General features: G+C 36.8%; 1 protein-coding gene across 1 annotated transcript; it reads right to left on the bottom strand.

Moving 5' to 3' along the window:
* Positions 1 to 15,136: 15,136 nt before the first annotated feature.
* LOC125238328 (homeotic protein empty spiracles-like) lies at positions 15,137 to 70,951 on the bottom strand. Its single transcript, XM_048145632.1, has 3 exons — positions 70,436 to 70,951; positions 37,635 to 37,807; positions 15,137 to 17,013 (listed from the first exon to the last, which is right to left on the bottom strand). Exons 1-3 carry the CDS (start codon positions 70,878 to 70,880, stop codon positions 16,825 to 16,827), a joined length of 807 nt encoding a protein of 268 aa, XP_048001589.1. The 5' UTR covers positions 70,881 to 70,951; the 3' UTR covers positions 15,137 to 16,824.
* Between the last annotated feature and the right edge of the window lie 1,138 nt (positions 70,952 to 72,089).

Here is a 72,089-nt window from a genome sequence, read left to right as displayed (position 1 = left end):
ACCAACTTAAAAATCGTATCATACATAAAGTTTGTATGAAACATACGACGTTTTGAAAATAAGTTCAACTTGTGGTTGACTGTATAATAGGTTGTTTCCTTTTTGACAGATGTTGATACTTGTGGTTTTTGCGTTAAAAGGTTAACTAATGTAGTTAAACGTTTGATTGCCTCAGAATAGCCCGTAATTCGAATCCACCTTGTTTTTACTGGCTGTCGTAAAAAATAACCTTGTTAAAATTGGCTTGTTACTCTTGTTAGTTAGACAGTAATTAAGTGGGGATTAGTGTGTGATGCTCCGGGCATTATGTAAAATTTGCAAACACGCCAGTTTTTGTGGTGTTGTAAAAAGCAGAGGCGAATAAGCTTGATTGAGAACAGTAGCCGGTGTATCAACTTTAGTGTATCTAAATAGCTATTGAACCAATACTTACATATTTAAAAGTAAATACGTATATTAATTTGAAAGCTTTGTAATTTTTTTTTACTATTTATTTATTCGTATTTTTTACATTTTATTTTGAATATAATTTATTGATTACCATTCGTATAGTAAATATCGTTGATATTTTTTTATACTACATCGGCGTCAAACAAGCATACGGTCCGCCTAATGGAAATCGGTCACCGTAACCTTATGGACGCTTGCAAGTTGCAACTCAAGAAGTGTCACGTGCGCGTTACCAACCCATAAGGAACTATGTATATCTTATCTTTAATTTTCACACTATTTAGCAGGTACACGACGTGTAGATTAAAAAAACGAATGCGATGTCTCTAGCAAGTCTAGCAACTAAATCGGGCGTTCTAATTGGTCTCTTAATAAAATATGTTAGACCCACATAAAGTAAATAATAATATACAGACAGACATCTAGCTCATGATTTATGGACAACGATAAACCATCCTGTACGAAATCATTTCTGAATTTGGAACTCGAATCAACCTAACACACTATTTATTAACAGACAGGATCAAAAGTTAAGTAATTTATTTACTATTCTCATAATCGAAATACAAATTACAAAAAACCGTTACAATCAATACCCAATAACTGAAAACGTGTTCCACGATTCAAATTTCGAACGTTTAGTCGGCTGTCAAAATGGCGTCCGTCTAATGGCGATTGACAACTCCATCTTGATAACCATAATCAAATTATGGCGGTAAATAGACTTCGCGCACACCAACTACCACTTTCACTTTAAAAAAGTATAATTTCACAAGATGTAAACACTATTTTCAACTTTAAACGTGTGTGAATTAAGGATGATGGAAAAAGTTTTAGGTTATGTTTTGAGGTGTAAATGTAAGATGGTTTTGAGGTTATTTTATCGTTGAATCTGTATTCGTTGACAGCCGTTTGCGCGCTTAGTGCCCGGTTAAGGTGAATAGGGTTAAATTAGTTTTGTGCGCCCCAAATCTCGTCTAATTTATCTTATCTGTGGCTAGAGAGGTGATGTGGCCAGTTATAATTGTACTGTAAAGAGGTTAGGTTTTAATTTTTATAAGGATGAAAGCGCAAAGCTTAACAGATATATTAAATTCGTTAAAGATTTTTGCAATGAAACCAATTTCTTTAATTCTTCTTCTAAACTAAATTAAATTCTTTTTTTCAATTGTGTGAAAAATAAATAGAATATTCACACCTCTGGTGCTTTTATTCGAGATCAACATAATCAGTGGGTTTTATTTAATATCAAAATCAAAATCAGTGGCTTTAGGATTGTCGTGAATGTCTTCCATAATTAGGTTTTGAAGCAGTGAATTTTACCAATTGTTGGTTTTACATTAGTCCAATACAGCATTTCCAAAAAATGTTAGAGTTACGTTTGGGAAAATCTGTAACAATTTTTTAAAGCGCAACAATGTTATTCTTATGTTGGTAAGGAAGCGGAAAGATGGATGCATGTTCACATGTTGGGCGGAATAAAATCAAAACGTCTAAACTAAGACAAAAGGCAGATTGCAAGCCAGCATCGCCATCGGACCAGCAGGCCTAGCAGGGCTAGCCGAATTGAAACGTAGTCTGGCTCTGTCACGCCGCGACGCCAGTACGGAAGGGTGATAGAGATAGGTAGCTACGATAACGATATCATCCTAAGCGTTCGTGCATTTGGCTACATATCCAGAGGGGCTCTGGAGCACTGGCGAAGAGCGTCCACAGTCGTCACGTCTCTCAGCCATCACGATACGACGAAGAAGGACTCTTCAATACATAAAAAGCTAAAAAAATCTAAACAAAGAACACTTAACCCTACCCTTAACGCAACCACAGATTGATGACAACTGACTATAATTAATTATTAATAACCACCGCCTGACACGTGTCAATTATCAACCAACCACAAACAACACTGTCAAACTAATATCCGTTTAAAACTAACCCATATTATCTTAAGATTAGAATTGTTAGCTTAGTTTTTTGGACGTTAAAATATGGTTCAACTTGAATGTTTGAAGTGTACCGATGTGTTTGTCGTCGGTATTTTGTTTGAGTTTGTTATCTTGTGATTTTCACTGGACGATCGTTTAATTAATTTTAATACTTTCGCCTGATTAGGTACGTATATTTTTATTATGTTTACAGGGATACGATTACAAAAGAGGATGCCGAGCATGAAAAAAAAATTGTCAACATAGTTTTGGACCACCCCGTATTAACTACAGGGTGTTCATTTAGTCACCTGTAGTAATTTACAGGTTAAGATTATACGTAATACTGAGCAACTTTTGCTATGGAAATAATCCCATTAACGCGACAAAATTACTCTATCATAGAAAATTTCAATGTCAAACAACCTGAATGTATGAAATAACCAAAACCTTTATTTATATACACGCCGTAAATTATTAAATATAATATAAAACTTGATATACCTACTTACACAGATTGACTATTGCAAACACTTAAACAACATATAGTACATTACGATACAAGAGCGTAAAAAAGGAAGTTCGAAACGAGTGGCGATAAATTAAAACACGACCGAAGGGAGTGTTTTAAATCGACACGAGTTACGAATTTCCTTTTCGCACGTGTATCGTACGACGTTTTTCAGTACAGATGAGCCTCCGAAGTTTCGACCTGGCATATAATGAACCACTTCTCGCACTAGTGCGTAAAAAAAACGCATTCTGTACTGAAAAAATATAAACCTTTTCTGAGGCTTTCGGTTACTTAAATACACTTACCTACTACTCTTATTGCTTCTACTTTTAATACTCTTTATGTACATGATTAACTCGAAATATAACACTTCACTACCTACATAACTACTTGATTAGATTGATCAGACTCAAATACAATATTCGATTTGATATTTTTTCAGCCACAATAGCACCCGGAACGGGAAGGCATCACCATCTCCAGTTCTCCACATGCGCATGGGGCGCCGACACCTAGGTGTAAATATAAATATAACTTGGATCATTATCAATAAATACTGATGCGTGATATGATGTATGGAGTGGTGGAAGCGTTTCGACTCCGCAGGTCGTCTCGGGTTCGTTTCAGGGGGTTAAGGCACAAGCTATAGCGTTTTAGAAAGATGCTAATAAATACTGATGCGTGATATGATGTATGGACTGGTGCAAGCGTTTCGACTTCACAGGTCGTCTCGTTCTCCCGTTCTCAAGGTATAAAACATAAGCGATCAGCGTTTTTTATTCACAAAACGGAAAATATGCATAGACGTCAGCCGGCTTAGCCGAAGACAGAAGTTGACGATACGTGGCGATCCAAATATGGATCGATAGAGAGATACGAAAAACTGATGAAGTTTACACGATTGGCTGGGTAGATACCCTGAGCTGCTTAGATAAAAAAGTAAAAGTAAAGTAAATAAATATTTGTGTTATTCAAACTCTATATATAATTGGTTTTACAATATGTACCTCTGAAAAGTTTCACGTGAACCCCGGTGGGGTGTGGCAAAGTCCTTATAACTAGGGTTTACAATATATAACTTACTTCCTTGAATTTCGTAGATAATAGGCTAGATACGAAACTTATTGAATAGGCCAAATTTAAATGAGTAAATCTTATGAAAAGTAGCACTTAAATAGGTTCTAAATTAGTCACTCACCCGCTAAAAGCGTGTAACTTGGCACCAAGCCCAATCGCACTGACAAATCATTTGTTACGAGCAGATAACTCAATCTGTTATAAATTCCTCTCCGCTCTGCTCGGGCGGTAATTCATACATACTTACCAATTTCATAAAACTACATTGTGATCGAGTATTTATGATCACTTAATAACACGTTAAGCCGGTAGGCATTTTATCAACAGTTACATAAAGTGGATTCGATATTATACATCGAAAATAACCGTTTAAAGTGATTTATAATTCGTGCCTTTTTGGAAGTTGACATGAGAATTGTGTGGCTCATTCTTAACTAGCCTATGTCACTCTTAACTATCTCCACTTAAAAAATCAGGTCAATTTTGCCAAAAAACGTTTTGCCGTGAAAGACGGACAAACAAACAGACACACACACACTTTTCCATTTATAATATTAGTATGGATTAGTATGGAATTATGGATACTTATTACAAATCATAACATTAATATTTTGTGTGGCTACATTGGCTAGAATACTTATAATGAGGACCATTACTTATAAACTAAAATATACATCATACCTACACTAAGAAAAAGCGACCGTCCAACAGTGGTCGAGCCGGGAATCGAACCCGGGTCTTCTTCTTATGGTGCTCCCACACTGGGCTGGGCTGTTATAAATGTTATATAACACGGTGTGACAGGGACAGCGCACTAATGTCACACCGTTAGTGCGTTTTCACATTATCCGATCCGATATTGGATGTAGGAAGGATTTCAAAGGCAAAAATCACAGATGGCGGCGTAAATATATGGAATATCGGTCCGACATCCCATATCGGATCGGATAATGTGAAAACGCACTTATGTCACTAACGTCTTTACCATCTGATTGTGCACAGTTACAAACGCATCTTACAAAGATTTTTTTTGTTAGAACAAAATTATTAGCTTTTAAGCTGAGTTAGCAATACGGCAAGGATATTTTTATAAATATTAACAACATCTTTAAATACCTTTATAAAAAAAACTTCAAGCTTACCGTCAAACAACCCGAGTTAATGAGTTAATTATAATCCCTTTTACTTTACGTTAACACCCTCAACGGCGCAGATCCGCTAGAATTCGCCGCCATTTTGATAAGCCCCCAAAGACTCCGCGGTAATGTATTTAAAAAAAAAATTATCCTTTCACAAACACCTTTTAATGAAAAAAATACTTTACTTGCACTTTTTTTCAACAAAACCGGTGATACGTAAAAGAGGCAACCCTTATTACGACACCAAAAGGTCAATGAAAAAGCCACTTTAAAATAAGACTGATAAAGATGAAATTTTGTTAGAGGAATTAGCTCTCAGGGTTGTCAACTCAATAAAAAATTAACCAATTTCTCAGTTATCTAAGTATTTGTTTGTGAAATCTTTTAATGTTGTTAAGAGTGCCACCCGCATCGCTTCCAAGAACCAGGTCCGGGCTCGAACCCACTACCTGACGGTATACTAATCCTTTGAACCGTTTGACTTTTCGCGCTTGACTGAAATTTGTGGTTGATTTTTTTGGGATTTAGTCGCGTATAATTTAAATCTAATTTCTTCGAGTAAGCTGTTTTTAATTCTGTTTAATAGGTTTTTGGAACCCGAAGTGTTTGAAGAAGCAAAAACCTTTTAAAGTGTGTGGGAACGTCAAGGTTATAAATAGAAATCCATACTTCGCCATGGAGATGGAGGATTATCCGCTTTAGCTCCGTTCGCGCAAAGAAAATTTAAAAAAAAATCACAGCGAATAAAACCAACGATACCTACCTAGTACCAGAGTACCTAGTTTACAATATGCCTAAATGAAAATGTAGAGAGAAAGAAGAAATATTTATTTTTCAAGTAGGCATATTACAATGCGCATATGAACGTCAAATAAAGCAACGCCGGCTCTATCCCTGCGCCTCAGCCTCGAGAAGATTTCACTCTTGTACCTACAAAAACAAATACATATAAGTAATTACAAACTTTTATCGCTCATTGTAATTTCCTTTCACAGGCGACTCTAAACACAAGACAGGTATAGGTTCCTGGCCACCTCATGACTGTGTCCATCCATCATCAAATCAGCTCGATGGTACCATGATTTTACATTATCACCCAACCCTACTGCTAATACCTACTACCTAAGTACCTACTTACATTAGTATGTATGTGAATTTGCAGCGTTTACTTAAGATTTCACTTTAATAAAAATATTAAGTAGTTTAATACTATAGTTAGTACTTAATACTATCTGAAAAGCTTGGAAATATATAAGACTAGGCTTTTGCCCGCGGCTTCGCACGCGTTAGAAAGAGACAAAAAGTAACCTATGTCACTCTCCGTCCCTTCAACTATCTCCACTCAAAAAAATCACATCAATTCGTCGCTCCATTTGGCCGTGAAAGACGGACAAACAAACTGACACACACACACTACTTATCCCATTTCATCCCATTTATAATATTAGTATGGATACTGGGTACTGGCAGTCATTGAACGTTATGGCTATGATATTGTAAATAAATTCACATACAATGTTTCAATCGACCAGATATTTAACTAGAGTTTAAAACCAAGTAACAGTTATTTTAGGTACCTACGTTACAGACTCTCGTCAGCAGACTGCGCAAAGACAAACCAGTTATTTAATACTTTCTAACGCTTCTCAAACCACTGATATAAATGGAGTCTGTTTCTACCAAACAGGTATCATGAGACACTGATTTAAACTTTCTCGATTATTACACATAATTATTTTTAAAAGACTCCAGCCAGTCTTCTCCGAGACCACGGGGACAACGCCGTCCTTGAAACGTTGGAGGTCAGTTTAATATGTAGTTATACGCGATTAAGTCCCGATTTTAAAAATAATTATAGGTATCATGAGAGTGAGAAGAAACTGATCCTTTCTTTTTTTTTCAGCCGCGTTCGGCCCAACGTTGCCAAGCAATTATTCGACTTGGCGCAATACAGTACAGTACTGTTAGGTACTTATTCTGTAGTCAAGATAACTAATAGCAAAGAGGATCGAGTATTATAGAGAGTTACTGTCATAGTAAAATGTGTAATCACAGTGCATAGACTGACATCTCTCGACACAAGCTTAAAACTTTTGAACCTCAATTTTGACAATTTGGCCCATATTGTTTGCTTGATATGTGTTAAAATGTCAAATATTAATATTAGCGCCATCTAGCCGAGCGTTCCCAAAGGAATAACGCCATCTAGGCCACGTAAATAATTAGCGATAACGTTCAAAACATTTACCCATTTATGCCTATTCCATGCCTACAAGCTACAAGAGATGAATAGAAGTTTTCCCTGATAAATAGTTAAAATAGTAAAATTGTTTCTTCTTTCAGGGCCATGCTCCATGTTGGAAACTGAAACAGCTGGACCAAACGAGGAATTTATTAAAAACTGGAACCCTCTCCGAGTGGCAGGTGATGTTCTTTGTAATGTGTCACCTACGTTATATGACGCGTCTAGTGAGTAAGTGATCTGCGCGGTCCACCCACACAGCGCCATTTGCGGCGATAATCGTAAACACAACACAACAGGCGACATCGACAACACTGTATTACGATTGTTTATGTCCGTCCGTCTGTCCGTTACGGCTCCTAAACGCGAGTTACGAGTCACAGCAATACAGTAAAGGACGCTGAGCGAAGAATTTCGTATAATACCTGGCATTTCCCATGTGTACGTATTATCTCTGCTTACCATGGACAGTCATGGAAACGAATAAGCGTTTGGTACTTTGGGAACCCCTACTTGAGCACGTGTTACGACAACGAAATGTATTGTGTGTCTTTCGATTGACGACCAGCCTGGCTCAGTCGGTAGTGACCCTGCCTGCTAAGCCGCGGTCCTGGGTTCGAATCCCGGTAAGGGCAATTATTTGTGTGATGAGTACAGATATTTGTTCCTGAGTCATGGATGTTTTCTATGTATATAAGTATGTATTTATCTATATAAGTATGTATATCGTCGCTTAGCACCCATAGTACAAGCTTTGCTTAGTGTGGGGCTAAGTAAATCTGTGTAAGGTGTCCCCAATATTTGTTTTATTTTATTTTCTAATATGTTTTAGAACAAACAAACCCTTTTTAACCCCCCACGTAAAAACGACAAAGTGTTATAAGTTTGACGTGTCTGTCTGTAAGTATGTCTGTATCTGGCAGCGTAGCTCCCAAACGGATGAACCGATTTAGATTTATTTTTTTATTGTTTGAAAGCTGAATTAGTCTTAGTCATGTTTGAAGGAAATAAAAGTCAAAATTTAAATTTTTTACCCCCATTTCTACCTCCCCACGTTTTTCTACCCTGCTACCCAAAGTTTGTTGGAGGATTGCTTACTTACCTTCAGCAAAAAGTGGAAAAAGGTCACCTGTTTTTTAATCTCTTAATTTAAATTGCAGATTTTTGTTAGGACGTTTAAAGCTTATTTTGTATTCAGACAGAGCTTTTTTACACCACGCCTTGTAGATAACATTAGGTACCTAATACCTATCAAAATGCGTATTTTTCCTCCGTCATCGACCTTACCCAAGGACATTCGAAATATTTTATAAGTATCGGCAATTTACCAAACCATTGGCAGTCTGACTTCGTGCAAACATTATACCCCTATCGATATTAGCAGTCTCATGCCGTGCCAGCATTAAACCCCCGAATGTTGACAATATCGATATCGATAAAATTGAGTCGATTGCGAGCCGGCGCACGCGCATTCGATACATTGTGACGTCACCGCAGCGTGTGTGGTTTGACATTCCTTTGAATTTTAGGTAGTCATTGTTTTATGAGTTTACGAGTAGCAATAGCAACACGAGTTACAGCCATACAGTAAAGCCCCATTTAGATGGTACGAGTTTCTCGCCGGTCTTGGTCGAGAAACTCGTATGACATTATCGTATGCGATAATCGCCTGGCGAGTATCGTACGAAAACGTTTACATTAGTGCGAGAAATAAAAACTCGCATACGAGTATCGTATGCGAGACTCGCCAGGCGATTATCGCCAGGCGAAATAGTTTAGACGGAGAGTAGAATTTTCGGGAGATATTTCCATAACATTTCTCGACTCGTCTAAACCGGTTCTCGTATGACATTTTTTCTCGAACGTGCGATTATCGCACGAATCGGAGCGAACCGATTTTCATACGAGTTTTGCCTGTCAACTTGCGTGCCTAGTTGCTAATTATTTATATGATTTTTTATAATATTGGGTATAATTTACCTTGCATTTATTTTAATTTAAGATGAATAGTACCAAATATTATTAAAAACACTATAAATGATTTATGAAGGTCTCAATAATATACAATAGGGAAAATAATGATTTCGACCGTAGCGTTACCTAGCTAATAAAATCTTGGTTGCGATACTTGCGATTAGGTTTAGGATATTATTAAACATAGAATATAAATAACATTTTTTTTAAATTATAGTAGGCATTTTGCCCCATAGATATATGGGGTAAAATGTCAGTAGGTAAACATTAACTGTATAATATTGATAAGCCGAATTTATTTTTGGTTTTAGCAACTGCTATAAATATAAAAACACCATGTTTTACATGATTTCTACTGAATTCATTGCGACTGAGTATGCCATAAACTCGTATACGATTCTCGCATATGTGTTTTGTTTACACGGAGACATACAAATATCAAAGGCGAGGCGATTATCGCCCTCTCTCGTGCGATATCGTACGCATAGTTTACATGATACTATATTTTTTCTCGTACTTCGATAATCGTACGTTCGAGGCGAGAAACTCGTACCATCTAAATGGGGCTTAAAGCCACACCTCGGACACTTGCGATCAAATATATGAAAGTGGCGCGTTCCTAGCACACAGTCTAAGCTCGTGTAAGTAGGTGAACGCGTACCATGCTTGTATGAGTGAGATATGACACATCGACTGTTCGCGGTTTTTGACAGGCGGTAACTGTAAGGTAACCAAGAGGGGGTGGGCGGCACTTTCAGCGGGGAGCGGGAGTGGCCATACTGTACGATAGTACTCTTTATTATACTGTGGTAAAGCTGACCTAAGCTCTTCGTCAATCCACCTTCTTACATCTTTGGTTTCAGACGGGCTAACTAAGGTGACAAACGCTTGCACAGCTTGCGATACGATTACAACACGCGTATCGACAAGTAGCCGTCGTTCACACTACATAGCTTGTCATATTGTAAGTAGCTATCTTCTAGTGAGTGCGACTATATTTTGTTCGTTTCTACCGCCGATGGCTCAACGCTTAGGTACTCGCTTTTAGTAGGATGGGATGGGACCAGCCCACGCTGACTACAGAACCTTCGTATTTTTCCGGAAACGTTTGTATTTGTCATGCTAGTTCAATGTCAGTACATCTTGTACTGAGACTGACTGAAATAAGGCAAATATTTTCGCTACATCTTTATTAGGTAAATAATACCTATCCTAGTTTGCCACCGAACCAGTGTTAAAAAGGTGAAGCATTTTCTACGATTACCTACTCTTTTATCGCGGTATTCCCATAGAAGCCAAGCGCTAAATCTAAGCGCCTGTGTACTATTTCATTTGTCGATATTTTCCCGGTTAGTCATCCCGTTTCGCCGTGTCATCGCAATTGGCTTCCATTTGTCTCTTATCTCCGCTTGACAGGTGTGTCGAATGATTAATGTCATCTGTCAAAATTTGCCAAAGCAGACCTGTTATTGATTGGTCTGTGATTTGACCGCTGTCATGATTCGACCATTTATTTTTTAAATGGTGGTCTGATTTTTATTTTTATTGCAGCATAGAAAAATGGTTTTTATGCGATATTAAGTCACTTCTGAAATCCTAATGTCTCTTTTATATCCTCTCAATCAATAAAATATCTTTCATAAATCAAATGCGTACTAATAGTACATAGTATACAAATTTGTATGCGAGGGGGTCTACTTTTCTCTGCAGCTGACTGTACAAGTGTACATACTTACGTTCAATCTGTCAAATAAAGTCAAAATTGTATTTCTGATTTAGCCTTCTACATTTTTTTTTTCACTGGATACTGGTTCTTTCAAATGGTAGTGAAAAAGGCAAAAGAAAAACAAATTAAATGAGTAAAAACATATATTTTATATCACTCGTCTTTTAAATTAGGTACACTCTCGTACAGTCACGAAAAGAAACCTTCACTGGACAGTCGCGGAGAAAAGTGTTAGCCGAATATACACACATATACTTAACATATCCTACTCTATATATAAACATTTATTCTACCACTCAATATGTACAATGCTATTTCAATTAAATTAAAATGTACAATTTATTTCTAATTTTATTTACAATTTGAGTCTATGGCGAAAGATGAGTGAAGGAACAACCTTTACAGGGACTTTACATCTACTCGTCTATCGTTTATACTAAGTTTTAAGTACCAGGGAAATAAATATATTATATTTATAGTCCGTTTCATCCACGACGACGCATAGATTTGTCAACTTAACCTATAATAGTTCAGAACCAACCAGAGGAAGCGTCTTCGTGAAGGGAACGATTTACTATAACTATTAGGTGTTGTCAATGAATCTATAGACAATAAGTGATTAAATGAGAATTGAAAACATTAGTCTCTATACAGAGACTACACATAACACAGAAAAACGCTCTTTACAATCCTGAACGTTTTGCTACAAAATTTTCAACAATTGGGCCAATGTCAAATTTGTCATCATGATCAGAATTACAGCTCTGCAAAGATAAATTAAAGAAATGTGTAGTACTTTTGAGGCTAATTGTACTTCATTTGATGCCAAAGTTATCCGACGGACTTTATATTGGCCTAAGTAGAATTGCACAATAAGAAGTCATTCACAATAATTTTACATTTCCTGTGTTCTGTTCTGAATACAACGTTAGATATACATAAAAATCGGTAGCAAAAAAAAATACAACATTTATATATGACCATATGGCTAGTTAACAATAGTTTGAGATTTGCACAATTTATGATTATTTCAAGTAGGTTTTAATGATTATTTCATAAATAGACAATAATACTGGACGTAAACAGAGTTAGCCATTCTCACATATATTATACTAAAGGAACTGTCTTATTATTAGTTACATAGTTATTGAGCTTCAACGATATCACTAAACTACCAACGGATATCATTCTCCAAAAAATTGTAAGCCGCGTTTTGATAAAATTTCAATCGATATTTAGATGATCGAATCCAATCGATGAATTTTTAGGAATGTTAGATGTATTGAACAATACACACAACCATTTTTATTTAAATATAGTGAACAAGGAACTAAATGGTTATACTTTCTTTTCACAGCTTCTTGTAGATATAAAGCCTGTCCAGGAATATATGACAACGCGCTAACTATTTTCTTCATACTATACTGAACTGTCACCGCATGTACATCAGATTAAAAGTGGCCTCTTAACAATATTCATATATTTCTGGTCAGGATTTTATTTATATGTCATCATCATCCTCCTTGCGTTATCCCGGCATTTGCCACGGCTCATGGGAGCCTGGGATCCGCTTTGACAACTAATCCCAAGATTTGGCGTAGGCACTAGTTTTTACGAAAGCAATTGCCATCTGACCTTCCAACCCTTCCAAAACCTTATTGGAATTAGTCCGGTTTCCTCACGATATGTGATGTGGGTATTTTAAATGAAATTACATTAATAATTTAATACACAATTACGAGTAAAAACTATTATTTATGAGCTCAACCCAATTACAATTCGCAACATATTTCGTACCAATTATGAAATTAGATTCAGAATAATACCATTTTTCTACGTGTTTCTCAATCCGACATCAATCATAACCTATGAAACAATTTGCAAACCAATAATTCTTATATTTCTCATGTCACGTATCACCTATTATTGAGATTTGGATCATAACACAAGAAAGTTAAAGATCAATTTCGCTGTCAATAATTAGAGCAAGATACGACATAGCTAAAGTCAATCTTAACGATCGGCCATTTTGAATAGAATCAGCATTCCATTTTCAAGTCGATTAACTGTTAGTCGATTTTAATTATCGATTTTCTTCATTAAGTGATTCCGATTAGCGACCATGTCCGCGGTTTACGATTTTCCGTGGTTTTTAATTGTTCAGCAATGATTGCCTTTAATTTATGACCGGGGAGTGTGCACTAAATAAGTAGGAACATTTTGTCCAAGTTTCCTACGATGTTTGTAAATGGTTATACCTCTAATATCGCTATACATAATTTATTTTTTACTGTGAGACTTTATAATGAATAAAAACATCGTCTTCCTTGTGTCCGAGCGTAAATGCAGCTCCAGTAACAAAATTAGAAATAATTTACGGCAATAGTTTATTTATGTTACTGAAATAATTATTATAAGTACAGGAAACATTTACTGCTAAGGACTAACAAGGGTATTTAGTTTTCTTAACACAATAAGTAGTCTTTAAGCTTTTATGTTATTTTAATCAAAAAACATTCTTTTAAGTAGTAGTATTGTACCTAAATAAAAATATTTTTTTGAAATAACTATCAATTTTTTGATTTCGTTTCGATTACGTTTTTTATTAGATAAACATTCCCTTAGATTTGAACTTTCTGTCATATTATCCTATCCATATCGTATGCAGAGCTAGTATTTGAAGTAAGCCTTGAATATTGCTATCTTCATGTTCGAATTGGAACAAAATTTGTCATCTTGTGTCGTTTGAAATGTCAAACATTGTTTCGTCCGGGCAGCAACCTGGAGGCGCGAGCAGCCGAGTCGTAAGCGAGCTCGTAAAGCCGGAACAAAGGGGAAATACAAATTAACCTTGTAATCCATTCCCAACAGGGAGGCTGGTACACTCAGCTAAACTAGCAAAAGAACGCCCGTACACTCCTATTCAAAATTGACAAAAATACCTACTAAAACATGGCTCACCAATTAATCACCATGCATGGATATGGATTATAATTTTTTCCCCTTTTTGTAATTTTTCCCTCACTTCATGACATGAAAATAAAACGTTGTTATTTGAATTATTTATAACGCTCTACGGTCCCTTTAATTGTATTCCTTATTTTTGTAGTTTTGGCACAGTATAAAACCAGTAATAACTCTTCTTACAAACTTCACGCCGCGCGGTGTGTCCCCCTCCCTCCCCTCGCATGCGGCGAAAACATGCGAAACTGGTGATTATTGGGCTGGACAGTCGGGGCCGCGTTTGCGCGCTGTGTTGACGTGTTGAGTTCGGGAGAAAATGACGTCAGCACCGAAGACATATTTTCGTTACTGTAGTGTTTATGGGTGTATGGAAAGTTCTCAAAATGCGGAAATGTCATTCTTTAGAATTCCTAGACACCCAGAAAAGTAAGTGGTTGTTATATATTTGCAGTGTTAGGTACATTATTGCTTACGTAAATGGCGTAAAAGTGAGATTTAAAGCTAGAATGACACATTAAAATCAATAAGGATTTATCTGTAACGACATTTAGGTAGATGCTGCGATCTATCTAGCTCGAAAGTTTGGTACCTACTTAAATATTGTGCAAACATCTATTCAAACATTTTATGTAAATATGATTTCGTCAGTATTTAAGAAACAAATACGTACTTGAATCTTTATTAGATAAAAAGGTAGAAAGAGCGTTGGTACTAGCATAGCGCCATACACAGTTACTAATACGAGTAGGACAGTAGGTACCTACGTTTCTAGTTCAAACGAATCTTTTTTTTATTGTGATGGATTGGGTGTATTCTAGAGAAAACATATAAAATGAACACTTAAATTAACGCTTTTGCAATTATTGTTACACAATCTACTATTGCGCGTATGAGAGTAATATATTTATAATGATTTTTTGTATCTTCAATACTGACTAATGTGGTGTCATGACGTGGTATTGTTATACTAAAACCTACTTACAGTTAATAGTACCTATTAGATTTACAACAACTTACATTGTACGAAGTCGATTATAGTAACGTTGTACAACCCTGCGTGACCTTGCGCAGTAGTAACGACCGCGCCGCCGCTGCCGGAGATTAACTACTGATATATCCTTATACTGTGGTTTTGGGCTACTTAACTGCATAAACGAGGAACGTTTTGCGGTAGACCGGCAGATGTCGCTAGATGCATCTCTAAGGCGCATATGTTAGTAAAAAGTAAGTGAATAAAACGAAAATATTGGTTGTCATCGACTAAAAGATCGATCGATTACTCACTTCTAAACTGTGTCGTACAGTTGACAAACGTTTCTACTTAATATTAATTTCTAAATGTATACAAGTAACATAATATGGGTACCAAATTACAAATATGTATGTGTGGAGGTGAACTAGCAGGCTTGTCCAATACTCCCAGGCTAACTGAACAGGGTACAGTTATATATATTTATTTATTTAAACATAAAACTGTACAACATGCGGACCAAACGGCTTTAGACAGTCTCTACCAGTCAACTATAGTGCGAAACAGAAATGTGTCCAGAAATGTATGTATGTATGTATGTGTATGTATGAGAGTGGTGACCTAGCACGCTTGTCCCATACTCCCGGGCTAATTGCCGCGAACAATACCAATTAAACGACTCATTAACTTTGCCTTTAATTGCGGCATAAAGTCAATATCAGATTAGCGAGGGAACTGCAATAATGCTGGCCTTTCTAACCTATATTAAGGATTGTTTGCAAAAAAAATGTATAAAGACAGACTAAGCTAACTCTTTGTAAGGTTTGACAGATAGAAATTAAATACATGTTAAATTTTTATTAAATTTTCCGTTAATTTTCTGTTTAGTTGACATCGTACTTCTACTTTCGTTAGCTAATATTAGAATAGATTAGATTTTTAAAATAGAAACTCCGAAAATTTAGAGGTAACATTCTTATTATAAGTAGATAAGTAGGTGTGAGGACCAGAACGCTCCACTTATCTGAAACAAAACCTTCAAATCTTTAATTGGAACAAATTAATTTAAATTCCTAACACGTTGTCGATTCCAAATTCAAAACGAAGGCAGGTGCGACGCGTGAAGCCTAACGATCCAACAGCCAGCCCGATCGTATCGGGCCATAGACAAATAGCCGTGGAGAACAATCGTCAACTGTTTAAAAACAATTTGGGCGCGTCGCGAGCAATTACGAAACGCGATCCGAGCCCAAGATACGTTTCTGAACGCATCTCTTAATAATAGACCCACAGACCAACGCTAATCTCAAACGTCATCATAAAACTACATTTATCTCGCTCAGATGCATGTGAAGACAGACTATCCTTTTCTATCATTGACAGCATTCGTTTAGAAACATGCGTATCAGCGCTCGAAATCTAACCTCCTAATTATACCCACATCACTGGAGCACGCATCAAAGAGGCATTTTTAATTAATTTAGTCCCAAAACTATTATAATGGACCAATTATGTTATGTAATAACTCGTGGCTAACAAGGCGTTTTCAAACCGTTTTAAAATTTGGGTTTCCTTCATTTAATTATAATGGACGCTTTATATTATGATTTATGAGTCGAGACAACGATTGTTAGAACTTCATTTCGAGCGTGTTCATAAGTGGTTATTTTTTACCAATGTTTGTTGTATTAGTTAATTTAAAAATGTTTCTACTTATATTACACATTCATCAATTGGATTCGATTACCGTAATAAATAGTTACTTACAGCTAAGCTATTTACAGAAACTATAATAAATAAATAGAATCTATGGATAGATATTTACAGAGGATTGTCTATGTCACTACGTTTCGTTTTCACTCTCACTGAGTTCGTCCATGTCCATGTCGATGAGCTCCTCGTCGTCATCATACGAGGTGTTGAACTGTTCGTCCGGCTTGCTCGAGGACCCAGATTTGGTTCCCGTTTTTGCCTCCTCCTCCTGCTGCATGCGTTTGTGTTTCGTTCTTCTGTTTTGGAACCACACCTTTACCTGTAACAAGAGAAAAGTTATTATTATCTGTGGTTCAATTTCCTTATTATCTATGGTTGTGTTAAATGGCTTCTTATTATACTTAGTTTAGAATTATGTTAATCGCTCACATAAAATTATCATAACGGATAATATTTTAATGTGTCCGTTAATCATAATACAGCCAGTGATTTCACGTTAAAATTAATTGGTTAGTCAAATTATACAAGTGGTGAAAAGTAATAAAAATAATAACACGAAATTTCCGTGCAAATACAATAGAGGGGTACAATACAGTAGTAGTTATTTATTTGAAACGATTTTATCGAAGGGGTTAAAGAGCTTCTACACCATTACTTCCGTGACATCGTAGCCATTTATAACAGCATTGTCTGGGACATCCCTAATCATATTTCATCGCTATTCAAAGAAAATCCGAAACGAGGGAGAATGGATTTCCCGCGTAAAAATCGTCCGCCATTTTGAACGATTTGTCAAGTTTAATGGTGCGAGAAATCTATTCATGGCGCATGGCAGCTTCGTTTCAGATATATACCATAAATGTTTATGTGCATTTTGGTTGTATATAATATATTGTATATTATAGATACCTGAACCTTAGCGACCTATAAATAATTGTCTATTATGTATAAGAAATCTACTCGTAACTATGTACGTCTAAACACAGACAGTGGCAACAAAAGAATGCCTATTGCGTATCTTAAAGAGAATTTGTTTGTTTCTCATTTAGTGATGTTTAAAGCACAATGTGAGTATAAATTTTAACAACTGTTTAAAGAAAAAAGATGTCAGTTTCGTGTTGTAAGTTACCTACAGCAAAATATGTATTTACTGTAGTAATGGATGTTTCTGGGCCATGTTCCTTGCTGTGCGTACATTGTTTTAGCCCCATAAAAGTAAACGGCATTCCATTTAAACAGAAACCAATAACAATCTCGTTCCAAAAATAAAAGAGTAATTTCCGATTATGCTTTATCAGTAAATAATAAGTTTATAACTTGTTCGTAGTAATGTCAGCCGTAACATTTGCACAATTTCACGGCAATCCACGGACAAATTATGTTTTACTGACATTTCGGATTGGTGTACCGACGCCATTGGCTCGGGGGCTAATGGAAATTTTAATAAGTTATTATTATTGCGATATTTTAATGATTTATCGATTCCAGATAAGGGTTATTGGTTTGGAGTTTGTGCGGTTAAAGTTTATGGCTCGTTTGTTTAAGGTTTGAGCGGTGCTCGGTTTTTATGACGGTTTAAACATGGCTACCGAATGCTGACTGGGTTTCTGAATTCTTTTGAACTGTTTAAAGTTTTCATTGCGAAATATAAAAGAAATGCGAATTAAACTGTATTTTTACTAAATTGCAATACTGCATACTAAAAATACAAGAAAATGCTTACTAAAGTAGAAGATTCCAATCATTCCTTATCCATCATAGACATTGACCAAGAACTTTCTAACCACCAGTTAAAAACCTTCACATAAGTTTATAAAGATGAGGCATTACCTACGTACACGTTTTATTACGTAAGTATATGGCATTAAAAAATACTCTGCACTGTATTTGAATGCCTAATGGCATTTGGCCCAATACTTTCCTCTCATTAATTACAAAACAATATTCAAACGAGCCAATACATTACCATAAAATAAACCATAACAAAAGCGATCGTTTTCACACAGGCTTGTCTAAATCAATTACACATTATATAACTCATAACAAAAATGAAACTCTATGGTTACCTCGACTAAAGTGAACCTCATTGATTTACAATAAGGTTGAGGATAGGGCGATGGAGTGACAACGAGGGTAGTCAGAGTCACGGCACATTAGGCGCGTCCACATCAAATATCAATCGCGAGGCAATGACGCGTGCGCGATTGCAGAGTCGCTAACGGGAGTGTAGAAAAATAATGTTAACATAAAATTGTATTTATATTTTACAGTCAATTAAGGAAAAGCAAGTTCTGCAATATATCTTAAAAAGAAAAGAAAATTACATATATGATAAATCAAAATAAATAAACAATTGAGCCTATATGTATAAGTCACACTGGGCCTAGTTATATTTTCGCGCGCTTGTTGCGTTTGTGAATTTGTTTAATCTAAGAGCGTAGGGTATCAAAGAGTAAAAATAATATGCCTAAGATGATGTAAATATAATATATCGTACTATAAATCCGTAAGACAAAATAATCTGGACCAATCGATTGGGGAGATTGTAGCGCGTTAAGAATAAGACCCTACTAATTTAAGCCTCCGCCACACATAAAGCGTTTTGATAGCTTAGGGTTAGCGGAGCGGAATGCGCACTGAATGCGCGCGCATGTGTGGCCGAGCTTAAACATATTATTATATTAGGTACACAAGCTACAAAATATAAATAAATAAATAATAAATTGAAAAACATTAAAACAAGAGAGTAATACCTACACTCGAAAAAGGGGCGTAGTGTCAATTCCTTGCGTTCAATTATGGCCTGTTAATATGTATTATACAACTCTTCGTCTACCCACTTCTTTGTCGCATTTCTTACGACAGCTTTTTACTAACGTTGCCTTAAACACATATAGATATTTTGTGCGTGTGTTTTTGTCTTTATGGTACTTATTGGGAATGCTTTCAAAATGGTTGGTTCTTGTATCTTAGTGTTTGCATGAAAGCGATCGTAAAACTCAAGTTAGGTTCATGTATTTTACTAACAAGCGTAAATGTGTTGTGTACTTACAAATGTCGTTGATGCAAGAGGCATTTAAGGAAAGGCGCTGCCTCTTAATAGGTAGGTACAAAGAAGATAGTATTAGACCTACCAATGTTTGTCAATGCTATTGAAAATACATAAATATGGTGGGTAAATAGTCGACCACTTGTTATTACTTAGTATCTTTAGTGTATTTACGAGTAGAATGAATGTTTACTATTTCGTATAGAATGCGGGTATAATGTCATCTGAAAGCAGAAAACTCATACACTTTGTAATTGATACAAGTAAGTTGCAATATTTTCCTTTCGCCCGCTTATAGCCTTTACCTAGTTCATTTTAAAATTATTTAAGTACTTGTTTATAACATTTTTAAGACAGAAGAAGAAAACATTTTCAGTGTAATAAAATAAAAAATAAAGATGCTGCAAAAATGAAATGGCGAATTTATCAGTGAATTCAGAGATAAAAAAAGGAGACCTAATGATAATTTTAAACAATTTGTTTTATCTTAGTAAAGCAATAGGTACTTTCAGTTTACATGCCTCCACATAGCCATCAGCAACCCCCTAACAGTAAGAGCCCCCAAGGGAAGAGGCGACGGGATCTTACCCCAGACGATTACGATTCTGATGAGATTACGTTATGGTTATGATATTATATTACATTAACGTGACACTTCTAACAAGTAAGTAAGTTAAATATCAGATATTGCTAAATATATATCTAAATCTTTATTTATGACGACCGGTCTGGCTCAGTCGGTAGTGACCCTGCCTGCTGAGCTGCGGTCCTGGGTTCGAATCCCGGTAAGGGCATCTATTTGTGTGATGAGCACAAATATGGATGTTTTCTATGTATATAAATATGTATGCATTTAATATAAAAATAAAATGGTGCATTAAAAAAAAATAAAGGAAAAAAATCAATATCAATTGGTTAAGAGCTAATATGCACGGATTGCAGAAGATGCGGGTTCAAGTCCCGCCAGAATCGTATATTTTTTATATTTTTTCCTGTATAACAAAATGTGGAGATTCGTTAGCAGACGTTGCTTGTTCAAAATTAATTTATGATAGTACATCGTCACTACTTTTAAAAAAGTCTCGTATCTCACGCTGTTCCTCAAAGTTAAAACGCAGTAAGTCTTTGTGCATTCCATACATACTTACTACAATTTTCTTTTCATTGACAGACGAAGATACAAGTTTTTTTTAAAGTAGTGACGACATGTTTCTGAAAGAAAGGTTTTTTCGTATTTTCATTCCAAATGTCACCAAAGAAATACTAAATTAGACGCTAAAAACATGAGATATTGAGATTTATGTTATGTTATTAATTACATCATAACTATATAAGTTATTTAAAGAAACTTTTTGTTTATAAAGGTTTTTAAAAAAGAACATTGTAATATGAAGTACAATAAGTACAAAAAAATTAGAGAGAACAAAAAACAACCCAAGCCTTCATCCCTAACAAGCTGTAAATAACTAAAACATCATCGCATCATTTACCAAAACGACACTGACCCCCAACTAATTTAAACTACCATAAAACAATTATAGCTATTTGATGCAAATTTGCTACCCTCTTATTAGTAGAAAACCTCCACGCATCTGCCGCGCGACTTATCCCCTGTGTGTGCGCTTTTACCTTGTACCTACACAACACAGACACACTTCTCCTATGTGTGCGTGTTCATTGATAGTGTATCTACATAATAAAATACTCACACAGTGAAAGGCTCTCCTAAATAAGTGGCCCGATGTTCTGGTTATAACAACGCAAACAATGAATTTAATGGGAAAAGGGAATCGCAACTCATAACACCCCGCACTGAATAAATAAAGGGTAGCTATTCAAACCCGAAATACGATTAAGTACTTATGTGCTCGATTATACTCCCCTACGGATCACAGAAAGAGACGGGCCATAAAGCTTACTAGAGAGACAAGGACGGCAACACAGAGGGGAGACAAGCAATTAAGTGGCGTGAATTCGGAGCAAAATTTAAACGGAAAGCTATTTATTCGTGTATTACTTTATAGTCGAGCCATTAAGGAGAAAAGGAGATAGGAGAGGGAGATAGCGATATTTGCGACAAATTGGGCGACCCCATTTGCAATTTTTACGGGTAATAGGGGAGAGAGGGGTGAGGTGGAGGGGAGGGTTAATCGGTGTCTTTGTGAGTGTTTGATTAATGTTGAGTTAGGAATTGGTAGTTTAATTTTTTATTTATCTTTTGTGTAGGAATTGATTAAGTGTATTGTACTTGGTTGGTTGAAAATGAAGTTGGTTTTAGAAGATGTTTACGGGCTGAGTTTTTATGTAATCACAGTTATAAATGGTGACGCTGACATTTGCAGAAAGTGAATGATATAATATAACGTTTAATCATTCGTTGTGTGGGAAAAAATATCAATTGTACCAGTAACTGAGAAATCATCAGAGAACTCTTTTTCTAGGGCCATGAGACCTGTTAATTTTAGGGTTCCGTACGATTGTATTGTACCCTAATTATGATCATTTAACTTTAACTTTGACATGTAAAATTTTTAATTTTATGAATAAATGAATATGAATATGAACAAGCTAAAATAAAAGGACATCTTTTTGTGTGACTCTGTTCGTCTCGTATATTGCTAATATTATTGCTAATATTATTTTATGAAACAAAAAAATACTCATTTAGAATTAGGTAAGTAAGTACCCAGTTTTTCTATGTCCCATAACATCAGTTCTATGAAAGTTATAGGTAAAGAAATTTATTTGAATTTAAATTAAAAACTCGAATGAATATCGAAGGAAAACCTGTGAATCATTAGGTACTGTTATACCAAATAGGATGCCGCTCAACATAGACCGTATCTAAGAGACACGGCACTGATTTTCAGGGCACCCAGGATGAACTGTGTCAAAGATGATAATATGAAACGGAAACAAGTGAATGATGAGATGACGGGTGATAGAGAGGTATGGAAGAGAAAAACATGCTGCGCCGACCCCAAATGACTGGGATACGGGCAGGCGAATTATGAATTTAAAGTAAAAACTCCTGGCCCAAAACCAAAGTAAGTACAATGTTTATATCTGAATAGAACATACAAATTTCCACAAACATATCAAAGTTACCCCTTAACACAACATTAACAAAGAGCCGGAAGTGGAAAGCGCGCGTTTACCGCGTTTCCGGTCGCTATCGAGGCCATAAACCAAGTCTGGCTAGATCTAGTCCGGATCTAGATTCGTAAGACATATTGCCCACTAAGTATGGGTTGCGGGAGTTATGGCTAAGACAGTTTAACATGGCGGGAAGATTTCATGTTTTTGTTCACATAACTTGTTCAGTGTTTCACAAAACGTCTGCTTATTCCACAAATCAATCAAATTATTTTTATTTTTCTTGAAATATGGTACAAGTTGGTCAAACAATATTATAAATAAATAACACACACACACATTTCAAATTTCTCTCAAGTCGTACATTGTGCTACCAATTAGGTTATAAGCAGCTGTCAAACTCATAAAAGCACTCAGTACCCGTTACCTCATTAATTACGATACTAAAACTACGTTGCCAAACAACCACACAGCATTATGCGCTCGAAATGACATAATTGATAATCAATAACCACCAATGGCAAGCCATAAGGCACTTCCGGCCGAAACAAAACAATGTACGGTCCATTTCCGGCGGGAAACCGGACGCTCAACAGCATTTCCGGTTCGCGTTTAAAGCCAAGATGGCGGCCTGAAGATTTCTATTGTTTGTGTAAATTGTGGGATTCGGATTTAATTCAGGGGTCCAATTTACTCCAGGGTACAATCTACTCCACTTTCCCTTTTTACTTTTTTTGTGGATATTAAAGTTTTGTTAACACTAACAGAGGAGCTAATAATTATATTTTAACCTTTGCACTATTTAATGGTAAAATTATTTCTATGATGTATTCAATATGGGACAGATGTATCAAGTATTTATTGCCGGAAAGACAAAATACATATTTGTATACTTGTAATATGTAATCGCACAGACACAGTCGGAAAGAAAAAACGTACCGATATTACGTGAATTATACAGATGCTAATATTTAATTTTAAAGCAAAAAAATATGTCTTTTTTAGACATATACATTTTCAAGAATTTCCGTTTCTTATGACATTAATTTGATTAAATTATTTTGACATAACAAAGCTGGTCTGACACTTTGTAGTAAAATTAATTCAAAATTCGCGTGCCCCGGGACCTAAGTCTAAGCTAGATCGATTTGTCACCCCCGATAACCCCCACATATCAAATTTAAGTTGCGTTAAATTCAAAAATTAGGGAATGCTCCATACAAACTTCCACCCCCCATTTAAGGGAAGTGGGGGCTAACCCCCGGAAAAAAGACAAAAACAAAAAAGACAGAGACAAAAAGTAGCCTCCACTCTCCATCCCTTCAACTATCTCCACTTAAAAAATCACGACAATTCGTCGTTCCGTTTTGCGGTCAAAAACGGAAAAACAAACAGACACACACTTTCCCATTTATAATCTTAGTATGGATATACATACAAGAATTGCTCGTTTAAAGGTATTAGAATAGATAATTGTGTAATTTAGTTATTCATAATTATTTGTTGAATTAATTTTCTAATTTTCCGGTACATTAGGAAATCGGACGCCCCTTTTTCGGCAATTCTAATTGTTCCTAATGTATAACTTCCTCAGCAAATGTTTTATTACTTTCCATTAATGAACAATGGGTCAGGGAACTTAATATAATTATTATTACCGTTATGATTAAGTCATGAATTTGTTACAATCGTTTTTAGTACTCGTATTAATACGATTTTTTTTAATTAAAAAAAACCTCTTTAATCGATAGATTTCGGGATGATTTTTCACAACCGCTCTGATTCCAACCATAATCGTATTAGTGCGTTTTCACATTATCCGATCCGATATCCACGGCGCCATCTTGGATTTTTTCTATTGAAATCCTTCCGACATCCGATATCGGATCGGATAATGTGAAAACGGTCTTACAGTAACAATGGCATCAAATTAATTTAATTTAGTATGTGGCAATAATAGTACTTAGTCGGTTTTGCTGGTCTAAATGCCGATGCCACGTGACTTGATAAACCTTTGGCAGGATTGATCCTTAGGACCCAAACATCGATTTAAGAAATAAATAAATATTGTGGGGACACCTAACACAGATCAACCTAGTCCCAAACTAAGCAAAGCTTGTACTATGGATGCTAGGTGACGAATTGACGATATACATCCACTAATATTATGAATGGGAAAGTGTGTGTGTCTGTTTGTTTGTCCGTCTTTTACGGCAAAACGAAGCGACGAATTGGCGTGATTTTTTTAAGTGGAGATAGTTGAAGGGATGAAGAGTTTTGAATGATTCACGGTTATTTTCATTAGACTTATATTGTCCGGGATATAGACCGTGATTACCTTTTTGATTTTTGTCACGGTCTATATCCTGGTCAATATAAGTCTAGGGATGGAGAGTGACATAGGCTACTTTTTGTCTCTTTCTAACGCGAGCGAAGCCGCGGGCAAAAGCTAGTACTTATATAGAAGTGAAGCCACCAAGAATTTTCATGTAAATTATATCGTTTTATAAACTATAAAATTTTTCGTTACGCTATTGAGTAACGTAATTTAAAACGTCGAAACGTCATGTCATAGTAGAGGTTGTGAACTATATAATACTGCAGGTAAGCGTATGATATCTGTCGGTGACATGAAAGCCTTTAGCGTGAGACATCGCTCGAACAGCTCCCACCATTCCTCTTCTCTCCGGGAACCCCGGGGTGATGTCATTATTAGGGTTGCCAATCGGCACTGATTGTTATACGATTATATGAATAATATATAGAGTAGGTATGTGTGAAAGAAAAGACAATTTTCGACTGTAGTATAGTATCGTTTCGTTCGGAACACACTGTGTCATTCTTATAAAAAACGTACGCCTTACATTTTTGTAAATAATGAAGAATGGTCAGGGTGGTTGTGGAACTATTTAATATAAATAATTACCCCATTAGAGAGTTTTGCATCGTTGGGTGAATTTATTCAATATTACATGCCTATCTTTTAACTGCAATTAGTTATTATTCTGTGGTAAAAAGGAGCCAGCAAATTTTGGTATAATTTGAAAGAAACAGAATTGTATAAGATATGACGTACTAGTTATTAATTTAACTCAAAATGTCTGACACAAACTGTGTGACAACCCTATACCTACCCCCGCGGTGACATCAAAATCACGAGGGTTGTGCTAATACCCGCCCCCCGCGCCATCACGCGACTATCAACTCTGTATCCATCTCCTAAAGTCTGCATTCCCATAGATAAATCGGTAGAGTAATAGGGGTGTCACCAGCAAGCGATAATAAGTGTTATGTCGATGAGTTAAGGGTAGTTTGTGAATGGGAGCGTCGTGGCGTCAACGGCGCATGCGTGAAGGGGGACTCGGTATGACATAATCCGTTGCTGGTTTGTTTTGATTCGACATTGTCACGTCATAATTTAGTGAGGCTACCACGGGTGTTAAATATGGTACTCGATATCGTAAACGGCATGGAAAACGTTTATATTTTGGTTCTAGTGAGTAGGTAACTAACCGTTTGAAGGCGCTGTTCACATTCTCCGTGCAATGAATGTCGTATTAACATTACGATACAGCGAGAAAATGTCGACAGCATCCCTGTTGCAACGCCTCAAGGGCTTATTTTAATTTTAAGCTAGCTGCCCACATATAGAGCGTATAGTGTACCCATCTTAAAGTAACATAGTTCTGGTGTCTCGGTGTCCATGGGCAGCAGTGATCACTTGTCCATCCGGCGCCCTGTCTGCTCGTTTGCCTCTCATCACCATATTAAAAGCTATTGTTTTATGCACGATGTTAGTTTATATATGTAATTTCGTACATGATAATAAACTATCTTTGTTTGCAATGATGGTTTTATAATAACACTTGATCTTTATTTTGATTTTATCTGAGAGTTCCTATCATTGGCTCTGTATTATTATTATTATTTAAAAGTCATATGATCTTTTTTATTACTGTATTGAACTACTTATACCGTTGATTGCAATAGAATAACCATTGTACTTTTTTTTCTATTCTGCTTAAAACTGTTAGCATTCCTTATAAAATGAATGTGTATGTATTTTTAAAACAATAATTACCTATAATGTCAACGCAACGTCTAATTTATTTACATTACTTATTCCCCACATAATTGGCAGGATATTACTGCATAATATGCAGCAATTGACATGATTACACACAGGTATTCAATAGCTTAGCTCTCTATTATGGGCATGGAATAAAAATCGCATTTGCTTTGACAGCAGTCGTTATTTTTGTCTAGGATGTAGAAAGTAAGCTTAGACAGGAAACAGTATTTTAAATTGACATAAATATATGTAGTATGTTTTTTTATGTCATTGTAAATGAATACTTTTTTTCAATGCCCAAAGTAGTCCATTTACAGTAACTTAATAGGTTTTTTTACATGTATAAGTATAAGGTTTTTATTATCGCATTCAGTTACTGTCATCAAGGATAATTTATATAGGATTTACAGTCTCCATATAAGAATCGTACCTCATTTTGTTAGCGCCACCTATTAAATAGGTACCTACACTGTACACTGATGATGCCTACAAAATTATTGTTTTCAAAATGTGTATTGACGTGATGCCATGGTATTAAAATAAAGAAGCATGTCATTGTTCTATATAATATATATTGTGCAAATATTTCGATAAAATATGATTTTGGACACTTCCAGGCTGTACATTTCAGGGATACGCTTTTTTGTATGGCCTTTGTCTGCCCCGTATTATAATTATGGTATTTGCTGGACATACATAATTATACATGTATTAAAACATCAGTTAAATTAAACAATGATAAAAACAATGACATTGATAGTGCTTATAGTTTTTGTAAGTATGTGACTAATTAATTTAGTCCATATATGTGAAATTGTGTATAAAGAGAAAAAAATAGTTTTCAATATGAGTTCGTAAGGGTAGTATTATAGTTTAAAAAAAACGTTATTGTCATCGCCATAAGTCTTCCACTTAGGTACGTTGAAATGTGTACTATCATTAGCGCATATGACTGCATGTATAATTGTATGTCCTTTATTAACACAGAATAAGGTGTTTTATAGTAGTTATAAACAAGCACGACCGTGGCCGTCTCGGACTATAATTCTGATATTGAAAACAGTAATGTAATATATTGTGTGTGTGATGTACCACAAACGAGAGAACCTACCGCAGTACGACGCCTTACAGAAAAGATGCCAGCATGTTCGTCAATTTAGACAAACGTTTCATTATCTTCTGGTGGTACTTATGTGTAACACTAACAAATAAAGTTTAAACACAAAACGACCTAGCCTCAATAAATGTTGTTACTATGTCTAGTCTGTTATTTTTGGGTAGTTAAACAAATGTAAACAAAATCTACCCTCAAAGGCTCCTTGTGCCAGTGCGTGCCGACCAAATATGATTACAGACACTATAGATAGGTCACTCAGTGATAGAACCGCTTGGTTTTTGTAGTTGGTTAGTTAACCGAGAAATTTAATTATGTAACTGAGCATTTTCAGAATTTGTGTCCCCCCAATTAGCAAAAGTTGTTAACAAAAATTAACTCGCTGTCAGTTTTGTGAAGACTGACGACAATTAAGCATAAAATCTGTCTAAAAATTTACTTTTTTCACATTTTGAATGTAGATTAACGCTTAAAGTTTATGTAATTAATACAAAAACAATATTTTTATTGAAATTGTATGCTTAATTATCGTCACGAAAGTAACAGTGAGTTTGAAATTTTGATAACCACTTTCGCTAATTGGGGGTCCCAAATTCTGAAAATACCCAACTACCCAATAATTTACAAATTATATTGTTAACGTTCTTTTAAATAACTACAATACAGAATACAGAGTAAAGAAGAGCGTTCATCAAGCGTTTGAAGGTTCAGTTAATAAACTGTCTCTACAATTTTCTCTGCGCTATTTTACTATATTTTATAAGACGTACGTTTGTAATTTCTGCCGATTAAGTAAACTGCCAGCTGCCGCCATTAGCCCTTGTTTACGTTAATAATTCGATTATTGCAAGTTTTTAATCGATTATATTCGATTATTCGCTTTTTAATCGACGCCGGAAGATTGTTTTTTTAAAGAACAAGGTAATTTCCTGTAGTTAGTGTAGGATAACAGTTGTATGTTACTATGAAAATGATATTTAATGTATCCTGTTTCTGATGAATACTTGGCATTTTGTTGGCAGCTCTGACTAAAATTCATTGAAGAACTATCAGCGTAAAGGTTAAAAATAATACTACTTAGTTATACCTGATCTGTCTCTTTTAAAAAGCATCCTGCCGGTCTATCATGCTTCCAATTTTATCACTTATCCACGCGGATAAGACAACTGTCACTCTCACACTGACATACTTGCCAAAGCGTGACGGATGCTTTATCCACGTGGATAAGTGATAAAATTAGAAGCATGATACGCCGGCAGGTCAGCAACACTGAATACCCTAATTATCTAAGTTTTATTTTATTTACACCTTATTTTACAGGAAAATGGGCAAAACGTATTCATAATTTATGGCATTTTTCCTTAGAGGGCCCTTTCAGACAGATTTAGAATAATAACATCAACTATTTGTAAGTGCGATAGGGACGGCCTGATATTTTATCGTCTATCGCGCGACCATGCTTCCCATGCAGCAATGTTAACATAGCTACAATTACAATTTTCTTTCTAAATTTCTTTTCTTTCTTTTGTATGGAAGTATGTTGTACTTTGCAAGACCGCGATGCACTGAAATATTACTTCCTCACATTACACATTTATTTCATATTATGAATGAAACGTAAAACACAAACGATTCTGAGTAAGATGAGATGACCCCAAAAAGTCAAAATATGGAAGACAAAAAGTGTCATGTACATTTTTTGTACCTATACCTAGATCCATACTAATATTATGAATGGGAAAGTGTGTGTGTCTGTTTGTTTGTCTTGTCCGTCCTTCACAGCAAAACGGATCGACGAATTGTAAGTGGAGATAGTTGATGGGGTGGAGAGCAACATAGGCTACTTTTTGTCTCTTTCTAACGCGAGCGAAGCCGCGGGCAAAAGCTTACCTATAATTTATTGAATAACGATAAATAATTTGGCATCTTGGCTTGTTAGAAGTACATATAAGGTGTGATTGTATAGAAACAAAATGGAAGTAGTGGCGTGGCTAATGAAGGTAGTTGCAAAAGATTAGCATCAGAAAGTCGGGCGCGGCCCATTAGCGGCGATTCCGCAGATCCGCACATTAGCGCTGTAATACACTCGTGCGCAGCACACAGCACAGCACATACAGCAGGCGAGGAGTGCTTACTATCATTAAACCCCGACGCAAAAATAACGGGGTGTTATGTCTGTCTGTCTTCTGTCTGTCTGTGTGCCTGTCTTGTCTGTGGCATCGTAGCTTTCGAACGGATAAACCAACTTACTTTTTTTGTTATAGGCTGAATTACTCGGGTAGTTCGACTTAAAAAACCGATTAAAAAAAAAAGTTGTATAGTCGTTATTTCCATTCTACCTTATGAGGCCGGTCTTATAGTTTGTGCTGAATTTTTAATCCTTTAATGTAACGTATTCCATAAGTTATTATGTAATGTATTCCATTTAGTGAACGACTAAATAGGCGGGTCCACACAGAGTGAGGCACGTCGCAAGGCAAACGGCTCACTGCATTTCACATTTGTGTTTCCTTTCAACCTCTTTAGTTGCTAAGAGTGGCACTAAAAACTTAAGAAGTTTCATGTGGTAAAATTAGTACATATATGAGTTTAAGTGTGTATGTAGGTATATAGGTATGTAGGTAGGTGTAGGTATATGAATCTGCATACCCACTGCGCCTGTGTCCACTGCCCATCCGTCATAAAAACGCGCATGTTCGTTGCATGAGGCGGCCAATTTTGCGCCAACGCTCTATTGTTTTATTAATGAGCATTCCTCCGCAAAAACAAAAACAAGTCTATTAATCCATTCTCTTAATTCTTTTAATGTGGTGATAACGGCGAAATGATAGGTATTTTATCATTATCCCATTTATTTGGGGTCGGCGCAGCGTGTCTTTGTCTTCATCATTGCTTCTTTGCTTTCGTAAAGTACAAGATTTTTTTCTCTTTTTCTACAAAAAAAAATATGTACAGTACAGACACAGATTCTTATATCTGGGGCCCATTTCTCGAAGCTAATACAGGTTACAATTTACTAGCGGTTGTCAATGTCTAATATGACAAGTTAAAGAGCTTGTAACTTATAATTTTGAGAAATGGGCCCCAGTAATACCCTTACCCCCTTTTTCATAAACGTACTCTAAAGTTATCAAGCCGATAAAGTTCCTTTGTCCTTTTCTATCACACCAATACGTCGGAAAGAAACAAACGAACTTTATCGGCTTGATAACTTTAGAGTACTTTTATGAATAAGGGGGTTAGTATACAGTATGTGTAAATCCTGCTGGTTTAAAACAAATGAAACTGTAATTACTACACAATAATTAAGACTAGGTTAATTAATTCAGATTTATTCGTTTTGCAATATTCATGTTTGTAATTGATTCATCCTCATCCGCAAATATATTCATTTTAATGCCGTAATAAGACACCTTATTTAGGTGTTAATGTTTATACTATATGTAAGGTTATTTCTGTTAGATATTATTAATTTACGTTCGTATTTATAAATATTAACATCTGGACCCGGATAACCATTGCAATAGGAAGAAATAATGTATACTATGTATTTATTTATTTAAACTTTATTGCACAGTAAAAAATGTACAAAAGGCGAACTTAATGCCAGAAGGCATTCTCTACCAGCTAACCTTTGGGCCAAACAGAGATCTATAAGAGCTATTTACATTATTTATGAGTTCGATGGAACATATTTGATTAGCATTTGAATAAATAAATATGTATAATAATATTTCATTCAATATTTGATTTGAAACGTTGACATTTGAAAGCAAGTAATTAGTAGTAGATAGTATGTGACTGTTGAAGCTGACCCTGTCTATATATGTAATATCTAGTAGGTAAACTTGTGTTAAACTGTCATAAAATTGTATCTCATCTTTGCCTACATGAACGATGATTTCTGAACGATACCAAATTGTATACACAATTTGTTGTTCTAAAAGCCGGGGGTCCATACGGAGCAAAGCATGTCGCGAGGCAATTTCCTCGCGCGGCAAACGTGCTATGTAGACATGCCTCGACCGAAACAGTGTGTGCTTGCTTGGCCGAGCAACCTGCCTCGGTCGAGGCACGTCTACATTAGTACATTGCCTCTATGTTCCTCACTCTGTGTGGACTGCTAATCGCATAGTAGGTAATCTACGATTAAACTCCGTATAGTGTATAATCAAGGACGATATATACCGGGACTGACAAAGCCCATACAAAAAAGTGTACCCCTGAAATGTATGGGCCTTTTAGGTATAAAACTAGATGACGCTGTTTCGCAGCCTGGAAGTGGCAAAAATCATATTTGCTCCAAATATATTTGGGTGTTTTTTTAACAACATAATATGACATATTTCTTTATTTTAATATCTGATATCACGTCAATAAACATAAAAAAAAAATTGCAGGCATCATCAGTGTAGTTATGATAGAATTTAATAGGTGGCGCTAATAAATTGAGGTACGATTTTTAGAATGAAGATTGCCAATCATCCTATATTAAATCATCCTTGGTATAATGTGACAGGACTAACACAGCTGTCACTCGTCTATTGCACTGCGTCAGTGGTGCGCGAAGTACTTCATGTCGTAACTATAACAGGAAAAAACGCGTATAGAGGGCGCGGTTGGTAATTAATGTGTCCGTTTGTGGGTGTAATCCATACTAATATTATAAATGGGAAAGCGTGTATGTCTGTTTGATTGTGATTGTCTTTCACAGCAAAACGGAGCGACGAATTGAAGTCATTTTTAAGAGGAGATAGTTGAAGGGATGGAGAGTGACATAGGCTACTTTTTGTCTCTTTCTAATCCCCCACTTCCCTAAAATAGGGGGTTAAAGTTTGTATGGAGCATTCCGTAACTTTCGAATTTAACGTCAAATTCCATATAAAATGGTGGGTTCAACTCGGGCTAACCCTCCATGTTCGGTTGTGCACGCGACCCTAACGCCGTGTCTTGCGTGGGCGACCGTCGCCGTCGCGTCTCATACTTCCATATCGATAAGGTTTGATTTCGTATGCGTCGCATCGCCGTCGCGCGACCATCGCGCGACCGTCGCCCACGCAAGTCACGGCGTAACACAGGCGTGACTGGCGTGAAATTACCTTCTGGAGCTAACAAATGTTTCAATTGGCCTGAGTCAATCAGTGTACATAAATAATTAAATATTATTGAATGTACATTTTTACATTTCAGTCAAGTCATCAGTAGTATAGTATCCCTGATTGCTACACAGGAGATGGTATAATAAGGGCATTTATACGTGTATTTATTACTACAATAAATAAAATCCATCTTCAACTATTAGCAATGGGCGTTGGCTGGTTATTAACGCGCTAATCGCTAACCTTGCTTCGATTTCTCCTTGTCGAGTGTGAATTTATTGAATCGGAAGTCATAATGCTTGGTTGTACGCGAGTCGAGGGCTCGTGCACGCCAGTGTACCACGAGTTTACGTTACTTGATAGAAAAATAATGCAGTATTTGGTTCTAAAATTTCTAAATATAGTACAAAGTGTATAGTGAAGTATGGCGGGAGTGTGGATCAGATATTTATGATCAAATGGAGGGAAGAAGAGGCCTATCAGTGGGAGACTTTTATACGCTTTTAATGAATAAATGGCATTGCCATTTTCCCTCGTGTGGCGATGGGTTAAGAATTTCCTCACCCTTTTTCCTCCCATGGCTGTTATAGAAATCGATTGTGGGATATGGGTTCAATTTTGATTTGGGCTAGCAACCTGTCACTACAATATGGCAATTTCGTTATCTTCATTGCAAAGAGTGGCAGTGGCACTGAAACTTTATCAAATTCATGTGCTCTGTCTGCTTGTTTTGGGAATACAGACGTGGGTTAAATACATAGGTATGTATGATTGTATGTATGTATGTATTCGCTGTAGCTCTGCAAGTGATAGAGATACAGGTGCGCAACGCAAGTGTACTCGTATCGTATCAGCGGCGTTAATTGCCCGAGGATGGTAAAAATGATTTAATTACACCTCATTAGCGTAACGTTCGCAGCGCATGCGCACATTATTCTGCTTTATTCACCGCTGAAAATCAATCTGTGAGCCTATGAATAGAAATTAATACGTGTATATGTGAAGTATGTTCATTAATTTCATTATTATTTGAATAACTCAGCATATTTAAGCGTATTTTGTATTTACTTAGTTTATATTAAATTTAATTTTGGGGAGACATCATACCAAAGCTAGTCTAGGTATCAAAAGACCACAAATATTTACAAAACATGAGATTGTCGATTAAATAGGTACATAAAAAACATCCATAACTCAGGTACACCTAATTTAAAACTTTACTAGGATTCAAACCTGGGTCATCCATATCATAGACTGTCGACCAAGGCTATAGAAGAATGTTTATATAAAATGCGTATTTTTCTGCACACTGTACAATAATGAGCTCTTGAGCCAATCGGGTGTGGCTCTCGCGCCCTGGTTGCGCGCTGTCCACTTTTTTAAAGGAACTGGCAAACCGATGTTTGTGTTTTTCGTACAAAATATTTTTTACAAAGATGATATTTGGGTTTTTTGTTATGTCTTTGCGTAGGCTTTAATGTTTTCTTTTTCTATTTTTTTTAGTATTTTGTGTCTATTTTATTTTGTTTTGTTTTGTGGTTGAATAAATAATGTACTTGTCTATTTTTTAAGCTATTAACTAGAGTGCCATATATGTCCACTGAACACGTGTACCATATGTGGCCCTCAGCATCCATGGATGTGACACAAAATGTAGTTATTTTGTTGAAAATAAAATCCGCCATAATCGGTAAGTAATTTGCTAAATTAAACTACCCGTGGCTACTACTCGTACAACTAAAATTATAAGTAAATGGCAGTTAACTACTGAAAAACAATATTTATTATAACCAGCAAAATTACTTGAGAAATGCCTGCATGTAAAAGGTTGTAACTTGTAAATTATAATAAATTATATCAATATTATTTAGCTTATTACGGCGAGCTGCGCGGGGCACTAATTGGTCCACATTTGCTATAATTATACATTATTATGTGATTATGGCAATTTCCCCTAGCTTGACTTCGGGCTGTGTTGCGCATTTTCAAGTCAAATAAAGGATAATTGCAATAAGTATATGTAAAAATGTTAGGGTATTGGCGATTTTTATGAATAAATCGTAAATATTGAAACGCCGAATAAAGTTCAAACATTTACCTATATTATTTAGGTTGTTCTATCTTTGGTTTAGGTTCGTGATCGTTTATATGTACTAGTCGTAATTTATTTATGCTACGGCGGTGGTAAATAAGCACACCACCCGCATGTCGGTAAAAAGCATCGGTAGCTTATGGACGCCTACAACTCCAGAGTTTGTTTTTTTTTTACTTACTCATATTATAAAGAAAATTACAAAAACCTTAAGAACTAAGATGCGCCACAGAAACTTGTAAGAAGTTTATACGTGATGTCGTAAAGTAAATCATTTTTTTTTTTGTGACGTATCCATCCGTTTCCAACGAGTTTATTGTGCCTGTGAAAATGTCAAAAGTAGCATAAATAAAGAGCAGACTAAACAATGGGCTGGCTATAATAATGCAGGGTAAGTAGATCGACTGATACTAAGGCAATTACTCATTACTATATCTACGGCAATTCTTATGAAGGCATAATGAGGAGCTTCTTGCCTTCTACCACGATATTTCGAAATGCAACTCGATAGCGTAAGCGTCACGGAAAATCATCATCATCGTCATCCTCCTTGCGTTATCCCGGCATTTGCCACGGCTCATGGAAGCCTGGGGTCCCTTTGACAACTAATCCTAAGGTCTGGAGTAGACACTAGTTAGTAGTTATCGTTGTTCCAAAATTAGACTAAATTGTACCAGTTCTTCTTTAGTCGTATCTATCTAGCAGCGTATGCACACCTAATAACGGCTAAGTACACCAAAACTACAGAAAAAACAGATTCCTTCAAAAACAATAAAATAAACGTGACGCGTATTTTTTGTGCTCATTATGCATGAGATTAACTTATCCATGTGAGTCTATTAAACAACAGTTGGAAATAGAACATCGATGCACCTGGTCATAATTATTTATTTTTTATTCACTACAAATAAGGGGTTAGTTATGTGATAAAACCGTAATATCGATTAAATCGATTTATTGCTAACTATTATTTCATTACCAATACGGTGTGTCAATTATTATAATTATCAATTTACTCAAAGAATGTGCTAAAATGCATACTAGCGAATACTAAACTATCTATAAAAGATCTAAATATGTAGATATAAGCTTTACGATACGTGTCCGTGGAAGACATTTAATTTAAAATCAATTGCCATGAAATCACCTATTCTAGTTAATATAAATAAAATATTGCACACGTTTTGGGCGAGCTCTCTAGTAGACCACGTCTTCGCCTCGGCTAGTCTGTCTTTAGTAAACCCATTTACTTATAGTGAAAAAAAAATAAAAACTACGAATATCCGTTAAATTTAATTAAGTAGGATTTGCTAGCCTAGCATGCAATGAAATAATCTTAGTGAACTTGGATGATGTCATTCAATAGCGGTAATGTTACTCGATGCGTGAAACATAAACTAATAAATAAACTAAGGATTTAAAACGTGTTCATAATAAAACCGTCTACTCGTGGCTACTTTAGTTTTTGTCTCTTCAGACTCTTCTCTGTCTTCCATACTTCCGATTATAAATATTTACCTAAAATTGAAATATGCCAAGATATCAAACACAGGGTAGGTACAGTGAGTTGCGAAATAGCATTGAGAATTTATGAATGAATTCATTGATACATTCGCCTTGAATTTTTGCAGCTCACTGTACGAATACCAACCTGAGTGGTTTACCACAACTTGTGATTACCACTGTAAGGGCCTTTTCACATTATCCCGATCCGATATAAGCTCGTGTCGTCTCCTTTCAACTGCCACTACGTGATTCTTCTTAAAGTCACAAGGAGTTATGACGGTTTAAGGGGCGGTTGCATCAAACCGTCTGTCACCTAAAGCGTTCGTTAAATTTTATTGTATGGGAAGTTCCATAGACATCTGCAGCGTGACGATGATGTGTCTGTCAAATGTGGTTGATGCAACTGGCCCTAAGTTTACATTTTACTGTCGCTAGAAGCTGAACGATTGTGTTAACCGTTTCCTTTCAGCTCTTACAACCTAATGACCCTTGAGTGTGAGTTCAGCGCCAGGTGGTTTTTTTACGAGTTGTCCTTTTAGAAAGTGTTTAGATACATTCTTATTTGAGCATTGGTGAGGGTTTGAAGTCTAAGTTTACTTATCTAGCGGTCTTATCGCTAAAGAGCGATTTATAATGGTTGTCCTAGAAAGCATTTTATAGTTTCAGAAGTTATGATGCGTGTCTGGGAAGACCAATTGACTGGTGGCCGCCCGGCGGGTAGGCCCAGATACCGCTGGGAAGACAGTGTGATGGCGGATCTGTGTCAGCTACAAGCCGATGATTGGCCGGAAGCTGCGCAGGATCGGGATAGGTGGATGACGTTCTCGTTTTGGAGGCCAAGATTCTCTTTGGATCGCAGAGCCATATTAGTTAGTTAGAAGTTGTGATGGACTCATAAGTTGTTCAACATACCTGTGTCTCTGTAAGGCTAAGCGCCTGCGCCAGCTGTTTCCTCTCGGCCCCCACCACGTAGTGGTTCTTCTCGAAGGCATGTTCGAGTTTGAGGAGCTGTGAGGGGCTGAAGGCTGTTCTGATGCGTTTCGGTTTACGGAAGGGCTGCAGGAGGAAGCCGGGGATGTCTGGGCCTGGGGACAATAAGTAAATAGTTAATAAATCATGAATAATAAAAATTTATGAAGCTTGCAATTTCAGAGCGCGTTGTCGACCCTTTCAAAATAAAAGTTTCCAAACTGCTTTTTTTAACGCTATACTGTAAACCCTCGCGAATACCAGCAATTTAAACTCAACAAGGTAAAAGGAAACTAACAGACGCGTTGTTCTTCCTTTGATGAGAGAATTCAGTAACTTAAAGTTCCTCTCATGTACTCTAAGGTTAGCTGGAAGAGATCCCTTATAGAGATAAATTCGCCTCTGTGCCTCTATTCCTGTCAATTTTATATAAAACTGTTCACAATAAAGTTACTAAGGATATACCTACTTTGTTTTGTAATAATAAATAAATAATAATATTTCGGAGTCTGCCCAATAGATTCGGTCCTCAATCCCGCACACTGATAATACAATCTTTACAAAAATTTCGTTAGCGCGTTGTAGAAAACTACACTCTCTGCACAACGCCATCTACCATGACATTTGGTAAACCATTTTCTAAGAAATGCAACATGTTTAGCTGCAAATAGCTTGAGATATATGACCAAATGAAATACTTCATTAAGGCAATCAGTGTATTACAAACTGAGGGCGTGCCGACGCTGGTATTAGTAAACGTTGGTTAAAACATGACTTGCTAAAATTAATGGAGTATTTAGCAACAGTTAAGTTAGCTCTTAGTCTGAACTCTACGGCTATTATCATGTCAGAACTTTTTAGGGCCTAAATAATCGTATTACATATATATGTATGTATATGAAAACTTACCTAGGTGGGCGTTTTTCAAAATAAATCTCGAATATCGAATTTCACAAAATCTGCGGGCCGATTTTTGAGTCTCACGCGTTCGAATTCAGAAAATTGACACTGAAAATAATAAGCAAGTCACCGTTTTCAACCGGTATTTTAGTGACAAAATCCCGTATGCGAGATTCAAAAATCGCCCTCCTGGACGTGTTTGGGCTCATTCTCCTCAGAATCACGAGCTGATTCGATCCCGACGATAAAAAAATGTGTGTGTTACATATTCCACAGGTACTGAAATGTAAGAAGAGCCAGTGTCTAATAATATTTTTTTTTATACCACGTCGGTGGCAAACAGGTATACGGCCCGCCTGATGGAAAACGGTCACCGTAACCTATGGACGCCTGCAACTCAAGGGGTGTCACGTGCGCATTGCCGACCCATTAGAAACTAGTAATATTTAGTAGAACCGAAATAACAGAGATAAATATCAATGTGTGATAAATACGGTTGTCGACTATACGTACAGTAAGCAATGATAAAATTCTATATATATTTATATTTCGTACAATTTTCAAACTCGATAACCAAAGTTTAGCATAATTTCGGACATCCTTTTGCCATATAAGTTAAACAAACAGCTGCAAATACAAAGTATAAAACAAAAGTCTACACAAAAGTATACATAACCCTAAAGGTGGTTACAAGGCCCTAAAGGGTCCGAAATACTTTCAAATTAGTCCCAACAAAAGCTAAAATTCCACGAATGCAAATTTCTGCTGAACGCCAGTGGCATTCGGCTCTTGAAAAAATAATTTTGATCTGATATTAGTCCAAGCAGGTTTATCTAACAAACACTGTTGTTGCTTTGCATACCTCATTCGATACGCCTAGACATCGCTAGACAAATCATCAAACGATTATATCTTCAACGATTTGGCTGGGGAGGGGGGAGATTTTTAGATCAGCTGCCAACATTCATATCGCGTCAATTCAATATCTTATTCTCGAAATTCGAAAGTCGCAGCATCGTTAACGCAAACTTTGTGCCGATTGCAGGCATTAAGGAAAGCAATCATTTACGGCCCGGCCGGCAATTATACGCCATTAAATGTCATCACAATATCATATCTTAATACATGTAAATTTAATAAAACACACTCAACTATCTTAAACCTCAATACAAAGTTATAGAGTTGAGTTTTCAACGGGGTATTGTAGACTTGTGTGGGCTATAGTTTGTATGCGTTCCGCGTGATGTGACCTCGTAGCGACGTCCTGACATTTTAACTAATGACATTATAATTGTACACACGACCAACATAACGAGGTATTTCTTTCTACACCTTCTTAAGTTAAGAGTCGTTTGAACAGTGTTATAATGAAAGATATGTTTGCATTTTAAGGGTCTCCTACATCTATCAAAGTTGAATTGGAATTAGTCGACAAAAAACAAAGATCAGGCATTTACCGATTTAGCGGTACCGCGGCGAGTGTAATGGGCGCCTTTGCACCAGGGGTTGCGCGGGGAGGTCTCTACCAGTAGGTTTTTTTTAATACCTAATGTGTTATTTAGTTTTAGAGTTATTTAGGTTTTTTAGTCTTAATTTAGTTTTACTTGTAAGCTAAATTGTACCCGTTTTATAAGTTTAGATGATTTTTTTTATTACAATATATTATATGTTCACCCTTATGTAAGGCAAGCGTATCTTAAAATGTTTATTTTTAGGTTACGTGTGTCTCTTAACAGGCTAAGTGAGTAGGTATGAGTATACAAGGGTCTCGCTGAACTGGCTACATGTTCACATTTTAACCGATATCAAGTGCTTGTATCGCACAATTGAGATATTATCAGGGGTGGCTCACTCCGCGATTCTATCGCCGCGCTACAAGTACATCCTGGCGGCCGCGAGTTCGCGGCCTACTCAGGGGTGGCGCACGTTCTCACGGAATGCACGTTCGCACTTTCTATTGTTACTTTACGTCGCGAGTTTTTTTAAGGTTCATATGCGATGTCCGGGTGTCGAATGGCTAATAATACTTAGTTAAATAGACATCATGAATAAAATAAATACCAGAGGACATTCTTACACAGATGTATCTACTACTAATTAAGTCCCACGAAAAAGTTCAATAAGGCTTGTAATGTTGGAACTTGAACAAAAATATATAAATGCAGTATATTATTATATATTATTTATTTTTATTTTTATTTTATTTTATTTTATTTATTATACCTAGAAAGTACCCAAGACTTGAATATAATAGTATAACATTTTATGTGAGTATTCTTTCGTTTTAATCCATAGGTAACCCTATCGCCGGACGCCGCGCACGTGCGGCTCGTTTCTTTGTAAGAATTTTGTAGGTATTTAAAAAGGCGGCATTTCGTAAACATCAAAGCAGTGGGCCTTCTGTACTTGTACTATTATATATTCTGTGATATTATCTCGTTTTCTTTAATAGTGGGTTAATGAATGGATTATTTTAATAACAGCCTGACATTTCATATTTGCTTAAGTAAATTATTATGTAGATTGCAAATAAAACCGAAGTATTTAATTATGACTACGAACAGTACCTACAGTACTATAATTAAAATTTTTCAATCATATTTATACATACATACAATCACGCCTGTATCCCATGAAGGAGTAGGCAGAGCACATGAAACTACTCAAGTTTCAGTGCCACTCTTGGCAAATAAGGGGTTGACAGAAAACGAAATTGTGACATTGCAGTGACAGGTTGCCAGCCTCTCGCCCAAGCCCCCCTAATAAAAATTCGTGTAAAATGCATATACTCATCCTTGACTTCCTTATGACTTAGATAATGTATTGAAAAAGGATGGATATATGCTAGTTATTTCTCTTTTTGGTAGGTGGTCCCTGGTTTTGTGTTAGCTAGGGATGTTACTTTGTCGATTCAATTATCGATAAAATATGCACTTACTTACGTTCTCACCTTAAACATAATATAAACGTTAAATATATAAAAGTAACGAAAACATACAATATTAATATAAACATTTCATTTGCATTATTATGTGGCTTTTTGGCTATGAAAGTCATATATTCATACATTCTTGCCTTCTTGACTAACCGTACCTACTGATTGCAAATAAATGGTTTGTTTATGTACTTACCTACATAAACGGTCACTTCTCTTCTCTTACCAAGTCCTAATATTACATTATCATACCTATATCTCTGATCATAGGTCTGTATGCCTCCCTTTTTCTGTAACGTGAATAAAAAGGACGGCATGTTGTCTATGACTATATTTCTATGATAGTGTAATATCGGCCTAAATAGTTTGTAAAAAATAGAAGATGGGAGATACGAGTATAAAACAAATAAATACATTCTTCTCTTCTCCTAACGCAAAGACCTAAGTAATTTAATTCGTGTAGCATCCCTGTATTAATTTCTAGTCCACCACTCAAGAATCTACTTATACTTACCTCAATAATATTTTCTCTATCAAATAGAAAATAAAACAAAACGGCAGTGTAGGTACCAAAATTTATTATTTCAATAGTTTCACCTATTTTTAGTTTCTTTTTAATAATGTTTGAGAATTTCTGGAAAACTAAAAAATACTATAAGTTTAATTCACTAGAAATGTTACATTACCATTTACCCAGTCTGTGATACCTGATCATCATTAATCATTTTTATGTCCTTTTCAATGCAAGAATGTCAATAGAGTATTAACATTAGTCGGGACGTCGATAAAAATGACACATCACTAGTACAAAAACATAACCTAAAAACAGTTTGGAGAAACTTCAGAACAGAATTTAACATGGTAGTAGTTATTATATAAACTATGAAAAGATCGTATTTTATGCTTTGTTTAGATCCTACAAATAATAATATCAATAACTGACCGAAATTCACTAATGAAACACAGCAGGTTCTTGGGAGTTTTCTTTTCTCCATGTACGTAAATTACAGTCCTTAATTCAATCACACAAGCCATAATCACACAAGGAACTTGTACACATTACAAATAAGAATTTAGCAGGATCATCAACTATCCATCAGGAATAAACACAATTAAATTAAAAATCGGCCAGACGACCGCCGAGATATTTGATCTAATATAATACGATTATGTACAATTGTCAAAGGTAGACACCTGGGGAGACATCTGGGGGCCTGCTCCATTTCAGCTTCTTGGCCTTCTTTTTGGTGGAGTTTTGGGAGTAAAGGAACCGCGAGCATCGCACCTTGAACTTCGTGTTTCCGGTCTTCTTCTTCGGAAATCTAAGAAATATATAAAGTTGAATTTGTAAAATAGCTAAATAACAAGAGAATCATAACAAAGAACAATAATCATTGATGGCGTTTTTAAGGTATGAATATTGATAGGTTATTATTGCAAGGTCGATAAAACACATCACATCACTATGCTAAAAAACATAACCTTTCCGAGTTTGAGAAAACTTCTAAAAAATATGCAAAAATCTATACAGAATTGAATAAGATTTGAATTGTATAAACTACTAATATGTACATTTATATTTCTGCCAGGTCGTATCAATAAATATTATCAAAAACTCAAGAAACTTACCGATGAAATGATATAACCTCTTGCGTGTTTTCTTTTCTTCCTGAATGTGATTTGCAACACTTGATCACACAAGCCATAGTCAGAAATGAAACTTAGAACTATCACAAATATACACTGAGCTATTTTTGCCACGATCTATCAGAAATCCTCACAAAATAAATAAATATCGTCAAGACGACCATTGAAGTCGCGCTAAAAACTAGAACCAATATAATACGACTATGTACAGTTGTCAAAGATGGAGACCGAGTGTGAAATGACAAACGTATATTTAATTTTGCCGTATAATAAATGGACCCCAGGTCCGTTTTGACATCAGCATTTAGGGACAACCTTCGAGAAAACGAAAGAAGTTGTGGAATATTGTCTCATTCGCTCATACAAAAATGGTAATAGTGTGGTGTGAGTAAGATACATGTCACCGAGCTCTTATTTTAGCATGGCTTCCATGCTTTAGTTATACTTCCGTGCTCTCGCCTACGCCACAATGTAACCCATCCCATAATCAATATCAATTTAATCAATATTTATGTATGATAGAATTGAAATAGGTAGGGTACCTAACACCTTATACCATGTACCTACATTCAAACAAATATAATGATCATGATCGAAATAATATTTAAAAAGATGTCAAAACAAGTACAGTCAGTTCAAAAATATTCCAATATCTTTTGCAGGTATTTAAATGCTTTAATTTCCAAGTATGAAGGATTTAAAAGGCAAATATCAAAGATGGCGGCTTTAATACTCGTATACAGGATATCCGTCCTACATCCGATATACGAACCTTTTTGAATCTCGCATACGGGATTTTGTCACTAAAATACCGGTTGAAAACAGTGACTTGCTTATTATTTCAGCAATTCCCGTCAACTTTGTACAAAAATTAAGGGAAAAGTTAAATTTGTTTTTATTAATTCCTATTTTGTTACCAAGATTTTGTTGATTAATTGAGATTTTATTAAGTTTTATTTCGTCATTAAGGTTCTCTAGTATCTATATTTTCTTAATTATAACAATTATCCTGTATATATCTTACGAAAGTCGAATTATATTACTAAATGTTGGTAACAAAATAGGATCAATTAAAATTTGCTGACATGGCATTGTACAAAGTTGACGGGAATTGCTGATTTTCAGTGACAATTTTCTGAATTCGAACGCGTGAGACTCAAAAATCGGCCCGCCGTAGCCGAACGGCATGTCTACGCGAAATGAAAACGAAACGCCGCGAAAGGTAGTCTGGCTCTGTCGCACCAATACGCAAGAGCGATAGAGATAGATATCTACGAGGGTTTCGTTTCGTGAGCGTTTGTGCATTCGGCTACGCACGCTTACCAGGTAATCTGAAAACTCTATAAGTTATATGTAAAACTGTGTGTAATTTACTAGACTATTTCGAAGATACCATACTATACCCGTTATTAAATTACCTGTTCACGTTTGACATTTAAAATAATTTAAATACCATGTAACTATTGTTTAACGCTCATATGAAGTTAATCGATATTTGATGAGGTAACTATATAAGATTGCACGAAGGTAATGAGCTGCGGAGTTCTTTTTTTAAACGTTGCAAACTAATCTGTTCCTGCTCCACCGAGCAACCGAGTGACGTTTGAAGACTTTTTGTCCATTTTACTGGGTAAGTAGTGTAAGTACAGCCAGCAGAACAGACACTTGCACTGTTAAAAGAAGGGTGTACAGCTGGCAAAATAGAGTAGGTATTAAAAGTGGCAACATAGTGTCGTCACTTTCAAATCAAAATATTTAAAAACGGCTAAATATGCATCATCATCATCGTCCTTGCGTTATCCCGGCTTTTGCCACAGCTAGATGTGCATGCATATTTTGACAAAAAGCATCTTCTTAAACGTCAAATTTATATAAAAATCTAAAAAAATATTATATTAATTTATTGTGGTATATAATATAAGCTTTAAGTATATAATTTGAGCAAATTGGTTTTTGAAATTCGAAGTAATTATGTGCAATTTCCACAATGTTCTTATTTGAAAGAAAAATTATCTCGATTTATCGGATTTCACCGGTAAGCCCTCGATTTGTAGTAGTATTCATTTACTCTTGACAGGTGTCATTTCAGTACAATTTTGCGAGAGTTAGCGTTTTTTAAGTTAGTTATAAAACTTACAAATGAGAAGCAAATCTATTTAAATGAAACAATGAGGAGGCACACTCAAAGATTATAACAGATGGCGCCACCTTATTAGTCCATTGCACAGATAATTTCAAACGTGAGAGTTACCTATGTGTATTAACTTTTTTTTTCAGTATTTTGGAGCTCTCAGATTTCCACGATGGACGTATTTAGTAGCAATAAATAAATACTTGTGAAATTTAATTAGTGGTATTTATTCTCGGTTTAAAGTGTTTAAACTACTCCTTACTGGGTTGCAGAAAGCAATCTACACGATTAATAAGTGTAATAGTAATAATGCTGTAATTACGACCAATTACGATTTCTATCGACAAAATTAGAAGTGCGAAATAACCGCCTAAATACACCTGTATGGGATGCAAACGAGCAGGCAAAACTACTGATGGAAATTGCAACACCTGTTGCAAACGCGTTGCCGTCCCTTGATTTCATCTCCCTTTATAAAAACTGGTATCGTTTCTGAATACAGCAAGCTACTTTACTTCATTTTAGTTTTCCAATATTTCAGTTTTAGCACAAAAACTAGCTATTTTTTTTACCTTTTTTGCTATCTGTACATCCAGTGTTCCATGCCATTTCTCACTTCAACATCAAAATTGTTTAGTTTTAATACCAGTTTCGGAACGTTTTTAAATTGTTTACATGTCATGTCTCACTCGCACATCATTTTATCATATATATTTATTTCGTATGGGGAATGGGGCATGCGCAAAAGACGCTACTTATATTTGGAACTAAGTTTGAAAATTTTATGACAAGAGAAAAAAATAATGTCAGTGGAAGAAAGAAAATTGACGTCCACGGCGGTGGTGGACTGCGGATAAAATTAAAGAAAATTTGTGTTTAATATACGGCGAGCGGAAAAGCCGTACCATATTACGCGGTGACCTACAACACGAAGCGCGGGTGAGTGTAGGGCTTATTTATATATATTTTTCTTTTAAGTTCTCTTCATTTTTGTTTTGCACCCCGAAACGGTGAAAATCTTCCTAAGGTGCCGATTTCCGGACAGAACCAGCGCCCTTTTGTCCAAAGAACCCAAACTCACGCCAATCGGGTGGCGGGGAGGTTCTCTGGTACATTTGGTCTTCGAGCCGGATTTGCGGAAATTCGAGCTCAATTTTTTCGGCGCCTTGGAATATTTTCACCCGTTTCATTTCATCATAATTATATTTCGAGCGGTCGAAATATAATACTCATTTCATACAATTTTGGGGGGACATTTGTTTTTGAGTTCTCATTTTTTAATATATTTTATGTTTTGACTGGGGATTTTATTTATTACATCTTCGTTCATATCTCACATTTACAATTTCGTCTTTTGGATTTACATTTGCGGCTACCTACTAGGGTATTTTTTGGAAACTAATGTTTCAACATTGAAATTTATTACATAAATTCATTAGAAATTCAATTTCTGTTAAATTTATTTTATCGTTTGACATTTCAAATTAAAACAGTTTGGTTGCTAGGTTACCATATACTCCATATAGGAAACTATAGGACTATTTCGGCTAGGTAACCTAGTGCTTGATTAGCCTTGCGGTTCTAAGAGTGGTTTTAGAAGCTGAAGGTTGGGGTTCGAACCTCAGCTCAGGTGTGGCTTTTTGTGTTTTTCTAAACATTTTATTTCTTACAAAAGTGGTATAGAGCATTATTTATCGGTATTTGATGCTATTTCGATACAAAATAAAATTTCAGGGGTCTTAAACATTTTCTTAAAAGTTTAAAACATAAACATTTTATAATATATTAAGGTTAGCGGTAAAATCTTAATGTATTATTTGCGGCTTGCGGGTTATATTTAACTTAAAATTTCAAGATTTATTGCGGTGATTTACTAGTGCGGAACTTTTAATTAAAAATAATGTGTAATTGTTACGTGTAGTTTTCATGTTGTGGTTTGTGTTAGGGTTTGGGATTCTATTGATTATATTGATTTGGGTTACGTATTCAAATACTACCAACGGAAAGATGGCGGCAGCTAGGCGGATACAGTTGTTGCAAATAAAACATCATACAGCGTGTCGTAGTATTGACGTATTGGATGCGTTGGCTCGGAATCCTGAATTGTCTCCAGAACAAGAAAGTGATTTCATAGTGCGGTTTCAAGACTTAGAAAAGGTTTATGAGACATTTACGGAAATGTTTTATGAACTTCAGCTCTCTGCTGCGGATATAGAGAGCTTTGATTTGGAAAGTCATCTTCAGGAGTATGACGCGTATAACAAAAAATACTATTTTATTAAACAACGGCATTTAGGGTTGACAAATTTAAACGCTTCAGCTAATGCGGATAATAGCTGTAGCAGCGGTAACAATAATGACAATCCTAAGAGCGCGCGGAATAGGGCAGTTCTCCCTAAAGTGAAACTTCCTACCTTTGCGGGACAGGTGGAAGAGTTTGTTCCTTTTATGGAATTATTCCAGTCGTTGGTGGGCAATGATGCCACCTTATCGGATACTGAGAAGATGTATTATTTAGCGGGGTCGCTTTTAGGCGAACCAAAGACTTTGACTCAGCATCTATCAGTCACAGGAGATAATTTTTCGGTCGCGATTGATTTATTGAATGCGCGGTATAACAACAAAAGGTTGTTAGCGGATCGTTTGTTGCACAACTTATTGAGTGCACCTCATGTAACCTCTAAGGGGGTAACTGGTTTAAAAATGTTTTTGAACACATTAATTGAAAACACAAAAGCGCTGGAAAAGATGGAATTTCCGGTGGATTCGTGGTGTTATTTGCTCTTCTACATCAACTTCCAAAAGTTAGATGGTAACTTGAAGAAACACTTTGAAGACAAGCACGCCGATAAAGAATTACCTACATTTGCGGACCTTATTAAGTTTTTGGAAACTGAAATACGGATTTTGGAATCCAGTGCGGAACCACAGGCCAGTACGTCGGCGGGAAGGCGTATTGGTGGTGGACAGAGCCAGGCGGTAAAGGCTCATGCGGCATTTCAAGGTGCGGGTTCGGCGTCGGCGTCGTCGTGTCGGTTATGCGGAAAAGGCGGACACTTTATTGCGAAGTGTGAGAAATTCTTGGAGATGAAGCCTGCAGCTAGGAAGCGTCAGGTCGTTTCACTTAGATTGTGCTTCAAGTGTTTGAACGGTCATAACATTGATAAGTGCACTTATAACAAGAACTGTTACAAGTGTAATTCGGCTAAACACCATTATTTATTACACTTTGATCTTCCGGCAACTGGTTCAGATCGTGAACAACGTTTGACGTCAAACGTGGCTACAAATGGGAAGTCTCACAATTCTGCCTCGTCCTTTCCAAGTGTTCCTGTTGTCAGTGCGCCCTTAACCAGCGGCAATCCAGAAGGTGCGGTTCCTGGAGTCTCTGGATTGATGGCATCACAGGCAAAGAAACCAAAGGTGTTACTTGCGACGGCAATAATAAGAGTTCTGGATAGCAGTGGACGCTACCAGGAGGCGCGGGCCTTACTGGACGGAGGGAGCGAGAGCACATTCATATCGGAGTCTTGTGTGCAGAGGTTAGGCTTAGAGCGGTTTAAGCCTGATGACCCAATCACAGGACTGGGCTGTACTCCTATAACCGGTTGTAGGGGAGCAGTTAATCTTACCATAACACCTAGGCTGACGGATCAGCCAGTGCTGGTGACCACGGCTAATGTCTTAAATAAAATCAGTTATAACCTGCCTGGATATTCGTTGCCGGCTCAGTTGGCGGATAATTATCGGGGACTGGATCTTGCGGATGAACAGTTCTTTGTGAGTCGAGAGATTGATATTTTATTAGGTGAGGATTTACTTTGTGACATTGTACTCAGCGGACGCATCAAAATCCATGATCACATTCCACGGGTGACAAAAACGGTGTTCGGACACGTTTTGTCAGGTCCTGTTAATATTGGAGTTTCCCTTCGAGTTCCTTGTGCGTCTCAGGCCTTTTTCTGTAGCACAAGCACAGATCGGATCTTAGAACGGTTCTGGGAGGTTGAAGACATCCCGTTTAAGGCGGAAAACCCTAAAGATCTTGAATGCGAGACCATTTTTAGAGACACCCATTCACGGACTGAAGAGGGTAGATACTCAGCACGGTTGCCTTTTATATCGGACGCCCCTGAACTCGGTAACACTGTACCCATAGCTATGAAGCGGTTTTTAGCCATGGAGAGGCGGCTCCTTGCAAAAGGCAACGAGGTCTTCAGGGAGAAATACACGGAGTTTATGCGGGAGTACGCCGAAACAGGACACATGTCACTGTGTGAAGGGGAACCAAACGACTACGCCAGTGGTAGTTACATTATACCTCATCATGGAATTTTTAAAAAGGATTGTGATAAGATTCGCGTAGTTTTTGACGCTAGTTGCGCATCTACTAATGGTGTTGCGCTAAATGATTGTTTGCATGCGGGTCCAAAACTACAGCGGGATATCGCGGAAATTATATGTAGGTTTAGGCTACATCGTTACGTGTTTACAACGGACATCAGGATGATGTTTAGACAGATTTTGATTGCTGAGGAGGACCGGCGGTTCCAGCTCATTTTCTGGCGGGAGTCCCCAGACTTACCTTTGCGTGTTTATCGGCTAAATACCGTAACCTACGGGATGAAGTCAAGCCCATACCTTGCGATTCGGACGCTAAGGCAGTTGGCAAATGACGAAGAGATGCGGTTTCCTGCGGCGGCACAACTTCTGCGGTCTTCGGTGTATATGGATGACATTTTAGGCGGAGCCGATTCCATAGAAGACGCAAGCAAGTTGAAGCAGGAACTGACGGATTTACTACGCTCTGGCGGTTTTGAGCTTAGTAAATGGACGTCAAGCAGTAAGGAAGTCTTACAGGACATAACAGAGGAGCATTTAGAAAAACCTCGCAAAATATTTGACAATACGGATGGGCCTAGTTTCTATAAAATCCTAGGCGTTCAATGGGATTCTAGCAGTGACTGTTTCTCATATCGTACGAAGCTGGATGACACTAGTGGATGTACTAAGCGGTCAATATTGTCCACTTTAGCTAGAGCATTTGATCCATTGGGGTGGATCTGCCCAGTAATCTTTCAGGGCAAGGTCCTCATGCAGCAACTCTGGCTGAAAAATATGTCATGGGATGCGAAAGCTCCTGATGACGTAGTTGCGGAATGGCAAGGCATTTTAAAAGATATGCCTCTTATTTCAAATCTGCGGTTGGAACGTTTTGTCTTATTAGACGTCAAATCGTGTTCTCTGCATGGTTTCTCAGATGCATCAGAACTTGGGTATGGTGCAGCGGTTTATCTGAGGACTGTAGGACATGACGGAAGGGTCAAGGTTAGTTTGATGATGGCAAAATCGCGAGTCTCGCCGGTTAAATCGAAACTAACTATCCCGAAACTTGAATTAAGCGGTGCGGCGTTGCTAGTCAGACTATTGAAATACGTTGTTGCTACAATCAGTGATGACCTGACGATAGACGGAATCTTCGGATGGTGTGACAGCACTATCGTTCTCTCGTGGTTGAAGACATCGCCACATTTGTTGCAGACTTTTGAGGGCAATCGAGTTTCTCAGATTCTAAATTGCGGTTTAAACATAGCCTGGAGACACTTACCTTCAGAAATGAACCCTGCTGATGTCGCGAGTCACGGTTGTCGCGCGTCAGTGCTATTGGAGCATCCTTTATGGTGGGGACCTCCTTGGTTGTCAGGTGATGCGGAGACCTGGCCCAGGAATATAATGGACAAAGCGGATGATCCATTACCTGGATTGCGGAAAGTGAAGGTAAATGTTCAGGCCTTGATCGGGATGGTTGACAAAGATAATATTTTTACGCGGTTTAGTTGTTTAAATATGCTATTGGCGGTCGTAGCATATTGTTTCCGGTTTGTCAACAATGCCAGGCCTTTGTCCGAGAAACTTAGGGGGGTATTATCAGTCCCAGAGCGACGGTTCGCTTTGCAGCGGTTAATCAAATTGGTTCAGCAGGAGGAGTTTACGGATGATATCCACTGCTTAGACCAGAATAAACAATGTTCCAAGCGGCTACGTCGGCTTTTGCCGTTTATTGCGGATGACGGTTTATTGCGCGTTGGAGGTCGTTTGGAGCATTCAAGTTTGTCTTTTCCACGAAAGCATCCGGTGATTTTACCAAAATCACATGCTCTAACGGTTTTGATCGTGGATCATTTTCATGTGACCTATTGCCACGCGGGGGCAACGGTTTTGATGTCGGTATTACAGCGGCAATTTTGGATTCTTTCTGCGGGACAAGTGATTCGTACACGAATTTTCAAGTGTATGAAATGTTTTAAAACCAAAGCCAGACCAACAGCGCCGATTATGTCAGCGCTGCCATGGGATCGAGTTAATGCGACTGGTGTGTTTCACACAGTGCAAACTGATTTTGCTGGTCCATTCAGCATTAAGCAGTCTCGTTTGCGGAACGCAAAAATTCTGAAGGCGTATCTTTGCGTATTTATCTGCTCTGCATCCAAAGGGGTTCATTTGGAGTGTGTCACTGACCTTTCGACAGAAGGGTTTCTTGCGGCTTTGACACGGTTCACATCTCGACGCGGAATGCCGAGTGTGATACGTTCAGATTGCGGAACCAATTATACAGGTGCCAACAGATACTTGGATGATGTGCGGAAATATTTGGCTTCTGAGGAAGCACAACAAGGGCTTAGCGACGGCGCGGCCAAACAGTCTATAACGTGGCGGTTTAATTTGCCAGCGGCGCCACATTTCGGTGGTCTTTTTGAGGCGACCGTAAAGTCGGCTAAGACACTATTGCGGCGCGTCATAGGTGAACAGGTTTTAACGTTTGACGAATTGGTAACGGTATTTACCAGGGTGGAGGCAGTCCTTAATTGTCGTCCTCTATGCCCATTGACCCAAGATCCTAATGAATTGGAGGTTTTGACGCCTGCTCATCTACTTATTGGAAGACCTTTGCTTTCGGTTCCGGAGTACAATTTCGAAGACATTCCGAACTCACGGTTGAATCGGTTTAACTTAATACAAGCTATGTCTCAACGGTTGTGGAGAAAATGGAGTGAACAATACCTCCATTCTCTTCAAATGCGTAGAAAATGGACATCTCCAACTGATCCGCCTCAGCTGGGTGATCTTGTCCTGATAAAGGAGGAGAATTTACCTCCTCTAAAATGGAAGTTAGGTAGGATAGAAGATCTGCTACCCGGCAAAGACGGTGTTGTTAGGGTAGTACGTCTTAAAACTTCTACAGGTAGCCTCACGCGGCCTGTTGTTAAAATTTGTAGGCTTCCTTTGGACGACTAAGCGGAGTTAGCGTTACCAAATTGTTTTAATTTAGTGTTTTATTTGTTTGTTGTTGATAAAGGCTTTAGCCTTTCTCGGGCGGGGGAATGTTTAGTTTTAATACCAGTTTCGGAACGTTTTTAAATTGTTTACATGTCATGTCTCACTCGCACATCATTTTATCATATATATTTATTTCGTATGGGGAATGGGGCATGCGCAAAAGACGCTACTTATATTTGGAACTAAGTTTGAAAATTTTATGACAAGAGGAAAAAATAATGTCAGTGGAAGAAAGAAAATTGACGTCCACGGCGGTGGTGGACTGCGGATAAAATTAAAGAAAATTTGTGTTTAATATACGGCGAGCGGAAAAGCCGTACCATATTACGCGGTGACCTACAACACGAAGCGCGGGTGAGTGTAGGGCTTATATATATATTTTTCTTTTAAGTTCTCCCCATTTTTGTTTGCACCCCGAAACGGTGAAAATCTTCCTAAGGTGCCGATTTCCGGACAGAACCAGCGCCCTTTTGTCCAAAGAACCCAAACTCGCGCCAATCGGGTGGCGGGGAGGTTCTCTGGTACAATAGGTAATTCTGCCTGTAAGTATCTACAAATGCATAACTGTGTGCATAACTGCTCTATCGGGCCCTATGATGCTTGAATTGAACTATTATGTTCATGTAGGTAAATATGTTTTTTTTTCCTAATGCCATTATTTACAAAAATACAAATCCAATGTTTTTTCTGGTAATATTCCAATAATCCTACATTTAATGCTAATGTAATCGCTCAATCGTTCAATAATCGTAATCGCGTGTCTGTCCGAGGGTAATTATCTCGTAATGGGCTCCGCGAGAAACTTCACGGACAGACAGACGGACAGCTGAGGTTGCCTACTGATAACTATTGTTATCGGACTCATTATAGCGTTAAATGCTATACATTTTATAGCCTACTTAGATGACGCGGAACCGGAATATAAATATTCATACATACATACAAACACACCTTCTATCCCATAAAGGGGTAGGCAGAGCACATGAAACTACTCACTCTACTCAGGTTTAGGGTGGTAAAATTCTTAACCCGTCACCACACTAGCAAAATAAATAAATATTTACAGAAAATACTTTACGAAATAATTCAACATTTTCAACCTGCAACGGCTTAAGAATTCCACCCCCTTTCTTCCCGTGGGTATTGTAGAAGTTGACTGTGGGATATGGGATAAATTGTGGCATAGTAGGCGAGAGGCTGGCGACCTGTCACTACAATATCACACTTTCGTTTTCTTTCAACCCCTTATTGCCAAGAGTGGCACTGAAACTTGACTAGTTTAATGTGCTCTGCCTACCTACCCCTTTATGAAATACAGGCGTGATTGTATGTAAGTACATTCTCTGCACCTATAAGGGCCCGAAAGCGATATTTAATTTTGGTGCAAAATAAATTTCTGTAGGACCGCCCTTAGTGCGTTTTCACATTATCATTTCAATGAAAACAAATCAAGATGACGCCTGTAATATATGGGATATCGGTCCGATATCCGATATCGGATCGGATAATGTGAAACCGCACTTATGTGTACCTACCTAAAGCAACATAATAATATTATATTTTATATATATTATATCCCTACATTCTATATTTATGATACTACATGCATTACATTCCATAAACTTGTTAATTAGATTATATGATCATCAATTCATCATATTAATTAAAGCGTTTAATTTAAATTTTCTTAGAACATATTACTCGTATTCATTAGTAGATAAACTAGATAACCCCTAGAAAGCGTCACTGGGCACATAAATTATCTTATCTAGAGAGATAAGTGTTTTACTAGTCATTACAACTTTATGGAGATAGTGGAACCACTTCTCCACACAAATGTACGTTTACCGTTTTCCTCTCTGGATTATGACAATAACTAAAATACAGAGTGGGGCCTGTAACAAAGGCGAAGAATTGAACTGTAGGCTATTCTCCGTATACTGATCAACATTTGTTCAGTGACTTAAAAATTAATATGAAGTCTTTAAATTTTTAATTTTTCATACAAAATAAATATTAGCTTCAATGTACGCCATTATTGTTGTCATTGACGTTGTCTGTCACACTTTAGACTTAACAGAATTCGCAATACATTACCTCTTAGAAAAAACTTTCAAGGGTGGTAAAAATCAAAATACAAGTTATTTTTAAAAGTCGCCGAACAAATGTTGATCAGTATAAGGAGAATAGCCTAGAGTTCAATTCTTTGCCTTTGTTACAGGCCCCACTCTGTATTTTTACCCAATATGATACTCGTAATTTTACAATATTTTTTGTGAGATTCTGAGTAACGTAAATTAAAAATAATTCAAAATCAAGGAAAGGATATGATGATATAGGCAGCAAACGCTAGTTTGCTAAGCCGGACAGCCTGATGGGAAGCAGTCATCGCCGCCCATGGACATTAAGCAACATCAGGAGAGTCCCTTATCCGTTGCCGAGCTTTGAGAACCCTAAATACCTGCTTCTTAAATAACCCCATGTCATAGCGCAAGGGAAACAGAAGGTAGCTCATTCAACAACTTGGGTACATAATTATTACACCGCATAAAAAATCTATTAAATTCATAGAGGAAAATGGGGCAGTGTGTACGATGAAGCGGTCACTTACTGCTTTTCTCTTAACAGATCGTACAAATTAACGGCCTGCGAAGTCACGCAAGTATTTATAATTATTATAATTGCAGGAATCGATTGTCTGCGCGCTGAAATTGAATTAAAAATGCATTAATGTCAATATACAGAAGGGGGCCAGACACTGTCATTAATAATGACATTTCTAGTGAAAGAGTAGCAACACAGAATATTATAAATATAATAATAGTAGAACCACAGAATAAATATGTATATAGTAGTAAAGCCTGCGCAGAACTGTATATAGTTTTGTGAAAGCCTGGACTAGACGGCTTCGCTCGCGTTAGAAAAAGACAAAAAGTAGCCTATGTCACTCTCCATTCCTTTAACTATCTCCACCTAAAAAATCACGAAATTCGTCGCTCTGTTTTGCCGTGAAGGACGGACAAACAAACAGACACAGACACTTTCCCATTTATAATATTAAAATAATTATGGATACGCGCCATGTTGCGGAATTTCTTATATTCCTCGTACTATACTGAACTGTCACTCCATACAGTACAGCAGAATAACAGCGCCCTCCTGACAATAGCCATATATTTCTGGGCTTTACAAGGAGTAGAAGTAGGAATAGGATCATACTGATCATAAGAATTAACGAATGACGGCAAGTAATGACGTTAGTTTTAATATCCTGTTTAAGTATGGGAATTATGTCAAATTAATGATACTAGCAACGGTAGAAGATAATGAACTGTCTGGCTGTCCCATACTTATCACATACATATCTAATTTTAAGTAGGTATGTGACTTACATTAAATAATAAGTAAGACGTCGGCGATGGCGGGATAACTTGGACTCCTTTTTGAAAGATTGGCCAGATGTTGCTCCAAACAGGGATAAGTGGAAAAAGAGGGGGGAGGCCTTTGCCCAGCAGTGGGACACATTAGGCTCTAAATAAAAAATAAATAAAGACTTCAATCGAAATGAAATGTCGTTCACCTGTTTCAACAACTCGTAAGCACTTTATGGAGTTTAAGACGTAAACATTTATCGTGATATTTAACTTTAATGCCTACTTTAATTCATCTGCAACCTGACATGCATTTTGCTCAAACAATTATGTTTTTAATTTACTAAAAAATCATATGTGACGCGCCATTTAAAAAGAAACCTTACATCATCCGGCGTTTACATCGTTACTTGCAATAATTTAATATAAAACCGTCAATTTTTAACTTAACTACCAATTATTATAAAATCTCTTTTCATACAGAATGTCACACAAACATTTCTTAAAGAAAATGACGTAAGTACAAGATATTTCCCGTGTGTAGGCGCCTTTATTAAAATAAAAAGCTTTTAAAAGTTATCTGTAGTCATAAAGAGACATCATGAGTAATTATTTTATTCTCGTTTAATCATATTGCAGCGATAAAAAATATAATTTAGTAGGCAATTAAAGAATTTCGTGAAGTTGGGACAGAGTTGGAAATAAAGAACATTAATGCGTGTTCTGGCATTTTGCAGAATAGGTTCAGCAATTTGTGTGAAAGTGTCATTGTATGGCGTAATGTCATAATGAATGACATACGCTTATTATTTAACAGCACGTCATAATGGAAATAAAAGACCTGTCAATTAGTATACGGAATATTTTACAACTGAGAGAACTTGGGCGACATTTTCTTCTTTATTATAAACTTACGGATAATATATTATGTATATTTTTACGCACATTATTACGCATATATACATTGGAGAAAAAACAATTTTAAAAACCTGGAGGTAATTTAGGTTTGACGTTAAATAGTGCGAGGGCAAACGAAAGCTGCTATGTATAGTCGATATCGATAAATTTTGACATATGTCCTCATATTTATTTATAGGTAAGTATAAAATTTTGGTTTCAATACTTTCATTATGAAATGAGTTTATATTTTGGTAGGTAATGTAATTTCAAACCATTACTATTACATACTATGTTTGGTGTTCCATTTTCAATAAAAAAAATCTTGCAAGCAGTGAATGATGGTCCTTTTTATTAATAATCTGTTTTTAGTTCGAGAAGCAGTCACATTTATTATTTATAAATCTGAATTGCTTCATATAAATGTTGGTAACACTTGAGTCGATATTTAATTAATCACTGTCATTTGTGCAGTTATGCCCTGTTAAATCGGTATAAAAACAATACTAGTGATAATCATTGCTTAGTACAGTCTGTATCTGATCAGATATATCGGAGCGCCCAATGTGCTCAAAAATTCTGAGCATGCACTCTAACGCCTCGAAAATAGAGGCGTCTATATATTTGTAAGCATTTTGGCTGCGATATATATTATTATGATAGTGACTTTTCCATTCCCAATGATAAAATATAACTAATGACTATCAAGTTACATCGCATCATTCATAGATCATTAATGAATATCGTTAGTGCAGAGAATGCGGCGAGCTGTCAAAATAATATTACTAAAGTTGTTTGTCTTTAGACACTTTATTGATAGTGTCTGAACGCATTCAGGGAAATTAGGGGTGAAACATTATATCTAAAATTGTTACTAGTTTTTTGTCGGGGCTACATAAGGTAATTGTAATGACCGGTCTGGCCTAACGGGTAGTGAACCTGCCTACTAAGCCTTGGTCCTGAGTTCGAATACCGGTAAGCACATCACCGGTGTGATGAGCACAGATATTTGTTCCTGAGTTCTGGATGTTTTCTATATTATATATATCGTTGTCTGAGTACCTGCAACACAAGCTTCTTCAGCTTAACGTGGGACTCAGTCAATCTGTCTAAGAATGTCCTATTTTTTTTATATTTCAAAACACATATCTGACACGTTATATTACTACAAAACCAAACATTATAATGGTTAATAATTATAAATCAACCAAATTACTAAACTAATCGTCCACTTAACCGCCTCGAGGCACAATTTGCTCCAAAACCTCGAAATAAAGCAAGAATAATATCCTCAAACAAACCCTTTATAATTACTCTAACGAGGGTAATTATAACCCGTGGTAGGCCTACCAATAATTAAAGGGGCCGTAAAAATGTGCTAACCACGGTTTTTTACTGTAAGTTTGGAAAAAAACATGGCTTTTATATGTGTTGTGTGTTTTGGCCTGTTAGACTATATGTATGTAAAATAGTTTTGAAAACTACATACATTGTATACATACTATAGATTACTCGGTTTTCAGGATGCAATTTTGTTTCTTAGTTAAACAGTGCGTAGGCAACCGTAAATTACTTTATAAATCGATATCGATAAATTTTAATTTCAATAATTATATCCAACAGATAGGTATGTATTTCAATTAATGTCTAGCACTGAATTAACAGCGGTGATAACGGGTTATGAAAATCTTTAAATCCTATATCCAGAAATAATAAAACATACGAAACCAACAAGTATCTATGAAGCATACAAAAAATACTGTGAGGTGTACTATCAGTAAAAACAAGTCAGTAAATGATTCTGACGCAAGTTTTTCAAGCAAGTCATAACATAAAACCCGATCTTAGTAAAAAAGTAATATTAACCAAGAGCGTTAAAATCTCATAGGACCTTGTAAAAGTATCTGTACGGAAAAGGAAGATGAATTAATCACAATTATCTTTAATGATAAAACACATCTAACTACTGATCGAGATCGGACAAAGGGGATAAATTGACCGTTTCAACTCCAGCACACACGAAATGAAATGTTTAGAAATAACTGTTACGTTAAACTGGTTACTTTCGTAGCTTTTTTTATTATTGTAAAACATAAGTAGATTTCATAAAATATTTTGAACTGCACTGAGACTCGCCCATACCCGAACAGAAGGAATACAATTACTAAAAATACTTTTTATCAAAAGATCTGTCTGTCACCGCCTTAATGAGCGATGAACGTTGTATGTGTCGTGTGCGTGTGTAGTTGTGTGCGTGCATACGGCCAAGCCAGTAGCACCAACAAAGTAGCTCAAATTACACACAATTACCCGCCATTCAAATCTTTCAGACGAAACTGTTCGAAAACATCCACAACAATCGTGTAATTAAGAAATGTGACGTTCTAACGAGATAGCGCCGGGACGGTGACGCAATCTGTCGATATCGATAATCGACATTATACAGACACAATTGGCACTTAGAGGTTATAAAGTTTTATAGCGAATAATTTATGCGTAAATTACATGATGGAATGTTTAATTATGATTATAGGACAAACAGGACATTATAGTTGATTAGTCGGACAATACGCCCGGGGGAGGGGGCAGGGTTACAATAGGTGATCAAATTTACTTTTAGTATGAGTGGTCCATTAAATACAAGTGTGTAAAGGTCTTATCTTGTAACATTATATTGTAACTAAGTATCTCATAATAAACATAAAAGTTTAATGTGGCTTCTCTTTATAACGGTTATGCGCTAAATTGTTATGCTACTCCTAATTGAACTAACATTGTATAAGGCGATTGCTGTGTTGATAGTTAAGAGTAAATCTACATATATTAATGATACCTCTTGTACTACTAACTACTTAAATATCTCCTGCAATTACTAACAACAGAGAAAAGTCGTAACTAAAATACACTGCCACAGTGGCCTTGTTGGTAGATAAAGGCAGAATTTTTTTAAAATGTAGAAGCGAAGAGTTTCATTTCTATTGGAAATTGAAGTAAACTAAATAAACATATTTCGCTAAATGTGTTATAGAATTATATATTGAAGTCTGTGTTAGTATTTAAGTTAGTTAAATAATATTGGACAAATGTGTGGGTAAATTGAATGTAAAAATCTGAAAAGTTTTTCGCTATTTAGCGAAACATATAATTACTTGTCCTTTGCAACTGCAAAATTGAAATTTGCTGACTTAATAATGAATTTTACTAAATTTGATAAAATTGACATGTAATGAACCCTCACGATCATATCAGACAGAGCATAAAAAGCCAAAGTAGGTAACTTAAATCTACTAGTAAATTCCTCTAAGTTAAAAACATCGATGATGTGGCCCAACTCTACGGAACAATCAAATTTCGAACAACAATGGCGTCGGTTGATAATCGCGGGCGTTCGGTTCACAAAAGACCTTTGTCAGAGCGCTTAACTTTTTAAAACATTTTTTAAACCGTTTCTGACGGACGCGTTAAGCCAGTTTAATTAAAATGAACTGTTTTTTTTCTGACGGTTCATAAAAATATTGTTGTTATAGAGGGTGCGTTTCGTTATTGCTTATTTGTCACATAATATTTGCTTTTGATCCGAAGGAATTAGGGAGAGGAGGAGAGGGGAGGTGCGTGGATAATGGCCCCCGTTCGAGGGGTGGATAATTTGATTTTTATTGCTACTGGTTACGAATAACTGGTGTAACAAATGGCTTAGTTAGTGGAGTTAATTCTGTTCAATTGTTACATTATAATGTAAAGTATTCATTTATCATTGTCAAATTGAGTTTATGTACTTGTTTATTACATATAATCTATAGATGTGGGTAATTCTGTCATTTAATTTCATTTTACATTATTGTCTACGAAAAAAGCATGTTCTGTCTTAAACACAAAACGCCTACTTTAGGTATCTAAGTTGTTTTTTTAACTTAAATATTGTAATAGTACATAGATAGAGTAAAAATAGGTTAATAATCTAAATATATAAAAGAAGAAGCTGACTGACTGACTGACATATCAACGCACAGCCGAAACCGCTGGTCCTAGAGATTTCAAATTTGGCACGTAGGTTCCTTATATAGTGTAGAGGAGCACTAAGAAAGGATTTTCCAAAATTCACCTCCTAAGGGGGTCAAATGGGGGTTCAAAGTTTGTACGGGGAAACAAGATTAGTTTGACTATTTTATTCGAAACTTCACAGGAAGATTCCTTAAGACATATGACTGAATACGTGTTACAGGTTTTTTAAAATTTAACCCCTAAAAGGGTGAAAAGGGGGTGATAAAGTAAAAAAATCAATATGGGTATCGTTTTTATGGTTTATCGGGTCGCTGATCACGATAAATAAAACGTTTTTAAAATCTAACGAGGCGGAAGTGAAATACCTTCTCCCCTGTTGTGGTACAATAGGGTTTAAATATCAAAAAAATATATAAAAGAAGATATTGACTGACTGACTGACATATCAACGCACAGCCGAAACCGCTGGTCCTAGAGATGTCAAATTTGGCACATAGATTCCTCATATAGTGTAGAGGAGCACTAAAAAAATATTTTTCAAAATTCGCCTCCTAAGGGGGTCAAATGGGGGTTCAAAGTTTGTATAGGGTAACAATGTTAGTTTCACTGTTTTATTCGAAACTTCACAGGAGGGATCCTAAAAACATATGAGTAAAGACGTGTTTCAGGTTTTTTGAAAATTTAACCCCTAAAAGGGTGAAAAGGGGGTGATAAAGTCAAAAAACTAATATGGGTATCGTTTTTACGGTTTATTGGGTCGCTGATCACGATAAACACAACGTTTTTAAAATCTAACGAGGCGGAAGTGAAATACCTTCTCCCCTGTTGTGGTGCAATGGGGTTTAAATATCAAAAAAATAATATATATAAAAGAAGAAACTGACTGACTGACTGACATATCAACGCACAGCCGAAACCGCTGGTCTTAGAGATTTAGCACTAAGAAAGGATTTTTCTAAATTCTCCTCTTAAAAGGGTGAAATGGGGGTTCAAAGTTTGTATGGGGAAACAAGATTAGTTTGACTATTTTATTCGAAACTTCACAGGAGGAGTCCTAAAGACATATGACTAAATACATGTTTCAGGTTATTTGAAAATTTGACCCGGATAAAGGGGTGCAATGGGGGTAAAGTCAAAAACACAATATGGGTATCGTTTTTATGGTTTATCGGGTCGCTGATCACGATAAACACAACGATTTTAAAATGTAATGAGGTGGAAAAGAAATTTTCTCCCCTGTTGTTGTGCAATGGGGTTAAAATATCCAAAATAGCCATAAGTATAGGTTTAGTTTTTATCTTTACTTCTGGTTCAAGAGATTTCAAATTGACACGGAAGTTCCTTAGAGGAGCACTGAGAATGGATTTTTCAAAGTTCACCTCCTAGCATGATAAGTTGACAGGGGCAAGGACAGGGACAGGGACAGGGACAGGAACGGGATAGGGTTAGGGATAGAGACAGGGACAGGGACAGGGACAGGGACAGGGACAGGGACATGGACAGGGACAGGGACAGGGACAGGGATAGGGACAGGGACAGGGACAGGGACAGGGACAGGGACAGGAACGGGATAGGGTTAGGGATAGGGACAGGGACAGGGACAGGGACAGGGACAGGGACAGGGACAGGGACAGGGACAGGGACAGGGATAGGGATAGGGATAGGGGAGGGACGGGGATAGGGATAGGGATAGGGATAGGGATAGAATTAGGGGACGGGGACGGGGATAGGGATAGGGGAGGGACGGGGACGGGGATAGGGATAGGGGAGGGACGGGGACGGGGACAGGGACGGGACGGGGACGGGGACAAGGATAGAGATAGGGACGGGGATAAGAATATGGATTGGGGTCGGAATAATCGGTCGGCAATCGATATCTAGGCAGTGTAAAATGCAGGTGGCTCAGTGGGAAGGGATTAGTAAGTAGGCATCGGCGAGTATCCTGCATCCGTAATAACTATTACATTCAATGTGCTGTAAGAAGATCGTTGTTTGCTTGCCTTTTATATGTTTACGTTTGCAATAAGTATAAGCAAAATGGAAAAAATTGTAAGCGATAATGCAAGGAAGTACTTTTTACCCTACCGACCATAGCGTCGAGATACTGGCTATGTGGTTTGTATGAAGTTTCCCCAGTATAAATATTTATATAGGTAAAATACATACATATTCGTACCTACTACCTACGCTGTGGTCGCTGTGTAACAATTCTACAATCATTGCAAGAATTTCTTTTAAAACAATAGTAATATGTATAAGGTACAGTCAGCCAAAAAAGTGGTTTACCACTTTTCGATCAATAAAATCGAAAAGTGGTAAACCACTTTCTTGGCTGACCGTACAGCAAATAGATCAGTTACAATGCCCCAGTCGAGAATTGCCCCGCTTTACCTTAATCGAAATAATCGCGGACAGATGTACCTACAAAGAAACCTACGGATCCAAATGAAAATCTTATTTTTTGTAAACGTTTCTATAAGAATACTTTTATTACGCGGGCGAAGCCGCGGGTAAAAGCTAGTAACAAAGATATGAACTTCATTTCTATCTAATTAACGCTTCATACAAAAAACAAACAAAAATATTTCGTTAATAAGCCAAACAGATAATTTAAAAGCAATAAAAATGTTATTCTGACTCGTGACACTTGATCCCGCGCTATTAGGACGAAGATTTCATAACTCCGTGATAACCTCATTTTTGTACCGTTTAACAGAAAAACGGAATATAACTGAGTGTCACTCGCGCGCTTGCGACGTTTCGCCACAAAAACCGTTACAATGTAACTATCACACTATTAAGCGTAATTATGAGCAGATAACTTAATTGTCTCATAATTAGCAACTTTGTTGAATGATTTATTGTTTGTGCAGTTTATGCGTATGAAATATGGTATCATTTTGAGGTTACGATCTTTGTTATCTTGTATAGCTTCATTTACTTAAATTAAGTTTATTTTTCCAGGCTAGTGAGTATAAAGATAAAGCGAAAATGTAATAAGGTAAATAGTGTATAGCGCACAATTCGCGATTAAGTATAAAGAGTGCCCAATGCTCAGTAACGGTTTTCAAATGGATTGACTAATCCTACAACTCCGTTAAACCTTTTAAAGCTCCCATACAAAGTTGTTCGCTTAAAACACGCCACAGAAAAGCCAATTAACTTATTTCAAAAACCGCGATCGGTACAAACAAAACGACACTTTGTTCCTTTTTCGAAAAAGGACGTTCTGAATTCAAACGTTCCTGGATTACTTTTTTATTTTTTTAAACAAGCGCCGACGGACCACAGATAACGTTATCGTAAATGCTGGTGTTTTGAGATAAGTTTTTTTTTAAGTTTGTAAGTCGGTGAAGGATTAATGAGCCGTTTGAGATAAACCTCATTTTAATTGCATTGATTAAGCATAAGCTGATTTTAAGTACACGTTTATAGTCAGAGATAAATTTAATTGATACTTGGGTGAAGTGAATAATCGACACAGATTTAATACGGCGAGTAGGTGTGTTACAATTGGGGAATTATACTACTGTCAGAGGTAGAATCAATCTCTGCCTGAATAATATATACAAGCTAGCTTTGAAACTAAACGATTAAAAATTTAAAGATTTCTATAATGATGCTAAAAAATCTAGTCCACGGGCAAGTCAAGGTTATTGTATAAAAACAGATTGTAAATACGTATGTGAAACCAACATGCAATGCAATTATTAAAAACTATGCAAAAAATATGTAAAAACGTAGATGATCCTTTACACCTGTAAATATAATCAGCCGCAACATATCTCAGTAGCAACCGGACCAATTTCTAGCCTATTTATAGAAGGAATTTCAAGTAGCCACGCCCGTATTTACCCAGTGGCTAAGTACTTATCGACAGGCCGCTCGACTACTTCTCCTAACTAAATATCCGCTGGAGATCTGAAATACGACTTCCTGTTGAGCTATAATTTGTTGATTCATAAAATAAAAAGACATTAGGCACTTGTCTTTGGTCGGGTAAATGGTAAAATGATTAGTGGTAGCTAAGTCAATAAGCAGTTATTTTTTATGGCATGATCAGTATAATTTATACAGGTAATAAGTTTACTCTTGAAGTTATGGGAGGAAACGATCTTAAGTTATAGTTAGTTAGACGACCGGTCTGGCGCAGTCGGTGGTGACCCTGCCTGCTACGCCGCGGTCCCGGGTTCGAATCCCGGTAAGGGCATTTATTTGTGTGACGAGCACAGATATTTGTTCCTGAGTCATGGATGTTTTCTATGTATACAGGCTGAAATCTGGGTCGTGATCCAAACCTATTGGTCCTAAGTCGGTAATTAATTGTGAGTTTACGTATAAAGTCCGTTTTTAATTAATTTCAGCTATTTATTAATTAAACAACATTTTCCATACCCCAGTTTTAAACTTAAATTGTGGTCACCTTACAATTCATAATGAAACCTCTTTAACGAACAACTGATTAGATGAAAAATAAATGTCAACCATCACTGTTATGACAAAGTCAAAACATTGAAATAAATAAAATTATTAAAAGATCAGAAATTGAGCAGTAAAAATGCCTGCGGCATATCCGTTTTCCAACATTGAGCGGTCGGACATGGTAAGGTTTTATTACCAAACAAATCGTGCGACGACTGCTCGAGATTTATTTCACCAACGCTATCCTGATTTGCCCATCCCAAGCCGGAGATTGATTTCCACAATGGTTCAAAATCTGCGGAATTATGGACAATTTACTGTGCCGAATCATGCCCAAGCAAGAGGCGGTGACAGGCCACGACAACGACGATATGCGGACAACCTTGACGAACAAATTTTAAGGTACTTCAATCAGGATCCGCGACGAAGCACTCGGCAAGCCGCTAGACGATTTAACGTAAGTCAATACTTTGTGTGGCGTCTTCTCAACGCAACCGGGTTGCACCCATTCCATTTCAAACCGGTACAGGATCTTTCACCTTTAGATTTTGGTTCAAGAATGGCCATGTGTAACTGGATTTTAGAGAACCAAGAAACTAACATTCTTTGGACCGACGAAAGCACATTTACTCGTATCGGGCTATTCAACATTCATAATGAACATTACTGGAGCGCTGAAAACCCACATTTAACTAGAAGGAATGCATACCAAGTGAGATTTAGTTTAAATGTATGGGCGGGAATTGTGAACGATGTTGTTATCGGGCCCTACTTCATAGAAGGGAGATTAAATGGTGCTAAGTACCTCGATATGTTGAGAGAAGTGGTACCTGAATTACTGGAAGAAGTGCCGGTAAATTACTTGAATAACTTGTATTACCAACACGATGGTGCTCCGGCTCATTTTGAACACCGAGTACGTGATTACCTTGATGAACAGTTCCCAGGGCGCTGGATCGGCCGCGGCGGACCTGTGGCATGGCCTCCTCGCAGTCCCGACCTGACGCCCCTAGATTTTTTTCTCTGGGGTGAAATTAAAAGATTGGTCTACGAACAAGAGTCCAATACAATCGATGAACTTCGTCAGCGAATTGTTGCCGCATTTGAAAATGTGAAAATGAATCGGTTCGCTCTTGGCAGATTGAAAGATAACCTTAGCCGACGAGCAGACTTGTGCCGTCAGCAAGGCGGGTCACACTTCGAACAGCTCCTGAAGTATGTTTAAGCTACGTGTTGTATTGTAATGTTTCTGACCGGTGATTGTTTTTTATTTAAACACTTAGGTAGTGTCCCGGTGATTGTTATTATTTTAATAAATCATTTAAATGTTTTCGAACTTTTTAATTGATTTTAATACTAAACGTAAACTAAAAGATCAGTGTTTCAAAGTAAAAGATCACTTTTTATAAATCGTAGGTAATCTACCACATCGTTCTTTCCTAGATGGTTGTCTTGTTAAGTGCGTAGGGTGACCATGATACTAAAGTAGAAAATTATGTTGTATTTTTTTTTTGTACTATTGGAAAATTTATTGATTTAGGCACTCTAATCTGCAGTGTTGCATTCCTAATTAAGTAGCAAGTCTTGTTTTAGTTTGGTGCTACACGACCCCGATGTCACCCTGTATAAGTATTTGTATATTATATATATCGTTGTCTGAGTACCCACAACACAAGCCTTCTTGAGCTTACCGTGGGGCTCAGTCAATCTGTGTAGGAATGTCCTATAATATTTATTTTATTTTTTATTAGTTTGGTACTTGTCAATTTTATTTGCTTTTTTTCGCAACACTCCAAGGACAATGAATGAATACAAAATAAAGTAGGAATACTATTATTAGTCTTCTTTTTATATTTTAATGACTTCTGCTCCATTAATTATTAAATTACTGAGATTTGTTCTAGTTTTATTTTTTGAATTAATTTCACTTGCGTTTCAATTAATTTACAAATAAATTACATTCATATATACGTAGCTTAGTTTTGTAGAATAAGTACTAACCATATTTTAAACTATTTATATTATAACTATTTACTAAGAATAATGATCTCAATTGGTTTAAAAAAAATGAGATGAAATTATCGATATCGATAAAATTTTGCGTCTAAGCCTAGCAATTTTGCGACAAGAGAGTTATAGTTTCTAGATCGGTAGGGGGTGTGAAGTTTCACATCAATCCGTCGCAACCCCGCTGGTTCCGTAAAATTATAGCGGCAAATAACGATTTACAGCTTTTTTTCTTGTCTGTTCTCTTGAATTACAGACAGTAAAGAAACATGAATCACGATTGTTTTTTATGATTTTAATTAAAAAAATACGTGTTATGCTACACCCAATTAACAAAATTAATAGAATGTTTTTCGATAATTTACTCCGTTTAAAAAAATGGGATGGTCTACGGTCAAACATTTACATTTTACTTATAGCAAATAAATTATAGTACCTCAAATCATTTCTGCTAGCCAAAATCGAATATTTCTAAGAACTTCATAACTGTAAACGAGTGAACAACGTAACATTAATTTGACAGTTGGCCGTTTAGCGAATTACACAAGTCTCTCTCGACCTGTCAACTGTCAAAGCTTGACCGGGCAATTACGTGGGAATCAAGACGCAACTGCTCGCTGGCATTTGTGTTTGACAGAACTTGACAGCCACTTGCGTGGGACCGGCCTCAATGTGTATGTAAAGTTGACACGGAAGAGCTAAAGAGATGTTAAGTTCATTACACGTTAAAGCATTCGTTAAATTTGATTGTATGGGAAGTTCCATAGACCTCTGCTGCGTGACGATGATGAGTCTGTCAAAAGTGGTTGATGCAACTGGCCCTTAAAGTGCTTATTTAAAAGATATAGTTAACTATACCTACTATAATTTATATAAATAATAAATAAAAAGCATTTCTTCTTTGAATCATGCGTAATAATTTATTAATTTGATTTTGAGTTTTAACGTTTTACAAAACGTTTTTATTTTTTGTTGCATGCATTGTGTCCTTAAAAGTAGGTACCTAATTATAGTTCTTTTGTGTTTGTAATTTTGCGCCGCCTACAACTTCTCTGCTTTGCCTAAAGGTTGACTGGTAGAGAATGCCTTATGGCATTAAGTTCGCCTATTGTACGTTGTGTTTCTTTGTTCAATAAAGATTAAATAAATAAATAAATAAAACACAGTTTAAAAAATATATTTTTAGTTTTAACGTAGGTGCTACACAAAAACCGTCGCGAAGTTTTTAAAATCAGTTCTAAGTTCTCATATTTTTAAATGTATCTGTACTTATCTACATACTATGAAAACAGTTATCATAGTTAAGACTCAAGAGACTTTAGATTTAAGCTACGATTACATATTAATAAATTATCAGTATCTGTTTCTATTAGTAAATTTGATCACGTACCTAAATAATAAATCGAATTGGTAATTTACAACTGTAAATTAAATAAGTAATTTAAAATTAGGTACAAGTAAGTATTTTTAGGAGGTATTCAGTTGCAACGTTAAATTACATACTTACATATTTAATTTATTTTCCATTAATTATTTTAGTAGGCAACTACCTAATTTATAATGAACCATATTTTTTTACCTACGCTAAGCGATAATAAACAATAGGTAATATATCTATAGATAAAAAACCGGCCAAGAGCGTGTCGGGTCACGCTCAGTGTAGGGTTCCGTAGTTTTCCGTATTTTTCTCAAAAACTACTGAACCTATCAAGTTCAAAACAATTTTCCTAGAAAGTATTTATAAAATTCTACTTTCGTGATTTTTTTCATATTTTTTAAACATATGGTTCAAAAGTTAGAGGGGGGGGACGCACTTTTTTTTCCTTTAGGAGCAATTATTTCCGAAAATATTAATATTATCAAAAAACGATCTCAGTAAACCCTTATTTATTTTTAAATACCTATCCAACAATATATCACACGTTGGGGTTGGAATGAAAAAAAATATCAACCCCCACTTTACATGTAGGGGGGGTACCCTAATAAAACATTTTTTTCCATTTTTTATTTTTGCACTTTGTTGGCGTGATTGATATACATATTGGTACCAAATTTCAGCTTTCTAGTGCTAACGGTTACTGAGATTATCCGCGGACGGACGGACGGACGGACGGACGGACGGACGGACGGACGGACAAACAGACATGGCGAAACTATAAGGGTTCCTAGTTGACTACGGAACCCTAAAAAGGTAATTAATGTCATAAATGTTGATGTTTATTTAAAGAGATTACCTAAATTTAATTATTTGATTAAATATGATTAGTGTCTTACTAAGTATTTCAGATTAAAGGAAATTAACGACGGATAACAGAGAGATACGGTACCTAATCTTTAATTTAGATTCACGTGCACGTACTTACCTATTTTATTATTTAAATGACAGGCAATAGCCAATGTATAAAATGAAATAGAGTAGGAAATTGCATAACTGGAGGTTTTTAATATGACTGGTACCTATACCTCCCTATTAACTAATAAAATGTAGAACGATCACTTAAAAAAGGGAACATAATATCGATAACTATGTTTATCGATAAGGCAATCCCTAACGGTCATTAGATTAGCCTCTCAGAATAAGATGTTTTATTCTCAGCCACTTAATTAAGTTAAATGCAATTTATTAAAACCAAATTAAATTAGCTTGAAGATAATATTGCAATAATTATGATACAAAATAAATAAATATTTTGCCTTAGTCAATTTCAAGATTTTGCATAATTTTGTTAATAACCTAATATTAACCCTTCCAAGTCCCGCGGCAGAAGCTACCCCGCGACGGCGTCGGCGTCGTCGTCGGCGAAAAGTCAACTTTTTACAAAGTCTACAAAAGTTATAAAACAAAACCATCCCACTTCTGAGTTTTTGACTTTGCGTAGGTGACATGTGGCTTATCAAAAATGTTACCAGTTAAAGGACCTGGCTGCTGGGACTTGCTTCAAGTCTAGTAAGAAAATGTGAACCGACGACGAAACCTCGACGGCAAATTTATTTTTCAATAGTGATCCAGATTTTGATAGAATCGTATTTAAAATAATCCCTTGGTATAACAAAAATAACATCCCTAACTTTAGTAACAACAATTTGGACTCACCTCCTGGAAACCTATGTGGGAATATCCTTCCATGTCTGTTGATGAGCCAGGGGTAGAGCTGGTAGGATTCTCTAGGTACAGGGGCGGGGTGCGGCGGCGGGTGCGGGGGGAGCGGCGCGCCGAAGCCCTGCTGCTGGTGCGCGAGCGCCGCCGCCAGCGCCGCGCCCTGGAAGTGCGCCAGGAACTGCTGGTGGTGGCTCTGCGCCTCCAGGTACGGCAGCCTCTTGAGCTCGGGCGACGGAAACACCGCCGGCAACGCGCTCGGCCGCAGCAGCGGCCGCGGGGACGGGCTCCGCGGAGACGCCACCGGCGACGGCGACCCCGGGCTCGCCAGCGGAGGACTCGCGTGCTTCGGTGGCCCCCCGCCCACTATACTGTCTATACTAAAACCGATCTTCGGCTTCGACGGCACCGCCAGCACAGGGGTCGGTGCGAGAGGCATCATGCTTTCACGAGTCACAAACACTTAGCACTGTCACAGAGCACAATCCATGGTGACGCGCGATACGAACGCCAACGCGGCGCGCGGCCGAATGACTACCGCGCCCGACGCCCGGCGAGGGAAAAAATAACGAACATGGACGCCGAGTGTGTGATTGGTCGCCGTTTTCCAATGGGCGTCGAGCTGCATTTGAAATTTAAAGCGTCGCGTTCCGATTGGTCGGTCAGATCGGGGAGGTTGTGTTTGAATTTGGAATGCTTTCGCGATGGGCGGTTGGAGCCGGGAGCTTGCGTGTAAGCCTGCCGCGGACGGGCGGCAGTCGGTGCGAGGCGGCGCGGGGGCCGCACCGGCTCCGCGTTTTGGTCGGGTTACCAATCAATTAAGCCCCGGATTGGGCTTGCTCGTTTTGGGCCCGCTGCCTCCGCATTCGAAATAATACACTTTAATTAACTCCGATAGTTTATTAACTTAATACCGCGAGATAAAGAATTTTTCAGCGATTTCTCTTAGAAACAATTAATTCGCTTGTCCCGCCATTTTGGCATTTCTAATTATTTTTATCGTCGATATGAGCCGCATATTGTTGAATTATTTTTTAATGAAACGCGATAAGGATTGAATTTCACGCAAATTTTACGCCATTATAAACTAAATAGTGTTTGGTAAATAGTTTGATTTTTTAATTAAAATTGTTTTGTGTTTTGTAGCGCTGGACGGCTGTGATTAGTTATTGTTTGGGAAATGTATGCGTTCCGCCATCTTACATTTAATTACGTTACATTATGTATGTAGATAAATTACTTTGAGAATGTGGGTAATGTTGGTCCAAGTTAACTCTGTAGCGGTTTTGACAGCGCAAAGCGTGACAGTATTATTTGAAACGTTATATCACATTATATCTATCTACCTATTTAGGAACCTACTTTTACGCTTTCTGAATTCTTCTTCCCTACAATAAAAATATCATGTAGGTATTATAAATTTATTATACGCGATATAATCCGTTTTCATAGTTTTATTTCAAGAATATTATCATACTGATTATTTAAATCCATTTCTACTAAAGTGTAGGTACTTCATTAATAAATCATTTTTATTGCGAATATATATTTTTGGCGTTCCGTAGGTAATGAAATGAAATGAAATATTTATTTTCCAAGTAGGCATATTACAATGCGCTTATGAACGTCAAATAAAGCTGGTATTATAAGT

Source organism: Leguminivora glycinivorella, chromosome 23, assembly GCF_023078275.1.
Source record: "Leguminivora glycinivorella isolate SPB_JAAS2020 chromosome 23, LegGlyc_1.1, whole genome shotgun sequence".
NCBI classification, from domain to species: Eukaryota; Metazoa; Arthropoda; class Insecta; order Lepidoptera; family Tortricidae; genus Leguminivora; species Leguminivora glycinivorella.
The sequence above is the reverse complement of the archived record's forward strand: the minus strand, read 5'-3'. Positions and strand labels throughout refer to the sequence as shown.

What these genes read in the sequence shown, in the direction of transcription:
- LOC125238328 (XM_048145632.1), bottom strand. Translation starts at nt 70,880, where the DNA reads ATGATGCCTCTCGCACCGACCCCTGTGCTGGCGGTGCCGTCGAAGCCG. An exon ending in CCCACATAGGTTTCCAGGAG is followed by an intron (nt 37,808 to 70,435) that starts GTGAGTCCAAAT and finishes TATTGTCCCCAG; the next exon opens with GCCCAGACATCCCCGGCTTC. An exon ending in TTAGCCTTACAGAGACACAG is followed by an intron (nt 17,014 to 37,634) that starts GTATGTTGAACA and finishes CTCTTGTTACAG; the next exon opens with GTAAAGGTGTGGTTCCAAAA.